At 54.3% G+C, this 60,948-nt stretch overlaps 2 protein-coding genes across 2 annotated transcripts; both read left to right on the top strand.

The window, feature by feature from the left end:
• Positions 1 to 745: 745 nt before the first annotated feature.
• TMEM39A (transmembrane protein 39A) lies at positions 746 to 31,504 on the top strand. Its single transcript, XM_032972766.2, has 10 exons — positions 746 to 1,023; positions 3,284 to 3,410; positions 5,489 to 5,711; positions 10,786 to 10,869; positions 12,645 to 12,808; positions 14,093 to 14,269; positions 25,973 to 26,150; positions 27,093 to 27,280; positions 27,723 to 27,843; positions 28,654 to 31,504. The coding sequence occupies exons 2-10, from the start codon at positions 3,325 to 3,327 to the stop codon at positions 28,903 to 28,905; spliced, it is 1,473 nt and encodes a 490-aa protein (XP_032828657.2). The 5' UTR covers positions 746 to 1,023; positions 3,284 to 3,324; the 3' UTR covers positions 28,906 to 31,504.
• Positions 31,505 to 44,638: 13,134 nt separating this feature from the next.
• LOC116952966 (trophoblast glycoprotein-like) lies at positions 44,639 to 49,939 on the top strand. Its single transcript, XM_076074572.1, has one exon. The coding sequence runs from the start codon at positions 46,278 to 46,280 to the stop codon at positions 47,505 to 47,507; it is 1,230 nt and encodes a 409-aa protein (XP_075930687.1). The 5' UTR covers positions 44,639 to 46,277; the 3' UTR covers positions 47,508 to 49,939.
• Positions 49,940 to 60,948: the final 11,009 nt, after the last annotated feature.

The following is a 60,948-nucleotide window of genomic DNA, read 5'->3' as shown; positions in this document are numbered from 1 at the left end:
GCAGTGTCTCATCAGCAGTCAGGCTCGCTTTAATCAACGATGAATAACTGCAAGGATCGTCTCTGTCGGATATGGGTCCTGGTTCGATGCGATATTATATCATCCACAACACAACTCAATTATTTGGCGTTGCGGAGAATATAAGAAATATACTTTAGGGTGGCAATAATCCATCTCCACGTGTCTCTCCCACGCTGCTGTAGCGCCACCTGCTGGCACGCAGCCCGCAAGGCTGCCTCTGCTGTCACGGACAGAGACATCAGCAGCAGCACTGCCCCCTGCTCGGCCGCAGCTCGCGCCTTCTCCTCCTCCCCTGCTGCTGATGCTGCTCCCACTGTCTGGAGCTCCCTTCCTTTCCCAGCCGCCCGTGATGCCCACTGCCCGTCCCTTTATCAGTTCCTCCCTCGTCCCCCGCAGTGCAGAATCAGAAATATTTATTTATCCCATACTCGACAAATCCGATGAGCTATTAAGCTCTTTTTTGTACGTGTGCGGAACTTCTTTCGCACCGTGCTTAGCCACAGATGTCCGGACGTTTGTCGCCACGCCCTGCAAGGTTGTGTGGTTATTTGCCCGTGTGATGTATAAACAAAATAAATGTTTTGTTTTTACTTAGAGGAGCCAAACATTGGCAGGAGGCGCACGGAGGATTAAAAATCTCCGCCCTGGAGGGAAACGTCGTACGTCGTGACGTCACCGCACAAACCCAGCGAAGCCGTGCGTCGTGACGTCACCGCGCAAGCGCGCGGCGTTTGCGCGGTGACGTCACGGCGCCGCTCGCCACGCGTCTCGTACAGTAGCAAGAGTCGTTGTGGGGAAGGCGACGGCGACTCCGTGCGACTCATCGCCACTGATCGCTACTCCGTGCGACTCCGTGCGACTCGGCGGGCAGCCGGCACCGCCGCAGTGCGCGGCGAGTTGCCACTGACGAGCGCCGCGCAGGGATCCGGTGTCGAACTCGGGTGCCTGGGACCTCATCCTCCTATGCGCCCAACCACCACCACCACCGCCACGGCGAGACGGGTACACACAGACACAGAGCCCCCAGCCGTGCCGCCTGTGACACACTGTTGGGGCAAGGTGCTGTGAGCGAGCAGCAGCAGCAGCGAGGAACGCTGCCGGCAGTGTGGCAGACGAGGTGGGGGTGGGTGGTGGTCAAGCACCGCGCCCGGTCGCCTTGTGGCTCCCTAGTGGCGATGTTTACTCCGCACACCGCACCGCGTGCTCTTTTTGAGGCTGAGGCGACCTAGGGCAGGCCCAAGATCGGTTCACTCGTGTTGTTAGCCCTGAGCGGGCATCCGGCTCGGGTCGCAGGGTTAGTAGCGCAGTGCGCGCTAGCTACTACACACCCGCACCCCGCCGCATACGACACGTATGCACATACACGTGTACGGACACATGTGTACATAGACACGTACACGTACACATGTGTACATAGACACGTGTACGTACACATGTGTACATGTATACGGACACATGTATACATAAACACATACACGTGTACACGTGTCTATGTACATGTATACGGACGCACGTGTACAGTCACACATTTAAATGTCCACACGTGTAAATTGACAGTACTGTAAATGTACATAGACACGCGTTGTAAACATCCTGCAATCATAGAACAGCACTGTCAAAGTTGCCATGTGTAAGAGTTGAACACGTTTATTGGATTGAACGAGGTTATTCGCAAGAGCTTGGGGAAAGGGAATTACAAAGTGGAGCAATGGGAGGGAAAAATAAAATACAAGTTGTGGTGACGTGCAGTGTGGTGAGTGTGTGAGTGTTGTTGTACCCAGCAGTGTGGTGAGTGGGTGAGTAGGTGGGTGAGTGGGTGTTGTGTCCAGCAGTGTGTTAAGTGAGTATGTGGGTGAGTGAGTAGGTGGGTGAGTAGATGGGTGAGTGGGTGTTGTTGTGTCCTGTAGTGTGGTGAGTGGGTGGGTGAGTGTGTTGGTGGGTGAGTAGGTGGGTGAGTGGGTGTGTTGTGTCCTATAGTGTGGTGAGTATGTGGGTGAGTGTGTTGGTGGGTGAGTAGATGGGTGAGTATATAGGTGAGTGGGTGTTGTATCCTGCAGTGTGGTGAGTGGGTGGTTGAGTGGGTGGTTGAGTGGGTGGGTGAGTGGGTGGGTGAGTAGGTGGGTGATTAGGTGGGTGAGTGGGTGTTGTGTCCTGTAGTGTAGTGAGTGAGTGGGTGTGTGAGTGTTGTGTCCTGTAGTGTGGTGAGTGAGTGAGTGTGTGGGTGAGTGGGTGTTGTGTCCTGTAGTGTGGTGAGTGAGTGAGTGTGTGGGTGAGTGTGTGTTGTTGTATCCTGCAGTGTGGTGGTTGAACACAGGATGAATGAGTTGAAACAGTCTGCTTGACCTCAACATTGGTGGTGGTGGAACCATTGAGTGAAGTTCATGGGAACAGTAACCATGGCGGTAGCTGTAGAAGACTCACGAGGGTGTGTGTGGACACCTCGGTCGCCACGGTGGCTAGGAGATGTTTACTACCTCGCCTTGTATACTCGACGTCGTGGCTTCCATTCCCGACCCTGACGCCCGGTGGTCGCGTGGATTTTTCTCAGGGGCTTCCGTTTCGAGTATTTGGCTGCTATACACTTCCACGTGATGTTAAGCCACTTCTTTGAGCTATCATTTGTGGCCAGGTCGCTTGTGAAAAACAGCTACGTAGCCCAGTGGGCATGGGCATTACCTGGTGAAACTAAAAATAGTTTAGTTTTGTAGGTCCTGTGCACGCATCTGTGCACTGCATGTTGCTGTGTCTCTATTCGTGTCTGAATGCTCACTTCCCATCCTAGTCACCACAATGCACTCCTTGGGGAAATGATGGATATTTACATGTGTGTTGCATGTATGTGTTGCGTGTAATGTATTGTCTGCGTTGTGTGTGTGTGTTGCGTGTGTGTATTGTGCGTGTGTGTTGTGCGTTTCGTGTGTGTTCTGTATGTTGCGTGTGTGTTGTGTGTGTTTTGTGCGTGTTGTGTGTTGTTTTGCGTGTGTTATATGTGTGTTGTGTGTGTTTTGTGCGCTGGGTGTGTGTGGCATGTGTGTTGCGCGTGTGTTGCCTGTGTTTGTGTGTGTTACGTGTGTTGTGTGTTGTACGTATGTGCGTTGCGTCTGTATTGTGTTGTGCATGTGTTGCGTGTGTGCTGCGTGTGTGCTGCGTGTGTGTTGTGTTTCGTGTGTGTTGTGTTTGTGTGTGTTGTGTTGTTGCGTATGTGCTGTGTATATGTGTTGTGTGCTGCGTGCGTTGCGTGCGACACCCCCGTGGCTTGCAGACACAGCGGGCGACTGGGTAACACGTGGAGCGGTCCCCGGGATGGCGGGGGGCCGCAGGGGCCCAGCCCGGCAGCAGTACCCCCGCGTGCCCCTTCCTGCGCAGGGAGGAGTGGGGGGCTCCGGCAGGTACCGCCCCCCCCCCCAATCGACCGGCGCTCGCTCCCCTGCTTTCGTTGTCACGTGACTAATTGTGCAACAAAAAAAACTCAACTCATTCGTCAGTAGCACTGCGGCCTAAAAAACAGTAAACAAATCTATAATAGTGGACGTTTCGTGTCGTGGGCCTTCATCAAAAACATTGCCCGAAATGTTGCCCTTGATATGTTTTTCCACTTAAGGCCGCAGGGTTACTGGCGAACGCGTTCAGTTTTTTCGTTGATCGTACAACGGCGCATTTCTCTCTTCACATCCGCCGTGAGTTGAGGGCCGTTTGCCAGACGCACCGCACTCGGCCGCCGGTCACGGCTCCTTTGACGTCCCCGATGACAACTCGCCTCGCACGGCAATCCGCAGCTGCCGCGGCGTTCCGTGTGGACACAGCGGTGCACACCGTTGGGTACATTTACAGGAAAAGGCCAACTCGCCAGAACTCGTAGGGGGTAGTGTTGGTCCGGCAAGCTGCTGCACCCAATGATAACCTATGCAGCGTGCGTGTCAACCCCAAACTAATGGGTGAGACCCCCCACTCCTCCTCCTCCTATCGAAACATCTTGGGGTGGAACCCAAAATTGAAGCAGAACGCCAAGAATCCGAGAGAAACCTAGGCATATAAATATTTACCTGTCACGCAGCAGCAGCAGGCAAGGGCAAGTCTATTATTTTTGAAAAGAGGGGGATGGTTTGGGTTTTATTAAATGAGTTTAGATAGCAGCAATAGGAGACTAATGTTCACGACTTAGTGAACACCCCCTTCCCTCATGGTGAATTAAATAATAATAGTAACCTAGGCCAGTTGGGACGAGTTTCCCCGCTTGAAGGTTCCGATATGTTGACTACCTCGCCTGGTATACAGGAGGTCGGGGTTTTTTTCCCAACCCTGATGTCTTCTGTATATTTGGAGTTTGTGTGTCTCTCTCTCTCCCCTTGGTCACGTGGATTCTCCACATTTATAATCAAAGTGCGCTTAAATTGGCTGCTACTATAAATGTCCACGTGATGACAAGCCACTTCGTTGAGCTTTACCGAAAGAACCAAAGAGTATCGTTTGTGATAGCCAGGTGGTCGCTTCTGAAAATTCGCTACTACAAAGCAGCTCATCGGGCCTTACCTGGTAAAATAAAAAATAGTTTCGTGTCGTTTTTGGTTTCTCATAGAGGCTGCAGCTGCCAGTGAGACACTGCAACAAACGGGGCTGAGCGTGTGATTTACAACAACACTTAGAATTAATCGCACGGCCGTGAGACACTCAACAATGATGAGAAATCCCGAGTCCCGCGGCAATGATCCTTTAGGCTCAAACTGTACGACGTAGCATATTGCCAACCACCCTATACGTGCCAACTAGCAATGCAAACACGTCTGAACGTGAATGTAAATTGATTTCTACGCATTTATTCTTCGGTAAGTAAACCCACGGCACTGCATGGTGCACTGTACTGGTGGCGTACAGTACTCGCCGTGGAAGTGATTTCCCGGCCACAGCAGCCATCAGGAAACCCAAGTTAACAAACGCAAGCCCTGCTCGCTGAAAGGGGATGCTAAAAGGGACGGTCACCAAAAAACCGTGAAGCTAAAAAAAAAAGTGCAGTAAACACAGAACACGCGCAAATTGATTCGGAATCAACATTGATCGCTGACGCCAAGTAAAACGCGGTGGCGGCGGAGGAGACGGAGTTTGAGAGAAACACGGACCGTGGAATTCTAACGCCCGCACAGGGGTAGAAGGGAAATGTAAAGACACAGTGCTTTTCTCGCCATGCAACCCAAAGACCGTCTCGTAATCCTGCAACCAGCACTTGCTCCTGCAGTGTGTGTGTATGTATGCATTTATGTATGCATACACGTGTGACCACGTTTTGTTGTTGCTTATCAATCGACACACCCTGGACTCCCTTGCAAACAAAATTTCCCATCTCAAGTGATTTCCAAGGTGAAACATCAAAATATTCTGCGTATCGCGAGTTTAATACTCGATACCCATCGATGAATCATCACATCCCCTGGTGACTAAAATGAATCTGCTTCTCCCCCCTCCCCCGTGGTAGGAATGGTACGGCCTCGGGGCTGAATAGCCCCCCACTTGCCGCGGCGAGCGGGCCGTACCAAATCAAGCACGCGCACGTGCCGGATGTGGCACTGGACAGCGGGCTCGTCTTCGAGGCGCTGCTGCTGGCGTACCTGTTGCTGGCGCTGTGCATGCACTACGTGAACCTGTACAAGACGGTGTGGTGGTACCCACCCGAGGGGCCGCCTTCTCACACCTCGCTGGTGAGCCGGGCGGGCGGCTGGGGACCGCGTGGCCTGGCCGGCAGCACCGGCAGCACCGGCAGCGCCGGTCCGTCTCGCCACGGACGCTTGGCGGCAGAGCCATGCGAGCTCGCCTACGCCGGGGGTGCATTACAAAGACAAAGATCCCCCCCGCCCCGTATAGCCTGAACAGACTGTTGGGGCAAGTGCTGTGAGTAGCACCTATGAAGGCCAAAGGGATGGATGGCCAACACCATGTCCTGCTGCCTTACGTCTCCATAGTGGTGATGTTTACACACCACACCATGTACTCATTTGAGGGCAGGCCCAAAACCGGTTCAGATAATCGTCACTGATGTTGGCTGTGTGTGCGTGCGTGCGTGCGTGTGCGTGCGTGCGTGTGCGTGCTCGCGTTCTTTGCCATAGTCTTCTAATTCCAAACGATTAGATTATTACTCCTGCACGAAGTGCACATTGGAATCCTGCTGCTGTCACATCAGGGGCGGAGCACCCAGTTCCTACCTCACTACGCTGGATAGAATTGAGAGTGAAGCAGTCGGGGTGGTTGAAGATTCGTCACTCGCAGGCTGACTCCGGTCACCCCGCCTACCCCCCCCTCCCGTCGGCAGCCGCTCACCTTCTTGTCGCTCCTCTGTCACTGCTACTACCACCACCGTGGTTGCTGTTCTCTCGTGAACTCCTTGACTCCTTCATTCCTCCACCAGGGTTGTCGACTTGGTCTACCAGACACTGACTGCTTCGTCTCATCCAGCCTGTGTTCAACCATTGGTCACAACAACTCACTCGCCCACTCACCCCCTCCCCCACTCACCCACTCACCCACTCACCCACTCGCCCTCTCCCCCACTCGTCCACTCGCCCTCTCCCCCACTCACCCTCTCCCCCACTCGTCCTCTCCCCCACTCGCCCTCTCCCCCACTCGCCCTCTCCGCCACTCGCCCTCTCCCCCACTCGCCCTCTCCCCCACTCGCCCGCTCCCCCACTCGCCCTCTCGTCCATTCGCCTACTCGCCCTCTCCCCCACTCGCCCTCTCCCCCACTCGTCCACTTGCCCTCTCCCCCACTCGTCCTCTCGTCCACTCGCCCTCTCCCCCACTCGCCCTCTCCCCCACTCACCCACTCGCCCTCTCGCCCTCTCCCCCACTCGTCCACTTCGCCACTCGCCAAATCGCCCTCTCCCTTACTCGCCCTCTCCCCCACTCGCCCTGTCGTCCACTCACCCTCTACCCCACTCGCCTACTCGCCCTCTCCCCCACTCGCCCTCTCCCCCACTCGCCTGCTCGCCCTCTCCCCCACTCGCCTACTCGCCCTCTCCCCCACTCGCCCTCTCTCCCACTCGCCTGCTCGCCCTCTCCCCCACTCGCCTACTCGCCCTCTCCCCCACTCATCCACTCGCCCTCTCCCCGACTCACCCACTCGCCCTCTCCCCCACTCGCTCTCTCCCCCACTCGCCCTCTCCCCCACTCGCCTACTCGCCCTCTCCCCCACTCGTCCTCTCCCCCACTCGCCCTCTCCCCCACTCGTCCTCTCCCCCACTCGCCCTCTCCCCCACTCACCCACTCGCCCTCTCCCCCACTCGCCCTCTCCCCCACTCGCCCTCTCCCCCACTCGCCCTCTCCCCCACTCACCCACTCGCCCTCTCCCCCACTCGCCCTCTCCCCCACTCGTCCTCTCCCCCACTCGCCTACTCGCCCTCTCCCCCACTCGCCCTCTCCCCTACTCGCCCTCTCCCCCACTCGCCCTATCCCCCACTCGTCCACTCGCCCTCTCCCCTACTCGCCCACTCCCCCACTCGCCCTCTCCCCCTCACCCCACTCGCCCTCTCCCCCACTCGCCCTCTCCCTTACTCGCCCTCTCCCCCACTCGCCCTCTCCCCCACTCGTCCACTCCCCCACTCGTCCACTCTCCCACTCGCCCAATCGCCCTATCCCCCACTCGTCCTTTCCCCCACTCGTCCACTCGCCCTCTCTCCTACTCGCCCTCTCCCCCACTCGCCCTCTCCCCCACTCGCCCTCTCCCCCACTCGCCCTCTCCCCCACTCACCCTCTCCCCCACTCGTCCTCTCCCCAACTCACCCACTCGCCCTCTCGCCCTCTCCCCCACTCGTCCACTTCCCCACTCGCCAAATCGCCCTCTCCCTTACTCGCCCTCTCCCCCACTCGCCCTGTCGTCCACTCGCCCTCTCCCCCACTCGCCTACTCGCCCTCTCCCCCACTCGCCTGCTCGCCCTCTCCCCCACTCGCCCTCTCCCCCACTCACCCACTCGCGCTCTCCCCCACTCGCCCTCTCCCCCACTCGCCCTCTCCCCCACTCACCCACTCGCCCTCTCCCCCACTCGCCCTCTCCCCCACTCGCCCTCTCCCCCACTCGCCCTGTCCCCCACTCGTCCACTCGCCCTCTCCCCTACTCGCCCTCTCCCCTACTCGCCCTCTCCCCCACTCGCCCTCTCGCCCACTCGTCCACTCGCCCTCTCCCCCACTCGCCCTCTCCCCCACTCGCCCTCTCCCCCACTCGCCCTCTCCCTTACTCGCCCTCTCCTCCACTCGCCCTCTCCCCCACTCGTCCACTCCCCCACTCGTCCACTCCCCCACTCGCCCAATCGCCCTATCCCCCACTCGTCCTCTCCCCCACTCGTCCACTCGCCCTCTCCCCTACTCGCCCTCTCCCCCACTCGCCCTCTCCCCCACTCGTCCACTCGCCCTCTTCCCCACTCGCCCTCTCCCCCACTCGCCTGCTCGCCCTCTCCCCCACTCGCCTACTCGCCCTCTCCCCCACTCGTCCACTCGCCCTCTCCCCCACTCGCTCTCTCCCCCACTCGCCCTCTCCCCCACTCGCCTACTCGCCCTCTCCCCTACTCGCCCTCTCCCCCACTCGCCCTCTCCCCCTCTCGCCTACTCGCCCTCTCCCCCACTTGCCCTCTCCCCCACTCGCCCTCTCCCCCACTCGCCTACTCGCCCTCTCTCCCACTCGCCCTCTCCCCCACTCACCCACTCGCCCTCTCCCCAACTCGCCCTCTCCCCCACTCGCCCTCTCCCCCACTCGCCTACTCGCCCTCTCCCCCACTCGCCCTCTCCCCCACTCACCCACTCGCCCTTTCCCCCACTCGCCCTCTCCCCCACTCACCCACTCGCCCTCTCCCCCACTAGCCCTCTCCCCCACTAGCCCTCTCCCCCACTCGCCTACTCGCCCTCTCCCCCACTCGCCCTCTCCCCTACTCGCCCTCTCCCCCACTCGCCCTATCCCCCACTCGTCCACTCGCCCTCTCCCCTACTCGCCCTCTCCCCCACTCGCCCTCTCCCCCACTTGTCCACTCGCCCTCTCCCCCACTCGCCCTCTCCCTTACTCGTCCACTCCCCCACTCGCCCAATCGCCCTATCCCCCACTCATCCTCTCCCCCACTCGTCCACTCGCCCTCTCCCCTACTCGCCCTCTCCCCCACTCGCCCTCTCCCCCAATCGTCCACTCGCCCTCTCCCCCACTCGCCCTCTCCCCCACTCGCCCTCTCCCCCACTCGCCCTCTCCCCCACTCGCCCTCTCCCCCACTCGCCCTCTCCCCCACTCGCCCTCTCGTCCACTCGCCCTCTCCCCCACTCGCCTACTCGCCCTCTCCCCCACTTGCCCTCTTCCCCACTCGCCCTTTCCCCCACTCGCCCTCTCCCCCACTCGCCCTCTCCCCCACTCGCCCTCTCCCCCACTCGTCCTCTCCCCCACTCGCCCACTCGCCCTCTCCCCCACTCGCCCTCTCCCCCACTCGTCCACTCGCCCTCTCCCCCACTCGCCTACTCGCCCTCTCCCCCACTCGCCCACTCGCCCTCTCCCCCACTCGCCCACTCGCCCTCTCCCCCACTCGCCCTCTCCCCCACTCGTCCACTCGCCCTCTCCCCTACTCGCCTACTCGCCCTCTCCCCCACTCGCCCTCTCCCCCACTCGCCCTCTCCCCCACTCACCCTCTCCCCCACTCGCCTACTCGCCCTCTCCCCCACTCGCCCTCTCCCCCACTCGTCCACTCGCCCTCTCCCCCACTCACCCACTCGCCCTCTCCCCCACTCGCCCTCTCCCCCACTCGCCCTCTCCCCCACTCGCCTACTCGCCCTCTCCCCTACTCGCCCTCTCCCCCACTCGCCCTCTCCCCCACTCGCCCTCTCCCCCACTCGCCCTCTCCCCCACTCGCCCTCTCCCCCACTCGTCCTCTCCCCCACTCGCCCTCTCCCCCACTTGTCCACTCCCCCACTCGCCCAATCGCCCTCTCCCTTACTCGCCCTCTCCCCCACTTGCCTACTCGCCCTCTCCCCCAATCGCCCTCTCCTCCACTAGCCCACTCGCCCTCTCCCTCACTCGCCCTCTGCTCCACTCGCCCTCTCCCCCACTCACCCTCTCCTCCACTTGCCCTCTCGCCCAATCGCCCTCTCGCCCACTCGTCCTCTCCTCCACTAGCCCATTCGCCCACTCAGCCACTCACTACACTACAGGTCACCGCATGTCTCTCTCTGCTTCTTCCCTCGCACTGCTCCACTTGAGAATTCCCTCCCATCATATATTTTCCCAAGCTTTCGTAATAATTTCCTTGCTAAATACAAGAAACGTGTAACACTCTTATCTGTTGCAACTTTAACAGTGCTGTTTGTTGCTGGTTGCTTGACGTTTTGGGCCTCTGGGCCTTTTGCTCAGCAGCTGTGTAAAAAAACCCGGCCTAAGGGAGGGCCCTATGAAGTAGCTCTTGTGCCGTTCTCTGACACAAGGTGGTACACCGCTAGCTAACCGAACCCTAATCCAACCAGGTCGCATTTGGTACTCAATTCGCAAGCGACGGCTCCAAGTTCTAATCCAGGCCGGGAGTTGAGCTCACCCCACCCTTCCTTGGCGGTTGATAATATGAGCACCACTTTTGGACTTTCCTACGGCTGTAACGGTTCCCTCCATAATAATGTGGAATTTCCAACTGCAGACATCAGGGCCGCCGAGGGTGACGAGCGTTTGTCTCGCACTTGTTTGGGCGTGGCGAGCCGGGGTCGCTCGTGTTCCGTGGCCGCTGGTAACGAGCGTGTGCTCCGCTCCCCCCCCTCCCTCCTCTGCAGAACTTCCACAAGATCGACTACCACCTGGTGGCGTTCATCGGGGTGCTGCTCTCCCGCCGTCTCGTGTGGACGCTCGTCACCGAGGCAAGGGCTGTCGCCTGTCACCCGCCGTCGAATGGTTCCGAGCGACACTCGCCCTTCCGCTTGTCGGCGTCTGATTGCGGCCTTACGCAATGGGAGTCGCTGGTTCCACGGGTCGCCAAGTCGGTGGTGTGATCCGGGTTCAGGTTTAGTAACGAGCGGTGACCCCCCCCCCCTCCCCCCACCGAACTGGCGCGTGAGAACGTTCGAACCGCGCCGTTACGTAACGACGTATCTGTTACAGCTCGTTACGTAAACGTATCTGTATGTAAATATTAAAAGTTACGGCTCTTTGTCAATCTGCCCACGGTTGTGAGGAGATGTTATCTCCCTCGCCGGATATACAGAAGTTCGTGGGTTCGGACCCAACCCTGACGATGCCCGTTGTGTGTTTGAGTCCGCGTGTTCTCTCCATGTGGTCGCGTACATTTTACTCCAGTTTTTTACCCCCACATTTAGAAACGCGCGTTCGGACTATTTAGCCGCTGCTATAAATTCCCACATGCGATGATACAGCCACTTCGACGAGTTATCGTGTGTGGCAAGGTCTCCTTTGAAAAAGTGGTAATAGCTTGCTGGGCTTTACCTGCTAAAATAAAATAGTAAATCCACTTCTGGATGAAGGACTCACCGCGCCTTGTCTGTGATGGGGCTTGTACAACTCCTTCACGGCGCTGATCGATGTGGCTTGGCCAACAGAATTTATTTAATCGTGCGTTTGCGTTCAAATACCGATCACGCTCGCGCGAGGAAATAAGAACTCTATTCTAGACGCCCCCCACCACCACCCCCCATGGGCCCAGCAGGGCGGCGGTAGATGCTGGAAAGGTCAAAGTGAACTCCTCCTCGTCCTCTGCTGTGTGCGTGGACTGGAGAGGGCGTTCCGATCCTCGGGTTTCGACGGTGAAAAAGCCAAGCGGTGTTCGCGGGTGGAGGGGGAAGGGTGATAGTGGAAGCGTTGCACTAGCATTGTGTATTACAGTGGTTCTGAGGGGGTACGTGAGGTGATTTATGAATGTGTGAAGTTATATCATACATGAGAGTCATCGGTGAATAATCACGTGTGAAACTGCCAATATAAAATAACTACGATAAAATTTAAATCCATATGGTAACCTAGAACGATATGGAAGACCTTTATCTGCTCATTTATCGTAAACAATGTAGTTTCCAAGAGTAACCAGCAAGCGCAAACAATTGACGTCACGCATGCAGAGCGTTCTTGATTTAGTTTTTTTTCGCTTGCAGTTACCAGATGATTAAGATGACCTCCCTCCCCCTCCCTCCCAATCTCCCTCCCTCCCATCCCCTCCTCCTCCCCCTCCCTCCCAATCTCCCTCCCATCCCCTCCCTCCCAGCGGTGTGCGCAGTGTCGCCACCCCCACCGTGGGTAGAACTCAAAACGGGCATTCATTCTCTTCGTCAACTAGGGGACGAGCGTCCCAGTGTTGAGGTCTTATTTTATCTTTAATTTATATAGCGTCTTGCTTAAGGCGCTGCACCAATAATTAACTGTTTGTACAGCAGAATAGTGTGATGATGAGATGACTTGATGAGAAGCATGGCAGTGCATGAATCCGGTGAAGTGTGAAATAAGCGATGATGAGTGAGTGAACGGGTAGAGAAGTTGGGAAGAGTGATGGTGTGTTAATGATGGGGAAGGGAGAGGGGGGGAAGGGGGAGTTGGGGAAAGCTAGGGATACTCCGTGAGTGGTTTAAGGAAAGAACAACACATCGACAGAGTGAGGCTGACTGCCGACCCGCTGTGCCACCTGCAGGTGAGCCAGTGGCAGGCACGGCCCTCGCCCGCGGCCTGGCGCTACGCCACGCTGGTGCTCGCTCGCCTCGTGCTGCTCACCGGCTCCGGGTGGACGCTGTGCTGGGCGCTCATCAACCTCTTCCGCAGCCACTCGTTCATCAACCTGCTCTTCCTCTGCTATCCGTGAGTGAGCGGCGGTGCAGTGCTTCGCACGAACATGTGGAGCGTACGGAGCGGTGGTGCACTGCTTCGCAATTCTGCACTACCGACCCGGCTACCCGACCAATAACAGTGGTGAATGTTTGTGACGATTATCTGAACCGGTCCTGGGCCTCCCCTTGGTCGACTCAGCCTCAAATGATTTCGTGGTGCAGTGTGTAAACATCAGCACTGTGGAGACAAAAGGAGCGACGCAGGGCTTAGTGCTGGCCACCCACCCCCTCGTGCGCCGTACTGGCCTTCGTCGGTGCTCGCGAATAGCGCTGTACGGGGGGGGGGGGTGGTGGGAATCTTTGTCTCTGCTGTGGGTGTCATCTCGGTCAGTCAAACCATAACACCTGGGTCTGTCCCCGTAACCAGCCAGCAGCAAGCGCCTAGTCTGGCACAAACACCGTGGTGACATCACTGCTACTGTGTGGCGACTTGCGGCTGTTGTGGGTAAACGTGGTGTGGCCCTTGGTCTGTTAAGCGTTTACCTGCAGTGCCTTTTGTCAAAGTCGGTTTGAGGCTTAAGCAGAAGATTTAATCTTCATGCAGGTATCCCTTGATTTCCGAAAGGGATGCGATTCTTAAAAAAAACACGCGAAAAGAATAAAAACGAAATTCCGTCAATCAGAACGGATTTTCCCATTTAATACATAAAAATTGGGATGTGTTTCGGACAGTCATTCCGACTCTACTCATCACCTAAAACTATACACCTATATCACGTTTCACAACGCAACAATAATAATAAACAACATGAATATTAAAACGAGTGAATAATATTACATTTTTTAGTAAAAATTACGAAACTTTGTCAGCGAACTCACCAAAAGACCTGCTGCACGTTGGAATGACTGGCAGGGTGATGTGGAGGCATTACTGCTGCCACTGCAGAGATACTGTGTGACGCTGTCGCCGATGGATGACGACGCAGCCTCCCGGATGGCTCTCGTTCAATGATCTCACGGCGTGTGGCCGTAGTGAAATTTCGGAAATTATATTTCGTGAATCAAATTTGTCATTTACGTAAACGCAATTTTTCGCAAACCGAACGTTCAGAAACCGACGGATACCCGCATTGGTTTATGTCATCATCGTCGGCCATGGTCGATCCACTGCTGAATGAAGGCCTCCCCAAGGCGCTGCGGCCGCCTCTCACGTCCTCGCCCCGTGTGTGGAAGCGTGGGGTTAGCCCGGCGCACGCACAGCGTTGATCCACCATGCTGTTTCTTGGGTTTCGTAGTGAGCGCCTGTGTTTCTTAGGTTTCTCGTGTACATCCCCCTATACGGGCTGCACCACGAAGGGGTGCGGGGCTCCGACAGCGGGGGCTCGGAGCTCACCGGCAGCCCCCCTCCGTCACCACGGAAACCAGCGGAAGGCAGCGATGGGGAGGAATCCAAGCCGAGGCCGTACCGGGCCCTCATCTTGGAAACGCTTAGGTAAGACGCAGCGGGGGGCACTTGCATCCGCCACACCGGCCTTGTCGTCGCTATCGCAGAGTGGTGGTGCCGTGGTTAGCACCCTGGATTATGAGCCCGGCAAACCGAGTTCCTTTCCCGGCCACGGCTAACATCAGTAAGCCAGTGAAATCTCAAATGGGTCTGGTCCCCCACCCATTCACCAACCCGCACTGCCCAGCTCCATCACCGACACGGCATTGGTGAGGTCTTCATCCAGCAGTGGATTGGCAAAGTCTGTAAATTATTGTAAATATTAACGGCTGTGAAATGGGCATCAATGCAGCTTGTGCAGTGTCACTGCACCACCACTGAAATAGGCCTTGAGCTTGACGGGAAGTGTCAACATTTTTTTAAATTTTCTACGTGGCTGGACAGGTATGCGAAGGAGGCGTATTGTCCGCTTAATTATCCAACACGAAGGGTCGCGCTGCCTTGCGAGACATCAGACTCAGAATATTTATTTATGCTGTTGGAGGAATCCGATGACCTATAAAGCTCTTTTTCACAGATGTCCAGTAGGGGCACGGGGTAAGATTGTTACAACAACAAACATGATAGTAGCACAAAATACAAGAAAGGTCAGCAACCCAAACACTTATAAAACTAAACCATCCCCATCCTTGCAGGCTAAGCCCACTGAGGTATTCACTTATGAAACTAAACCATCCCCATCCTTGCCGGCTAAGCCCACTGAGGTATTCACTTATAAAACTAAACCATCCCCATCCTTGCCGGCTAAGCCCACTGAGGTATTCACTTATAAAACTAAACCATCCCCATCCTTGCAGGCAAATCCCACTGAGGTATTCACTTGTAAAACTAAACCATCCCCATCCTTGCAGGCTAAGCCCACTGAGGTATTCACTTATAAAACTAAACCATCCCCATCCTTGCAGGCTAAGCCCACTGAGGTATTCACTTATAAAACTAAACCATCTCCATCCTTGCAGGCAAAGCCCACTGAGGTATTCACTTATAAAACTAAACCATCTCCATCCTTGCAGGCAAAGCCCACTGAGGTATTCACTTATAAAACTAAACCATCTCCATCCTTGCAGGCTAAGCCCACTGAGGTATTCACTTATAAAACTAAACCATCTCCATCCTTGCAGGCTAAGCCCACTGAGGTATTCACTTATAAAACTAAACCATGCCCATCCTTGCAGGCTAAGCCCACTGAGGTATTCACTTATAAAACTAAACCATCCCCATCCTTGCAGGCTAAGCCCACTGAAGTAATCACTTATAAAACTAAACCATCCCCATCCTTGCAGGCTAAGCCCACTGAGGTATTCACTTATAAAACTAAACCATCCCCATCCTTGCAGGCTAAGCCCACTGAGGTATTCACTTATAAAACTAAACCATCCCCATCCTTGCAGGCTAAGCCCACTTAGGTATTCACTTATAAAACTAAACCATCCCCATCCTTGCAGGCTAAGCCCACTGGGGTATTCACTTATAAAACTAAACCATCCCCATCCTTGCAGGCTAAGCCCACTGAGGTATTCACTTATAAAACTAAACCATCTCCATCCTTGCAGGCTAAGCCCACTGAGGTATTCACTTATAAAACTAAACCATCCCCATCCTTGCAGGCTAAGCCCACTGAGGTATTCACTTATAAAACTAAACCATCTCCATCCTTGTAGGCTAAGCCCACTGAGGTATTCACTTATAAAACTAAACCATCTCCATCCTTGCAGGCTAAGCCCACTGAGGTATTCACTTATAAAACTAAACCATCTCCATCCTTGCAGGCAAAGCCCACTGGGGTATTCACTTTTAAAACTAAACCATCTCCATCCTTGCAGGCTAAGCCCACTGAGGTATTCACTCATAAAACTAAACCATCCCCATCCTTGCAGGCAAATCCCACTGAGGTATTCACTTATAAAACTAAACCATCTCCATCCTTGCAGGCAAATCCCACTGAGGTATTCACTTATAAAACTAAACCATGCCCCATCCTTGCAGGCTAAGCCCACTGAGGTATTCACTTATAAAACTAAACCATCTCCATCCTTGCAGGCTAAGCCCACTGAGGTATTCACTCATAAAACTAAACCATCCCCATCCTTGCAGGCAAATCCCACTGAGGTATTCACTTATAAAACTAAACCATCTCCATCCTTGCAGGCAAATCCCACTGAGGTATTCACTTATAAAACTAAACCATCTCCATCCTTGCAGGCTAAGCCCACTGAGGTATTCACTCATAAAACTAAACCATCCCCATCCTTGCAGGCAAATCCCACTGAGGTATTCACTTATAAAACTAAACCATCCCCATCCTTGCAGGCTAAGCCCACTGAGGTATTCACTTATGAAACTAAACCATCCCCATCCTTGCCGGCTAAGCCCACTGAGGTATTCACTTATAAAACTAAACCATCCCCATCCTTGCCGGCTAAGCCCACTGAGGTATTCACTTATAAAACTAAACCATCCCCATCCTTGCAGGCAAATCCCACTGAGGTATTCACTTGTAAAACTAAACCATCCCCATCCTTGCAGGCTAAGCCCACTGAGGTATTCACTTATAAAACTAAACCATCCCCATCCTTGCAGGCTAAGCCCACTGAGGTATTCACTTATAAAACTAAACCATCTCCATCCTTGCAGGCAAAGCCCACTGAGGTATTCACTTATAAAACTAAACCATCTCCATCCTTGCAGGCAAAGCCCACTGAGGTATTCACTTATAAAACTAAACCATCTCCATCCTTGCAGGCTAAGCCCACTGAGGTATTCACTTATAAAACTAAACCATCTCCATCCTTGCAGGCTAAGCCCACTGAGGTATTCACTTATAAAACTAAACCATGCCCATCCTTGCAGGCTAAGCCCACTGAGGTATTCACTTATAAAACTAAACCATCCCCATCCTTGCAGGCTAAGCCCACTGAGGTATTCACTTATAAAACTAAACCATCCCCATCCTTGCAGGCTAAGCCCACTGAGGTATTCACTTATAAAACTAAACCATCCCCATCCTTGCAGGCTAAGCCCACTGAGGTATTCACTTATAAAACTAAACCATCCCCATCCTTGCAGGCTAAGCCCACTTAGGTATTCACTTATAAAACTAAACCATCCCCATCCTTGCAGGCTAAGCCCACTGGGGTATTCACTTATAAAATTAAACCATCCCCATCCTTGCAGGCTAAGCCCACTGAGGTATTCACTTATAAAACTAAACCATCTCCATCCTTGCAGGCTAAGCCCACTGAGGTATTCACTTATAAAACTAAACCATCCCCATCCTTGCAGGCTAAGCCCACTGAGGTATTCACTTATAAAACTAAACCATCTCCATCCTTGCAGGCTAAGCCCACTGAGGTATTCACTTATAAAACTAAACCATCTCCATCCTTGCAGGCTAAGCCCACTGAGGTATTCACTTATAAAACTAAACCATCTCCATCCTTGCAGGCAAAGCCCACTGGGGTATTCACTTTTAAAACTAAACCATCTCCATCCTTGCAGGCTAAGCCCACTGAGGTATTCACTCATAAAACTAAACCATCCCCATCCTTGCAGGCAAATCCCACTGAGGTATTCACTTATAAAACTAAACCATCTCCATCCTTGCAGGCAAATCCCACTGAGGTATTCACTTATAAAACTAAACCATGCCCCATCCTTGCAGGCTAAGCCCACTGAGGTATTCACTTATAAAACTAAACCATCTCCATCCTTGCAGGCTAAGCCCACTGAGGTATTCACTCATAAAACTAAACCATCCCCATCCTTGCAGGCAAATCCCACTGAGGTATTCACTTATAAAACTAAACCATCTCCATCCTTGCAGGCAAATCCCACTGAGGTATTCACTTATAAAACTAAACCATCTCCATCCTTGCAGGCTAAGCCCACTGAGGTATTCACTCATAAAACTAAACCATCCCCATCCTTGCAGGCAAATCCCACTGAGGTATTCACTTATAAAACTAAACCATCTCCATCCTTGCAGGCAAATCCCACTGAGGTATTCACTTATAAAACTAAACCATGCCCCATCCTTGCAGGCTAAGCCCACTGAGGTATTCACTTATAAAACTAAACCATCCCCATCCTTGCAGGCAAATCCCACTGAGGCATTCACTTATAAAACTAAACCATCCCCATCCTTGCAGGCTAAGCCCACTGAGGTATCACTTATAAAACTAAACCATCTCCATCCTTGCAGGCAAAGCCCACTGAGATATTCACTTATAACACTAAACCATCCCCATCCTTGCAGGCAAATCCCACTGAGGTATTCACTTATAAAACTAAACCATCTCCATCCTTGCAGGCAAATCCCACTGAGGTATTCACTTATAAAACTAAACCATCTCCATCCTTGCAGGCTAAGCCCACTGAGGTATTCACTCATAAAACTAAACCATCCCCATCCTTGCAGGCAAATCCCACTGAGGTATTCACTTATAAAACTAAACCATCTCCATCCTTGCAGGCAAATCCCACTGAGGTATTCACTTATAAAACTAAACCATGCCCCATCCTTGCAGGCTAAGCCCACTGAGGTATTCACTTATAAAACTAAACCATCTCCATCCTTGCAGGCTAAGCCCACTGAGGTATTCACTCATAAAACTAAACCATCCCCATCCTTGCAGGCAAATCCCACTGAGGTATTCACTTATTAAACTAAACCATCTCCATCCTTGCAGGCAAATCCCACTGAGGTATTCACTTATAAAACTAAACCATCTCCATCCTTGCAGGCTAAGCCCACTGAGGTATTCACTCATAAAACTAAACCATCCCCATCCTTGCAGGCAAATCCCACTGAGGTATTCACTTATAAAACTAAACCATCTCCATCCTTGCAGGCAAATCCCACTGAGGTATTCACTTATTAAACTAAACCATCTCCATCCTTGCAGGCAAAGCCCACTGAGATATTCACTTATAAAACTAAACCATCCCCATCCTTGCAGGCTAAGCCCTCTGAGGTATTCACTTATAAAACTAAACCATCTCCATCCTTGCAGGCAAATCCCACTGAGGTATTCACTTATAAAACTAAACCATGCCCCATCCTTGCAGGCAAATCCCACTGAGGCATTCACTTATAAAACTAAACCATCCCCATCCTTGCAGGCTAAACCCAATGAGGTATTCACTTATAAAACTAAACCATCCCCATCCTTGCAGGCTAAGCCCACTGAGGTATCACTTATAAAACTAAACCATCTCCATCCTTGCAGGCTAAGCCCACTGAGGTATTCACTTATAAAACAAAACCATCCCCATCCTTGCAGGCAAATCCCACTGAGGTATTCACTTATAAAACTAAACCATCTCCATCCTTGCAGGCTAAGCCCACTGAGGTATTCACTCATAAAACTAAACCATCCCCATCCTTGCAGGCTAATCCCACTGAGGTATTCACTTATAAAACAAAACAATCTCCATCCTTGCAGGCAAAGCCCACTGAGGCATTCACTTATAAAACTAAACCATCCCCATCCTTGCAGGCTAAGCCCACTGAGGTATCACTTATAAAACTAAACCATCTCCATCCTTGCAGGCAAAGCCCACTGAGATATTCACTTATAAAACTAAACCATCCCCATCCTTGCAGGCAAATCCCACTGAGGTATTCACTCATAAAACTAAACCATCTCCATCCTTGCAGGCAAAGCCCACTGAGGCATTCACTTATAAAACTAAACCATCCCCATCCTTGCAGGCTAAGCCCACTGAGGTATTCACTTATAAAACTAAACCATCTCCATCCTTGCAGGCAAATCCCCCTGAGGTATTCACTTATAAAACTAAACCATGCCCCATCCTTGCAGGCAAATCCCACTGAGGCATTCACTTATAAAACTAAACCATCCCCATCCTTGCAGGCTAAACCCACTGAGGTATAACTTATAAAACTAAACCATCTCCATCCTTGCAGGCTAAGCCCACTGAGGTATTCACTTATAAAACTAAACCATCCCCATCCTTGCAGGCTAAGCCCACTGAGGTATTCACTTATAAAACTAAACCATCCCCATCCTTGCAGGCTAAGCCCACTGAGGTATCACTTATAAAACTAAACCATCTCCATCCTTGCAGGCTAAGCCCACTGAGATATTCACTTATAAAACTAAACCATCCCCATCCTTGCAGGCAAAGCCCACTGAGGTATTCACTTATAAAACTAAACCATCTCCATCCTTGCAGGCTAAGCCCACTTAGGTATTCACTTATAAAACTAAACCATCCCCATCCTTGCAGGCAAATCCCACTGAGGTATTCACTTATAAAACTAAACCATCCTTGCAGGCAAAGCCCAATGAGGTATTCACTTATAAAACTAAACCATCCCCAGCCTTGTAGGCTAAGCCCAATGAGGTATTCACTTATTAAACTAAACCATCTCCATCCTTGCAGGCAAAGCCCACTGAGATATTCACTTATAAAACTAAACCATCCCCATCCTTGCAGGCAAATCCCACTGAGGTATTCACTTATAAAACTAAACCATCTCCATCCTTGCAGGCAAAGCCCACTGAGGCATTCACTTATATAACTAAATCATCCCCATCCTTGCAGGCTAAGCCCACTGAGGTATCACTTATAAAACTAAACCATCTCCATCCTTGCAGGCAAAGCCCACTGAGATATTCACTTATAAAACTAAACCATCCCCATCCTTGCAGGCAAATCCCACTGAGGTATTCACTTATAAAACTAAACCATCTCCATCCTTGCAGGCAAAGCCCACTGAGGCATTCACTTATAAAACTAAACCATCCCCATCCTTGCAGGCTAAGCCCACTGAGGTATTCACTTATAAAACTAAACCATCTCCATCCTTGCAGGCAAATCCCACTGAGGTATTCACTTATAAAACTAAACCATGCCCCATCCTTGCAGGCAAATCCCACTGAGGCATTCACTTATAAAACTAAATCATCCCCATCCTTGCAGGCTAAACCCACTGAGGTATCACTTATAAAACTAAACCATCTCCATCCTTGCAGGCTAAGCCCACTGAGGTATTCACTTATAAAACTAAACCATCCCCATCCTTGCAGGCTAAGCCCACTGAGGTATTCACTTATAAAACTAAACCATCCCCATCCTTGCAGGCTAAGCCCACTGAGGTATCACTTATAAAACTAAACCATCTCCATCCTTGCAGGCTAAGCCCACTGAGATATTCACTTATAAAACTAAACCATCCCCATCCTTGCAGGCAAAGCCCACTGAGGTATTCACTTATAAAACTAAACCATCTCCATCCTTGCAGGCTAAGCCCACTTAGGTATTCACTTATAAAACTAAACCATCCCCATCCTTGCAGGCAAATCCCACTGAGGTATTCACTTATAAAACTAAACCATCCCCATCCTTGCAGGCAAAGCCCAATGAGGTATTCACTTATAAAACTAAACCATCCCCAGCCTTGTAGGCTAAGCCCAATGAGGTATTCACTTATTAAACTAAACCATCTCCATCCTTGCAGGCAAAGCCCACTGAGATATTCACTTATAAAACTAAACCATCCCCATCCTTGCAGGCAAATCCCACTGAGGTATTCACTTATAAAACTAAACCATCTCCATCCTTGCAGGCAAAGCCCACTGAGGCATTCACTTATAAAACTAAACCATCCCCATCCTTGCAGGCTAAACCCAATGAGGTATTCACTTATAAAACTAAACCATCCCCATCCTTGCAGGCTAAGCCCACTGAGGTATCACTTATAAAACTAAACCATCTCCATCCTTGCAGGCTAAGCCCACTGAGGTATTCACTTATAAAACTAAACCATCCCCATCCTTGCAGGCAAATCCCACTGAGGTATTCACTTATAAAACTAAACCATCTCCATCCTTGCAGGCAAATCCCACTGAGGTATTCACTCATAAAACTAAACCATCCCCATCCTTGCAGGCTAATCCCACTGAGGTATTCACTTATAAAACAAAACCATCTCCATCCTTGCAGGCTAATCCCACTGAGGTATTCACTTATAAAACTAAACCATCCCCATCCTTGCAGGCTAAGCCCACTGAGGTATCACTTATAAAACTAAACCATCTCCATCCTTGCAGGCAAAGCCCACTGAGATATTCACTTATAAAACTAAACCATCCCCATCCTTGCAGGCAAATCCCACTGAGGTATTCACTTATAAAACTAAACCATCTCCATCCTTGCAGGCAAAGCCCACTGAGGCATTCACTTATAAAACTAAACCATCCCCATCCTTGCAGGCTAAGCCCACTGAGGTATTCACTTATAAAGCTAAACCATCTCCATCCTTGCAGGCAAATCCCACTGAGGTATTCACTTATAAAACTAAACCATGCCCCATCCTTGCAGGCAAATCCCACTGAGGCATTCACTTATAAAACTAAACCATCCCCATCCTTGCAGGCTAAACCCACTGAGGTATCACTTATAAAACTAAACCATCTCCATCCTTGCAGGCTAAGCCCACTGAGGTATTCACTTATAAAACTAAACCATCCCCATCCTTGCAGGCTAAGCCCACTGAGGTATTCACTTATAAAACTAAACCATCCCCATCCTTGCAGGCTAAGCCCACTGAGGTATCACTTATAAAACTAAACCATCTCCATCCTTGCAGGCAAAGCCCACTGAGATATTCACTTATAAAACTAAACCATCCCCATCCTTGCAGGCAAAGCCCACTGAGGTATTCACTTATAAAACTAAACCATCTCCATCCTTGCAGGCTAAGCCCACTTAGGTATTCACTTATAAAACTAAACCATCCCCATCCTTGCAGGCAAATCCCACTGAGGTATTCACTTATAAAACTAAACCATCCCCATCCTTGCAGGCAAAGCCCAATGAGGTATTCACTTATAAAACTAAACCATCCCCAGCCTTGTAGGCTAAGCCCAATGAGGTATTCACTTATTAAACTAAACCATCTCCATCCTTGCAGGCAAAGCCCACTGAGATATTCACTTATAAAACTAAACCATCCCCATCCTTGCAGGCAAATCCCACTGAGGTATTCACTTATAAAACTAAACCATCTCCATCCTTGCAGGCAAAGCCCACTGAGGCATTCACTTATAAAAGTAAACCATCCCCATCCTTGCAGGCTAAACCCAATGAGGTATTCACTTATAAAACTAAACCATCCCCATCCTTGCAGGCTAAGCCCACTGAGGTATCACTTCTAAAACTAAACCATCTCCATCCTTGCAGGCTAAGCCCACTGAGGTATTCACTTATAAAACTAAACCATCCCCATCCTTGCAGGCAAATCCCACTGAGGTATTCACTTATAAAACTAAACCATCTCCATCCTTGCAGGCTAAGCCCGCTGAGGTATTCACTCATAAAACTAAACCATCCCCATCCTTGCAGGCAAATCCCACTGAGGTATTCACTCATAAAACTAAACCATCCCCATCCTTGCAGGCTAATCCCACTGAGGTATTCACTTATAAAACTAAACCATCTCCATCCTTGCAGGCAAAGCCCACTGAGGCATTCACTTATAAAAGTAAACCATCCCCATCCTTGCAGGCTAAACCCAATGAGGTATTCACTTATAAAACTAAACCATCCCCATCCTTGCAGGCTAAGCCCACTGAGGTATCACTTCTAAAACTAAACCATCTCCATCCTTGCAGGCTAAGCCCACTGAGGTATTCACTTATAAAACTAAACCATCCCCATCCTTGCAGGCAAATCCCACTGAGGTATTCACTTATAAAACTAAACCATCTCCATCCTTGCAGGCTAAGCCCGCTGAGGTATTCACTCATAAAACTAAACCATCCCCATCCTTGCAGGCAAATCCCACTGAGGTATTCACTCATAAAACTAAACCATCCCCATCCTTGCAGGCTAATCCCACTGAGGTATTCACTTATAAAACTAAACCATCTCCATCCTTGCAGGCAAAGCCCACTGAGGCATTCACTTATAAAACTAAACCATCTCCATCCTTGCAGGCAAAGCCCACTGAGATATTCACTTATAAAACTAAACCATCCCCATCCTTGCAGGCTAAGCCCACTGAGGTATTCACTTATAAAACTAAACCATCTCCATCCTTGCAGGCAAATTCCACTGAGGTAATCACTTATAAAACTAAACCATGCCCCATCCTTGCAGGCAAATCCCACTGAGGCATTCACTTATAAAACTAAACCATCCCCATCCTTGCAGGCTAAACCCACTGAGGTATCACTTATAAAACTAAACCATCTCCATCCTTGCAGGCTAAGCCCACTGAGGTATTCACTTATAAAACTAAACCATCCCCATCCTTGCAGGCTAAGCCCACTGAGGTATTCACTTATAAAACTAAACCATCCCCATCCTTGCAGGCTAAGCCCACTGAGATATTCACTTATAAAACTAAACCATCCCCATCCTTGCAGGCAAAGCCCACTGAGGTATTCACTTATAAAACTAAACCATCCCCATCCTTGCAGGCTAAGCCCACTGAGGTATTCACTTATTAAACTAAACCATCCCCATCCTTGCAGGCAAATCCCACTGAGGTATTCACTTATAAAACTAAACCATCCCCATCCTTGCAGGCAAAGCCCAATGAGGTATTCACTTATAAAACTAAACCATCTCCATCCTTGCAGGCAAAGCCCACTGAGATATTCACTTATAAAACTAAACCATCCCCATCCTTGCAGGCAAATCCCACTGAGGTATTCACTTATAAAACTAAACCATCTCCATCCTTGCAGGCAAAGCCCACTGAGGCATTCACTTATAAAACTAAACCATCCCCATCCTTGCAGGCTAAGCCCACTGAGGTATTCACTTATAAAACTAAACCATCTCCATCCTTGCAGGCAAATTCCACTGAGGTAATCACTTATAAAACTAAACCATGCCCCATCCTTGCAGGCAAATCCCACTGAGGCATTCACTTATAAAACTAAACCATCCCCATCCTTGCAGGCTAAACCCACTGAGGTATCACTTATAAAACTAAACCATCTCCATCCTTGCAGGCTAAGCCCACTGAGGTATTCACTTATAAAACTAAACCATCCCCATCCTTGCAGGCTAAGCCCACTGAGGTATTCACTTATAAAACTAAACCATCCCCATCCTTGCAGGCTAAGCCCACTGAGATATTCACTTATAAAACTAAACCATCCCCATCCTTGCAGGCAAAGCCCACTGAGGTATTCACTTATAAAACTAAACCATCCCCATCCTTGCAGGCTAAGCCCACTGAGGTATTCACTTATTAAACTAAACCATCCCCATCCTTGCAGGCAAATCCCACTGAGGTATTCACTTATAAAACTAAACCATCCCCATCCTTGCAGGCAAAGCCCAATGAGGTATTCACTTATAAAACTAAACCATCCCCATCCTTGTAGGCTAAGCCCAATGAGGTATTCACTTATAAAACTAAACCATCCCCATCCTTGCAGGCTAAGCCCACTGAGGTATTCACTTATAAAACTAAACCATCCCCATCCTTGCAGGCTAAGCCCACTGTGGAATTCACTTATTCTTCAGAAGTGACCTGGCCAAAGATGATAGCTCAACAAAGATCCCGAAAGGATGGATCCATCATCTCGTGGACGCCAATGGCCCGCCCAGGGTAACGGAGAGGTTTGGGGGGGGGGGGAGACAGAGGCCCGCTGCGCGGTGCGTGCCGGGCGGCTCCGTGCCGATCGGTGTCCCTCCCGTCGGCAGGGAGCAGTTCCACAGCGGGGACAGCATCCCCACGCACGCGTGTGTGCTGTCGCCCGGCCTGGTGCGCGCCGAGGTGCACATGCTCAAGACCGACTTCAACAAGCGCATCAAGGAGATCCTCTTTAATTCGCTGTTCAGCGCCTACTACGTCGCCTTCCTGCCGCTGTGCTTCGTCAAGGTGAGCGTCTCTGCTCCACTGGGCGAACCCCCCCCTCCCTCCCCCCTCCCTCCCCCCTCCCTCCCCCCCTCCCCCCCTCCCTCCCCCCCCCCTCCCCGCCATGGTTGACCGCGGTGTACCCGCTGCGGCACAGCGGTGTGCGCCTGGCGCCTGTGCCGCGAGCTGAATCCATCGCTTCGTCTCCTCGGGGCGCGTTGCCTCCCTCGGCTGCCACGCTCGATCACCAAGTCGTCTTCGTCGTCATCGTCACAGTCAATAAAATGAGTGCTCTGAACACACCGGTTGACGTCGGGGAATGCGTTCATGAAAACTGCGATGACAGATATGTAAACGACGTTTACAGGGCAGTAGTGGGTGGTGGAAGCGAAGGCTGAGAGAAGGGACGGATAACGAGAAAGGATGGACGACAATGCTGTCAGTGACGTAAGTGCCGGGTGGGGGCGACGAGAATCTGGTAGCGGTGTTAATAATAATAATAATAAAGTGACGATGTGTTTACGAAACGACGCAGAAGGGGGAGACGTAAATCGGGCTGTGACTGTACTCGGTTTCCGAGCTCACTATCTGATGAAACTCGAAACAGTTTGAGCGAAACGTTGATCAATGCATTGGCACGTATAAATAATATCTTGGTAAACACGAATGGTAAAGTGGCTACAGGAAACCTCGTTTTAAGTGAAACGTGAGTGCAACTTTTCATGAAGTCAGTCGTGGTCACTTTTCCTCACTGTCTCACTCAATCTAAAGACCGCGTGCATGTTTGAGCGTGCGTGTGTGCGTCAGCCAAAACCACTGACGATTATCTGATCTGATCTTGGGCCTCCCCTAGGTCAACTCGGCCGCAAGTGAGTACTCCTTCGAGTGCTGACCCAGCCTTCATACGTGCTCGCTAACAGCACCTACCCCCCAAAAGGCTACACGGGGGACGTTTGTCGTCCACAGAGCACGCAGTACTACGACATGCGCTGGTCGTGCGAGCACCTCATCCTGGTGTGGGTGAACACCTTCGTGATGCTCACCTCGCAGCTGCTGCCGCCGCGCTACTGCGACCTGCTTCACCGCGCCGCCACCCACCTGGGCCGCTGGCACCGCCTGGAGAGCGGCGCCTACAGCCACACGCCACAGCACGCGTACGCCAGCCGTGCACATGGCACCCACACGACACCCACACGCCACCCACACGACACCCACACGCCACCCACACGCCACCCACACGACACCCACACGACACCCACACGCCACCCACACCACCCATGCGGCACCCACACGGTACCCACACGGCACCCACACAGTACCCATACGTCCATCACACATTACCCACACGCCACTCACTTGGCACCCACAAGACATCCACGAGACACCCACGTGGCTCTCACACATCACCCACGTGGCACCCACGTGGCACCCACGTGGGTGCTATGTGTGCGCCACGTGGCACCCACGTGGCGCACACACGCCACCCACGCGGCACCCTGCCGCCCTCCGTACAGTCTCGCTGACGGCTGTCGCCCCACCAGGCTGCTGAGGCCCCGCGGGGGATGTCTGTCTGTCGCCCCGTGCCACCGTGCGCAGTTGGTCGGAGACGACGATCTGGCCCCAGGGAGTGCTGGTGCGGCACAACAAGGGCCTGTACAAGGCCGTCGGCTCCTGCAACGTCGCCGTGCCCTCCGACGCGTCGCACTCGCGCTTCTACGTGAGTGCGCCGCCCGGGGGGGGAGGGGTGAGGTTGGGTGGGGGGGGGCGCCGGCCGCCACGTGCCGCAGCCTTCTTCGACGGGCCTCGGGGGGGCAAACCGCGAGACTCGCCTGAGTCAAACGCTGCGCGTGGAGACGGCCGGCTCTGCGGTCCGCTCGCCGCTTGGGTTATTTTTACCGTACTTCACCACGCTGGTTTCGGTTCGCGTTTGGCACACGCAGAGAGAGCATAGGTGTCGGTGCATTGGAGTACAGCAAAATAGTACAGGACGTGTTCAACTCCGCCTGACGTCCCACGGTGTGACGGCACCGGTGTACGTTGGGGTGATTTTGAGGGAGATCAAGGCGCTAGTTTATAAATGTCACACTGTGGAGTAAGTGGATGGCGGTTTGACTCGCAAAACCCGAACGCACCGTCGTGGGCATTCTTTATATGAGCGTGCCTCCCTTATCAGGGCGGGCGAACACATTACTGAGTGAATTGCGCTTCTCATCGGGTATATGCGCTATGCCGAAGGTTACAGAAACTGGTATGTGCCATAGGGATGTGGAATTTTCACCGCTGCGTCCCTCTCCGCCACTTGCTGATGAAAGGCAAATCGATATTAGGAAGCCACTGGAGCTATGCATTTATAAATGATCTCGATGGAAAACAAGAATCTTTAGAAGTGCTTTTTCTGTTTAGTTAGTTGTCCTTTCCCAGCAACTCGTACTTGTACAACAATGGAAACATTTTAAATCGATTCCATCGGAACGGGTGGCACACTTTTCCCGTTTGACGCGGCCGTTCCCCGCGCGCGTTCCCCCAGTTTCTCTTCCACAAGCCGCTGAGGGTGCTCAACTCGCTGCTGGCGCTGGAGGGCGGCGTCGTGGTGTACCAGCTGTACTGGCTGGCGCGCTCGGACCGCTGGAACCACGCCCTGTCGGCCGCGCTGCTCCTCTTCGCCAACTACTGCCTCGTGTTCCGCCTGCTGCGGGACCGCCTGCTGCTGGGGCGCGCCTACGGCCGCGACTCGCCCCACGCCGCCGCCCACGCGGCCGGCGGCTCGGCCGTCGGCTGAGCCGCCGGGCGGTCGCGACGCCGGCGCCCGGGCTCCCGGCGCCGCCCCCTCGCCCCCCTCGCCCCCCCTCCCCAGCGACGCGCACCAACGCGTGAACCCGGAGAGCGGAGGCGACGCGTGCGACCGCATCGTCCCCCGCTCCGACGAAGGTGCGGCGCGAACGTGACTTGGCCTCGTCTTGTAAATATGGAGCGATGTTTCCCCCCGACGAGACTTTTGAAAGGAAGATGCGACCGAGCGGCTCTCGCGTTGTGGACGCGTGGGTAAGCCCCCCCCCCCACCATGCCGCGTCCCAGGCCGAGCGTTCTCTCGCGAAGTGGGGGGACGGCTCGAGAGCGCTCCGTCTCCCCGGCCGCCGGTTTCGCGAGGAAAACTCGGAGGGCGGGAGGGGGGTTGTGGGAAATGCGGCCGCGTTCGTTGCCCGGCTCGCCTGTCGGCGGCGAGGATCGACGTGCGGCGGTTCCCGGTGCTCCTGCGGTAACTTTGTGTGCGGGGACACGCCGGTATCTCCCCTGCCGCGTCGATGAGCCCTCCGTCAGTGACGCCTCGCCTTGAAAGTCGGCGCCTCGGCCAGTTTTCTGATCGGCACGTCGCCGCACTGCCGCGGCTGCCACCGTGCCCGCCATGCGGCGCCGAGTTTTGAGCGGCGTAGTCGGTGCGTGTGCTGTAAGAGGCGTGTGTAGATGTGTATATGTGTAAGAGGTGTGTGTAGATGTGTATGTGTGTAAGAGGTGTGTGTAGATGTGTATATGTGTAAGTGGTGAGCGAGTCAGGCCCCTGCTGGATGAGAGCCTCCCCTCCCCCACAAAGGTGCGGGTCATGTGAACTTTACCGCGTCGGCCGGCTGGTGAAGGCGGGGAGCATAGATAGTCCTTGTAGAATAGAAGTAGAGTACAACAATGGAGTTGGCTGCAACTTTCCCCTGCCGACAGCTTCGCCTTATCAGCGTGGGGCAGTGCAGGTGCCTCGACCAGTATTCAGCGTCGTGGCCGGACACGGTCCTAGCGGGTAAGAAGCACACGCATCACCCGCTGAGCCGATTCACCCGCTGCACCCGCTGCACACGCTGCACACGCTGCACGTTCTTGATGCAATCGGCATGTTGGTGGTTACGAGCGCCAGCTGGAAGCTTCGCAGCCATCTTCCACCACCGGTTCGCACGTCACAGGCTGACCCCTCTGGGCGTGACGCTCGTTGGCTTTCCACATTGCCCCCCCCCCCCCCTCTCTCATGCAAGTGTTTCTTAAGAGCGGCGTTGGAGCGGTCCCCACGAGGCCGGCGACCGAGGGGAAGACCTAGGGCCGGCTGGTCGGACACCGTCATCAGGGCTGATCTTAGAGGTCGCTGCGTGATCGGGCGGAGGGTGGAGGGCGTTGGCAGTGAGGTTTATCTCGCGAATGTCGATACGAGGTGACCGTGCAGGGCAACATATACGGAGCATTAAAAAACAAGTCCGCTTGAGAGGATGCGCGCACGCAGTCGCCACGCGGCAGCCCCCACCGCCTCCGGCACGCCACGGCCGCCTCAACGGACGGGTCACCGGCGAGATCCTTGGTGGCGCGCTCGGCACCAGGACGGGGGCTGGGTGCCGGGACTTGACACACGGGGGCTGGGTGCTGGGACTTGACACACGGGGGCTGGGACTTGACACACGGGGGCTGGGTGCTGGGACTTGACACACGGGGGCTGGGTGCCAGGACTTGAAACACGGGGGCTGGGACTTGACACACGGGGGCTGGGTGCTGGGACTTGACACACGGGGACTGGGACTTGACACACGGGGGCTGGGTGCCGGTACTTGACACACAGGGGCTGGGTGCCAGGACTTGACACACGGGGGCTGGGTGCTGGGACTTGACACACGGGGACTGGGTGCTGGGACTTGACACACGGGGACTGGGACTTGACACACGGGGGCTGGGCGCCAGGACTTGACACACGGGGGCTGGGACTTGACACACGGGGGCTGGGTGCTGGGACTTGACACACAGGGGCTGGGTGCCAGGACTTGACACACGGGGGCTGGGCGCCAGGACTTGACACACGGGGACTGGGCGCCAGGACTTGACACACGGGGACTGGGTGCTGGGACTTGACACACGGGGACTGAGTGCTGGGACTTGACACACGGGGGCTGGGACTTGACACACGGGAGCTGGGTGCTGGGACTTGACACACGGGGGCTGGGTGCCAGGACTTGACACACGGGGACTGAATGCCAGGACTTGACACACGGGGGCTGGGTGCTGGGACTTGACACACGGGGGCTGGGTGCCAGGACTTGACACACGGGGGCTGAGTGCCAGGACTTGACACACGGGGGCTGGGACTTGACACATGGGGGCTGGGTGCCAGGACTTGACACACGGGGGCTGGGACTTGACACACGGGGGCTGGGTGCCAGGACTTGACACATGAGAGCAGTGGGGTTTGGCCTCATTGCTGCCGATGTGGCTCTCACGGTGACATTGCCGCCCGTGTGTTCACACGTTGTGTGTCAGCTGATCGAGTCCGGGCGCGTGCGACATTGTGATTCAAGACACGTTCTGTACAATTGCCTCATGTTGGTGTCATATAAATGTACTAATAATAATGATAAGCATGTAAGATTTCACAGCTCTTTTGTCAAACCACTGCTCAGTGAAGGGCTGCGCTCGCCTGTCAATCCTGGCAGCTGTTTGACCATACTTCACCACGCTGGTCAATGCGAGGGGGGGGCAGGACCGGTTGATATCACTCCGCCGCTGGTGTCGGTGGTGGCCGCGAATCCAAAGTCCCGTCGGCAAGTTCAAAGCGCAGCGCGCTAACCACTGCAGCGCCATTCCCTCCGCCTCGATAAACCTACTTGGAACGTGGCGTGTGAGCGAGGTGGGAGCGGCCGTTTCTGTTGAATGTTTGGAGGAAGTGGGCCTGCGTGCCTCCCCTCTCAGCGCACTAATAAACTTAAACTTAACTATTCTTGTTTCTTTCGGTAAAGTCACGTAGAAGGGAAACAAAATAATAAAAATATAAAACAATAAAATTCTCACGACGTTTCGACTGCAACACAAGCAATCATTATCAGGTGTGAAAACCACAACAAGAAAATTTGAAAAAATGTTCTTGTTGTGAAGGAAAATTTGAAAAAAAATTATTGTTGTTTTTACATCTGATGATGGTTGCTTGTGTTGCAGTCGAAACGTCGTGAGAATTGTATTGTTTTATATTTTTATTATTTTGTTGTTTCCCTTCTACGTGACTTTACCGAAAGAAACAAAAATATGAATCCCTGCAGTCACGAAAGCTTTAAATCAAAATGTAAACTGAACTGTTTTTCATTTTACCTGGTAAGAGCCAATGAGCTACGCAGCTTTCGTTTCAGAAGCGACCTGGCCCCAAATGATAGCTCAACGAAGTTGCTTATCACCACTTGGACATTTATAGCCGCCAAATACTCTTTAATGCACGTCGATTCTAAATGTGGACGGAAAACCGGAGAATCCCGGAGGAACAATCGCACTTGAAAGGAAACGCGCGGATAACACGCCGCCTTCTCCTCCCCACATCTGCCCCTTTTGCTTAAACGAGTGCAAACCTTTACGTTACACATCCCGTCAGCCACAGGGCCTCCTTAGAGTGCATTACATCAGCAGCGTTGGTTCGGACGCAAGCAAAACTCTGGGCCGGTTTCGGCGCCTCATCCCGGGAGTCCAGAGCTCGCTCGGCCCCTCGCCGGTTAACTGCCGGGCGCGCGACGGCCGTGGGCTCCGATGGCCGCGGCGCGCCAACGCCGTGGTGGTGTTGGCGACGGCGACGCTGAGCCCATTCCAGTCCACGATTGTGAACCTCCGCCGGCACGGCCCCCGTCACTTCCGCGATGCCGCGTTTTTCGCGCTGGAGGTTCGTGCCTTTTTTGATGGCGCCTCATGCTTAGTGCCCCGCCGAGAGAAGCACGCGGCGTTCTGTGGCCGGGTGCCGGCGTTTGCCGTTCGGGCGACTCGCGCGAGGCTTACCGCTTTTATTTTTAAAGAACGCTAGGTGAATATATTTTTGTATATTTTTAATTAATTATTTTTTTTATTGTTTATGGGCCACGGTTAGCGTTGGCGAGATATTTTTTTCCTCCCCAGGTTGCGATGTAACGTTCCGATGCACCGCGGTCGACGATTGCTTTGCGTCGAGTGCTTTTAAAAGTGCAGTATTGGAGGAGGCTGTTGTACGTCGCTGCATTGGCAGCTGGGCGCAAGCAACAATGAACGCTGCACTAAAAAGGAAAAACCGTAACGGGTGACGTTTTTGAGAAATGGGCCTTTTGATCATCTCACTTCGGATAGATGGAGCATTTTATATTTTTGAAAGATTTGTCTGACACGCTATATACCTGCTCGTGGGTCACAGCTCGTAAGCGAGTCGAATACTTAATTTGGCAACGTTCTTCAAGCATATTTTCCATCGGGGCCCCTTGGTATGTATGTATGTTGAACTACGTATGGCGTGTGCCTTGCAGTCTCAAACTCTTATTCACTCAATCTGTCTGGTCACTCGCTGTCTGATATGAACAAGGGCAAGTGACCGAAACGTTACCTATTATGTATTTATATTTCCTGTTCAGGCCACGGTGCTATTGACTAACGCGTTGAATCGAGAGTCATCGCTCGAGTGATGTCAGTATTGAGAAGGGGGCAGGTGTTTGGGTAGAGCTTGTGATGTTCAGGTGGCCAGTGGGTGCTGTTGGGTTCACGCTAAGGCCCGTATTCTTAAGTCACGGCTCGGCACAGGCTTTCTGACTCGAGCGAGCCGACTCAACGGCACTCGCTTAGCTTGAGCCGGCTCCGAGCCCGGCCCCAGGCAGGCTCGAGATTTCCATGGAGCCGAGACCGAGCCGAGACCGAGCCGAGACCGAGCCGAGCCACGGCGGGGGCCGCTTTCGCTCATGCGTCTTTGGAAAGCAACCGGGCGGCTCAAGCGCTGGAGGCTAAGCCAGCGCCGTGATGAAGGATGCAGCCCGACCTCCCTCCGATGTTTTCTCTCGGGTGGGGGGGTCGGGGCGAAGTGTGGAGCCCGTGCTTCGGGGTCCGACTCCGCTTCTTCGCAGCTGTTGCCGCTGGCTACGGCGACCGTCGTTAACGTTCGCGTCCCGTCGGCGTGGCGTCTCCGGCGGAAACTCGGCAGCCTGGACCGCCAGGGGCTGTGGGTGACGCGCTGTCGCCACCGCTCCTGATCATCGTGTGCCCTCGCTCGCCGCTCTGTCCGTACGTTTGCTGAACGCATTTCGCACCGTACGTAGCCAACTCTTCTATTGGAGGCGCTTCCGATGCTCTGCTCCGCTGCCTCGCTCTTGTGTACGCTGTGCCAAGGTGCTCTCAGGGTCTTAGCGTCGATAGCCACAGTGCCGAGGCCCGGCTGTCTGAGAGTATTTGGCTGCTCTAAATTTCCACTTTGTTGAGTTATAATTAGTGGCCAGGTCGCGTCTCAAAAAGAGCAACATAGCTCAGTGGAGCCTTACCTGGTAGTAAAAAAAACACGTTTTAGTTTATAGTCTCTGCTGCTGCTGCTGGTGCTGCTGCTGCTGCTGCAAACCCATTGTATCGATATCACTTGAGGAAGCGTGATGCAAAAAAACATCGCGCGAGGACTGTGGCTGTCGGGACGAGAAGCGTCGTGAGGGTCGCACAGCCCTCGCGATGGACTCTTGGGGGTCGAGGCGTGGGACACCGCTCAAGGGGCTCGGCTGAGGACTCGTTGAAGCATGTGTCAGTGTTGTGGCTGCAACGCTGGCTGTGGTTGTGCTGTCGTCGTTTACCCGAGGTGTGGCGTTGCGATTAAGGTGACAGCAGTCCTGGAATCGGCGTCTCTGTGTCCGAGTAGCGGGGATTGATTTGTACCGAGATTTGCACCGGCGTTGCGTTGAACTTCACGACAGTGGACCGCACAGTTTTTTGATAGACCTTGGCCGAGTGAGAATTCAGGTCTGGGATTGGTCCGCGGTGGGAAATGTTGCCAGCGCTAAGTTGCGATCAAGTTTGTCCGACTCAAAGTCACCCACGGGTCGCTGCTCAGACGAGCGATGGAGCCGCGTTGTTCTCCACGGGCTATGCCGAGCCAGTGGTGGAAACTCCATGTTCCCGCAGTGGAGGCTACTCCCTCTTCAGGACATACCCACCGTCCACGTTCCCGCAGTGGAGGCTACTCCCTCTTCAGGACATACCCACCGTCCACGTTCCCACAGTGCAGGCTACTCCCTCTTCAGGACATACCCACCGTCCACGTTCCCACAGTGGAGGCTACTCCCTCTTCAGGACATACCCACCGTCCACGTTCCCACAGTGCAGGCTACTCCCTCTTCAGGACATACCCACCGTCCACGTTCCCACAGTGGAGGCTACTCCCTCTTCAGGACATACCCACCGTCCACGTTCCCACAGTGGAGGCTACTCCCTCTTCAGGACATACCCACCGTCCACGTTCTCACAGTGCAGGCTACTCCCTCTTCAGGACAAACCCACCGTCCACGTTCCCACAGCGGAGGCTACTCCCTCTTCAGGACATACCCACCGTCCACGTTCCCACAGCGGAGGCTACTCCCTCTTCAGGACATACCCACCGTCCACGTTCCCACAGTGGAGGCTACTCCCTCTTCAGGACGAACCCACCGCTGGCTCTCCACCAAGTGGTACCAATTCTATCGACCTCCGATTTGTTCGTCGTGCACTCTGACCACACCAACTTTCGGAGCGATGTGTTTGTGAACTGCATTGTTGAACTGCAAAATGTAGAGTGTAGAATTACGTGCGGAATGTTCCCTTGTTCCCCTGAGTGAGAGCAAGAGAGCGTGATTCAGAGGCGTGGGAATCCACAGACAAGTTTCAAGGCAGCCAGAAACGGCCACAGAAATGTACCCAAGCTGTGTGGTCCTACATTGGGGACATCTGTCCAAAGCGTTCACACATCCGGAGCGGTAAGAGCAGCCGAAGTGATGTGTTCGTTAAATCCTGCCTCGTGCAAAGTTCCTCCAAGTGGTGAGTCACTGTGGCGGGATGCTGAGCGCGAGGGGGGGTGGGTGGGTGCATTGGGGTTTACCGGCTTCGTGGGGCCCCGACTCACCGTGGCTTGGCTCGGCTCCAGGCACGCTTCTTCACCCGCAGACACCGGCTGCCCGCGACATTGGCCGTGAAGCGTCGGCGCAGACGTGCCCGTCCTGGAGCCAGTGGCAGGTGAAGGTGAAGGAATGATAGAGGAGCATCAGCGCCACCTGTGGCACCCGCCCGTCGCTCGATAATCCGGGCAAGTAAATCACATTATCTGAGAAACGACTTGGCACGCTCGCCGGTGAATGATGAGGACTTGCCGATGCCCCCACGTTATCTTTGGTATCGACGCGTCCCCCTTGGCTACAGATAGCACCCCCGTATCTCCAGGCCCATTGCCAGCCCCCCCCAGAAGCAAGGTAAAGAGAGGGGGGGGAGACATGCGGTGGCGAGCAGTATTAGTGTGCGAGTGTGCCCGCGGCGAAACTCCCATCGCACCGCCTCCCGAAGGTTGGCTTCGTGTTGACGGGGAGAGAGAAAAAAAACCCCCAAAACTAGGGCATTTGTTACTTTGATTTTGCACCGCGATGGCTTTTTCATTTTAAATGGCCCCTGGAGGAAGGCGGTTGCTGCTGTCTGAGGCACTGAAGATCCGAGGGGGTTTGTCGGCGTGGTTCCCCCGGGGGGGTTCCGGGCTGGGGTCCCTGTGGGCTCGCTGTGGCACGGCTGCTGTCCCGTTGGCGAGGCCCAAGCGGGCGGCAGGCCCAGGGGGACGCGTGGCCTCCACGCCAATCCCCGTTTGTTTTTCTCGACAAAGTTTAATTAACTTGCAATAAATTCTCAATTTCCTCGGTCGTACGTCGCCACTCCGTGACAGTTTGCATTATTCTCCCGTGTTCTGGGCGCTTGAAGTTTGGCGACTAAGCCAGGTGCTGGTGGTGGTGGGGAGCGGTGGTGCAGCGGTTAGCGCTACGCTGCACTACGAACCCGGCGACCCGGGTTCGATTTCCGCTCACGGCCAACGCCAGTGACGATTATCGGAACCGGTCCTGGGCCTCCCCTAGGTCGACTCGGCCTCAAATGAGTACCTGGTGCGATGTGTAAACATCGCCACTGGGAAGACAAAGGCGGTCTGGCGTGGTGCTGGCCACCCACCCCCTCGTGTGCCGTTCCGGCCATCATAGGTGCTCGCTAACAGCACTTGCCTCTGCAGTCTGTTGAGGCTACACGGGGGATGTTTGTCTTTGTTGGCGGTGGTGAGGCTGTGAAAGCGATCCTTGAAGGGCAACGGGACAAAGGGGAACGGCGGAATCGTGACGGTGGGAGACGCAGCTGCGAGGGCGGCGGAGATCGGGCGCGTTTCACGGAGCCGTGCCGGCGTCAAGGGCATCGCGTGGCTTGGCTCCGCTCGTCTCCGAGTTGATTGTTTCCAGTGGATGAAAGATGGTTTTGGTTTCACGCTCGCCAGGGCTCGTAGCGTCCACATGGGGGGCCACGTCGTCGTCCTCCCGCCCGCCCCCGCACCTACGATTAGCACGCTTGGCTACGTATCGTGTGAAAGAAGTTCAACGTGGACACGTCGCGTCCTGCCTCGACACTCTGGCGGCCGCAAGCCTTCGGACGGCACCGGGGGGGTCGTTACATGCATTGTCGGCAGTGAGTGGCATGGGGCAGTTGTGGCACATTGAGAATCCGGCCTTCGCCTCGGGTGGGGGTCCTGTTGGGGGGACCCGGTGGGGGGGGTCCTGGTGGGGGGTCCTGGTGGGGGGTGGGTACTGGTGGGAGGGGGGGTCCCGGTGGGGGGTCCTGGTGGGGGATCCTGGTGGGAGGCGGGGGGAGGGTCCCGGTGGGGGGGGCCCGGGTGGGGGGAGGTCCCGGTGGAGGTGCCTGGGAGGGGGGGGTCCCAGTGTGGGGGGGGCATCCCTATTGTGGGGGGCGTCCCTATTGTGGGGGGGCATCCCTATTGTGGAGGTCATCCCTATTGTGGGGGGGGTCATCCCTATTGTGGGGGGCTCGGTGGGGAGCGCCAGGATCCAAGCCGCTCTGGCTCGGCACTGCACCTGGAGCCTCCCCGCCAGCCCCCCGCCGGCCCCCCGCCGGCCCCCCGCCGGCCCCCCGCGTGGCGTCTCCCCCCCCCCCTTCTGCTTGGCGGTGCGCTCCGAGTTTTACTGCGTTCACAACAAGCGTCTCGCGTGTGATTGCTGCGGTTCTCATCGGTTTTTACTGCACACTGCGTTTTGTCCCTATTTAATGTGTATTAAATACGTGTGTGCATCGTAACGGCTGCATGTTTGGTTGATTACAATCGCGTTATGCTGCTGCTGCTGATTCACCTTGGCGTTGGCGCCGTGCCGCACAGCGACGCTGCTGGACCCAGCGCTGTCGTCTTCCGTCAACATTCCTGGCTCGGGTTGTTTGCCGCTCGCCGCGCCACCGATTGGCACGGTTGGCCACGCGCGGCGCCACATGAGTTTGACGCACGCACGCACGCACGGTAACGACGATGGCTTTCGCGCAGGCTAAGCCTCGCTTGAATCTCGAGATTCGTTTGTCACGAGTGAGCGTTTGTGGCACGTGGGAGCAGAGCGGAGCACCCTGGAGGGGGGGTTGGGGAGGTAACAGGGCCACGTGGAGGCAGCTCTGGCTCTCGTGATGCACCCATCGCGGCTTTGCAAGTCCACTTGGAAGCGAGCCATCGACGAGAGTGCCGTCAACGGCCGCCGTCGTGGGCTGTCGTGGACGCGATGCCGGGTGGGGGCGGCGGCAGTAGGTGGTGGTTGATGCGTGCGCGTCTGCTGCCGAGCCGAGAGTGCGAAATGCTGCCCGTTGAGTGTTTAACGCTGTGACTGATTGCTCATGAAGACAACAAACATGGCACTTCAGTGCTACATCATCGTGGCGACTTTTTTTTTAAATCTCCAGTTAGTTGAGTCGACGGTGATCGCGAACTGCAGAAGGAAACAATTCCAACAACGCCATCTGTGGGCAAACACAATCCCAATTGAGGACGGAGAGACGTCTTGGCCAGCGGTGGAAAGAGTTGGCCACTGCGAGAGCCTCCCACTGCAGAGCAGATAACCCCGGGGCAAAGGCCACGCCTGTGAGTGGGGCCGGGGCGACTCTGGCTCTCGAGGTGCACGCATCGCGGCCAAGCAAATCGACGGTCACCGCCGTGGGCTGTCGTGGACGCGATGCCGAGTCCGGGGAGCAGCAGGAAGCGACTCAGGCCGCGCTCAAATTAGAAACGAGGGACGAAATGCCCCCCTCCCATCCACCCAGTGCCCGGACCAGTACACCTGGAGAGCTGCTCGAAAGGGAGACGTTTTGCAGGCAGTTGTGAGGTGGCCGGACCAGACCTCGTGGGGGGGGCGGGGCGCATCCGCCCTCGATGGGCGGAGCATTTCCCTTTTGCCACACGCGAGGTGAAAGTTCGCTGGGTTCAAGTCGCGGTGTTCTACCCTGGAGGCGTCAGCAGGCGGCGGCACAGACACACACAAAGACAAAGATACAAAGATACAAAGATCCCCCATATAGCCTTAACAGACTGTAGGGGCAAGTGCTGTTAGCGAGCACCTATGAAGGCCGGAACGGTACACGAGGGGGTGGGTGGCCAGCACCACGCCCGACCGCCTTTGTCTCCCCAGTGGCGATGTTTACACACCGCACCAGGTACTCATTTGAGGCTGAGTCGACCTAGGGGAGGCCCGAGACCGGTTCAGATAATCGTCACTGGTGTTGGCCGTGAGCGGGAATCGAACCCGGGTCGCCAGGTTCATAGCGCAGCGCGCTAACCGCTACACTATCGCTCCCCACAAAAGGCACACAGGCACGCAGACACACACACACACAGGCACGCAGACACACAGGCACACAGACACACAGACACACACACACAGACACACAGGCACACACGCACACACGCACACAGGCACACACAACAACAACAACAACCGCCATTCACCACTAAGTGGCGGTGACGTCACCACGACGCTTGTGCCAGGCTATGTGCACCCTGAGGCCACGTGAAGTGTCGAACGCCCGCTGGCAGGAGGTCACGGGGCAGACCCAGGTGCCACGGGTCGACTGACTGAGATGACTGGCTGATGCACCACCTGTGCCCCCTACTGTGCCAACCTGCTGTGCTTTAGCCACCCGGCGCTCCGCTCGCTGTTGTGAGCGTCGCTCCTCCGCCCTCCGTTGGTGTTGGAGGGCGACTGCCTCCAACTGCCCAGTAGCATCCTTCACGAGCCTCCTCCACAGAGGCCGATCTTGAAACCGCTGGTACCAGTCATCGGCAAGTCCACTCAGCTCCACGTCCTCCTGTACCACATCACTCCATCTCTTCTCTAGCCCGTGCCGCGCCCGCTTAGCCCCCTCAATCCGGCCAAACAAAAGCTGCTTCGGCATGCGGTGGCTGGGCATGCGGGCTACATGACCCAGCCATCGCAGCCTTGCCTGCCGGAGGAGCTCACCGATGGGACCCTGCCCAGATCTTTCAAGGATTTGTGAGCTCCTCACACAATCCAGTCTGGTTAAACCCAGGATGGATCGTAGGCAGGCCAGCCTAAATGTTTCCAACCGGCGAAGATGTTCCATTAGGGGGGTCACACAGACACACGCACACAGGCACACGCGTACACAGACACACGCACACAGGCACACAGACACACACGCACACAGACACACGCGCACACAGGCACACAGACACACACGCACACAGACACACGCACACAGGCACACGCGTACACAGACACAGACACACGCACAGACACACAGACATACAGGCACACGCACACAGACATAGGCACGCACGCACACAGACACACAGGCACACGCACACAGGCACACACGCACACAGGCACACACGCACACAGGCACAGACACACGCACACAGACACACGCACACAGGCACACGCGTACACAGACACACACGCACAGACACACAGACATACAGGCACACGCACACAGACATAGGCACACACGCACACAGACACACAGGCACACGCACACAGACATAGGCACACACGCACACAGACACACAGGCACACGCACACAGACATAGGCACACACGCACACAGACATAGGCACACACGCACACACACACACAGGCACACGCACACAGACACAGACACACAGGCACACACGGACCCGAGCGTTTGTCCTCGCATCGATTTGCCAACCCGGGTTGTTCGACCATACTTCACCACGCTGGTCGACGCGTGTTGGGTGAAACGGTGGGGGAACTCCCCATGACCGCTTTAGATGCCACTCCGGTGTGATCATCGCACAATACGCTAACCACTGCGCCACCGCTCTCTCATCTTGTAGAGATACTCAACTTTTATTTTATCAGGTAAGGCTCGCTGAGCTAGGAGCTATTTTTCAGAAGCGACCTGGCAACATTATGCCACAACGAAGTGACTGACCATCACGTGGAAATTTATCGCAGCCAAATACTCGGAACTCGTGATGTTGATTCTAAATGTGGAGGGACAAACCGGAGGACCCAGAGAAAAATCCACGGGGGAAGAGAGAGAGAGACACGCAAACTCCAAATTCACAGCAGCAGGCGTCAGGGTCTGAATCAAACCCACAACCTCGTGTATACCAGGCGAGGTGGTTATCATCTCCTAGCCACCGTGGTGCCAACATATATTGTGGCCTGCGCTGGGATAGTTTGAAGCTGATTTTTTTGTAGTCCGATAAGAACTCAAGAAAACCGGGAATGAGTCCATCTAGAGTGACCTGGGGTTACTCATCTAGAGTGGCCTGGGGTTATTCATCTAGAGTGACCTGGGGTTACACATCTAGAGTAACCTGGGGTTATTCATCTAGAGTGACCTGGGGTTACTCATCTAGAGTGACCTGGGGTTACACATCTAGAGTGACCTGGGGTTACTCATCTAGAGTGACCTGGGGTTACTCATCTAGAGTGACCTGGGGTTACACATCTAGAGTGACCTGGGGTTACACATCTAGAGTGACCTGGGGTTACACATCTAGAGTGACCTGGGGTTACTCATCTAGAGTGACCTGGGGTTATTCATCTAGAGTGACCTCGGGGTTACACATCTAGAGTGACCTGGGGTTACACATCTAGAGTGACCTGGGGTTACACATCTAGAGTGAACTGGGGTTACTCATCTAGAGTGACCTGGGGTTACTCATCTAGAGTGACCTGGGGTTACACATCTAGAGTAACCTGGGGTTACTCATCTACAGTGACCTGGGGTTACACGTCTAGAGTGACCTGGGGTTACTCATCTAGAGTGACCTGGGGTTACACATCTAGAGTGACCTGGGGTTACTCATCTAGAGTGACCTGGGGTTACACATCTAGAGTGACCTGGGGTTACTCATCTAGAGTGACCTGGGGTTACTCATCTAGAGTGACCTGGGGTTACTCATCTAGAGTGACCTGGGGTTACACATCTAGAGTGACCTGGGGTTACACATCGAGAGTGACCTGGGGTTACTCATCTAGAGTGACCTGGGGTTACACATCTAGAGTGACCTGGGGTTACTCATCTAGAGTGGCCTGGGGTTACTCATCTAGAGTGACCTGGGGTTACACATCTAGAGTGACCTGGGGTTACACATCTAGAGTGAACTGGGGTTACTCATCTACAGTGACCTGGGGTTACTCATCTACAGTGACCTGGGGTTACTCATCTAGAGTGACCTGGGGTTACTCATCTACAGTGACCTGGGGTTACTCATCTAGAGTGACCTGGGGTAACACATCTAGAGTGACCTGGGGTTACTCATCTAGAGTGACCTGGGGTTACACATCTAGAGTGACCTGGGGTTACACATCTAGAGTGACCTGGGGTTACACATCTAGAGTGACCTGGGGTTACTCATCTAGAGTGACCTGGGGTTACACATCTAGAGTGACCTGGGGTTACACATCTAGAGTGACCTGGGGATACACATCTAGAGTGACCTGGGGTTACACATCTAGAGTGACCTGGGGTTACTCATCTAGAGTGACCTGGGGTTACACATCTAGAGTGACCTGGGGTTACACATCTAGAGTGACCTGGGGTTACACATCTAGAGTGACCTGGGGTTACACATCTAGAGTGACCTGGGGTTACTCATCTAGAGTGACCTGGGGTTACACATCTAGAGTGACCTGGGGATACACATCTAGAGTGACCTGGGGTTACTCATCTAGAGTGAACTGGGGTTACTCATCTAGAGTAACCTGGGGTTACACGTCTAGAGTGACCTGGGGTTACTCATCTACAGTGAACTGGGGTTACTCATCTACAGTGAACTGGGGTTACACATCTAGAGTGACCTGGGGTTACACATCTAGAGTGACCTGGGGTTACTCATCTACAGTGAACTGGGGTTACACATCTAGAGTGACCTGGGGTTACACGTCTAGAGTGACCTGGGGTTACTCATCTACAGTGAACTGGGGTTACTCATCTACAGTGAACTGGGGTTACACATCTAGAGTGACCTGGGGTTACTCATCTAGAGTGACCTGGGGTTACACATCTGCTGCTCGTAGGGGGGCAATGATTGCTGCTGCTGTTGTTTGCGTGACTCCAATTGGGTCATTTGCGGTGTAAATCTTCGAATGTGGCATAATCTGGACCTCTGAGGCCGGCATACGACGTTCTACTCTTGCGAATGACGCCACGGGGATCCTTAAACGTCTCCCCGCGAAGCGGATGACCTAAATTATAACGCCCATGATCGCAACCGCAGTAATAATAATCGGGGCGGCCCGCCCGATTCGAACCGCCCCCCCCCAAGTGACCTCTGCCACAAGCGGCGAGCGCGCGACTCGCCGCTTCGCCTCGCGTCGCCGGCCACGTGGGAGGTGGAGGATCGCGCCGTCCGCCACGTGCCGGCCACGTGGTGCGACGCGGCCGCTAATCGCGCCCCCTCGACGCCCCCTCGACGCCCACAGCGGCCGTGGGTGGCGTCCCGGGGGCCGCTGTGGCGTGAGCTGCTGGACGGCTTCACCCGTGGCGGCTCGCGCCCCCTTCACCGTTGTCCAAGCCTCCGAGGCGCCATGGGGGCCGTGCGCATTCATCCGCATGGTAACGAGGCCTCGTCCCCAGGGTGGGGGTGGGGGTGGGGGTAAGGGTGGGGGTAGGGGTAAGGGTGGGGGGTAAGGGTGGGGGAAAGGGTGGGGGTAGGGGTAAGGGTGGGGGTAGGGGTAAGGGTGGGGGGTAGGGGTGGGGGAAAGGGTGGGGGTAGGGGTAAGGGTGGGGGTAGGGGTAAGGGTGGGGGGTAGGGGTGGACGTAAGGGTGGGGGTAGGGGTGGGGGTAAGGGTGGGCGTAGGGATGGGGGTAGGGGTGGGCGTAGGGGTGGGGATAAGGGTGGGGGGTAGGGGTGGGCGTAGCGGTAGGGGTGGGTGGTAGGGGTGGGCGTAGGGGTTGGGGTAAGGGTGGGGGGTAGGGGTGGGGGGTAGGGGTGGGGGGTAGGGGTGGGGGGTAGGTGTGGGTGGTAGGGGTGGGGGGTAGGTGTGGGGGGTAGGGGTGGGGGGTAGGGGTGGGGGGTAGGGGTGGGGGGTAGGGGTGGGGGGTAGAGGTGGGGGTCAGGGTGAGGGATCGTGTAGGGTGTGTTGGGTTGGGTGTGTGTACGATTATGTAAACCGGTCCTGGGCCTCCCCAAGGTCGACTCAGCCTTAAATGAGTACCTGGTGCGGAGTGTAAACATCGCCACGAGAGAAACAAAAGCGGTCGGGCGGGGTGCTGACCACCCACCCTCTCGTGTACCATCCCGGTCTTCATGGGTGCATACTCACGTACAGCACTTGCCCCAGTAGTATGTCAAGAGCTATACGGGGGCTCTTTATCTCTCTCGTGGTGTGTGGGGGTGGTGCCAGCTGCCTCGTGTGTTCTGGCAGGGGTCACTGCTGTCTCCTCCAGGGACTCGCTCGGATGTTCACATCTCCCGTATTAACGGGGCTATTATCAGCCTCAACGCAACCTTTGCTCTTGCGATTCCGCCCGCCAGGTGTTGCCGTTAGGGGCGAGGAGCGGACTCAGTCATCCATCATGAATCCTAAAGAGGCCGATAATGTAGGTGACACACAATGGAACAATGGAAAATCGGCGATTGTTTTCCTGACGAGTTAGACTCGCCCTTGGCATATCAATGTGCCATTTCCGCCACTTATCCAGTTTTCTAAATATGAGATGAGTGCGGATGCTATTTGGTTCCAGGAGCACACGCACGGCGCATGTGAGCCAAGCCCCGTGCACTGGAGCTGCCTCTAATGCATAAGCATCGCAACACCAAGTGAACACAGCGCTTTTGTTCACACCCGCCCCCCCCCCCCCCCGTCCGTCCACGCAGTGGAACATTCCTCTCCCATGAGCGTTCATAAGCAAGCGCGCTGGACCGCCGCGCCTCATTGGGTGGTTCCCCCTTCTCAGCGCGACCCAAGAAATGCCTCGGAGCTCGCTGCTCCGTCGGACCGAGCGAGCGCTGCCGCCCGGCGCCTCCACCCTCGTGGTCGGTTGAAGACTCCGCGCCGCTGCCTTGTGGCTCGTGCCACGTGTCGGCCGTCTGCTGTGGAGGCGGTGCGGCGATAGTGCAGAGAGGCGGCGATAGTGCAGAGAGGCGGCGATAGTGCAGAGAGGCGGCGATAGTGCAGAGAGGCGGCGATAGTGCAGAGAGGCGGCGATAGTGCAGAGAGGCGGCGATAGTGCAGAGAGGCGGCGATAGTGCAGAGAGGCGGCGATAGTGCAGAGAGGCGGCGATAGTGCAGAGAGGCGCCCAGCGCTCACCTCGGAACCACGCAAAGCTGCCGCTCCACAGTCACGGACAGCGGCCGCTTCAGCACCAAGGACAGCGGCCGCCAGCCTCTGCTCAGCATCATTTTGAGCGGCTCGGCACCCCTCGAGTGCTGCTGGCGCTCGCTCCAGTCCCGTGCGTGCACGGCACTTAAAGCCGAGGCGCAGTGCGCTGTAAATACACGCGTCCCGTGCCCGTATACACACACACACACCTCACTCACTCACCATACACACACCCCTCACTCACTCACCACACCTCACTCACTCACCACAAACACCTCACTCACTACACACACCTCACTCACTACACACACCTCACTCACTCACTCACCATACACACACACCCCTCACTCACTCACCACACTCACTCACTCACCACACACACCTCACACACCTCACTCACTCACCACACACACCCCTCACTCACTCACCACACACCTCACTCACTCACCACACACACACCCCTCACTCACTACACACACACCCCTCACTCACTCACTCACACCCCTCACTCACTCACCACACACACCTCACTCACCACACACACCGCACACACGACACGCTACACGCGCACATAGATAGCCGCTCATTATTATGGACATTGAAATAGGCCGCTGCAGGCGCTGCTTGAGCGGCCAAGTCAGGAGTGTAGAAGCATCGGGTGGTGGCGACCCGCGGCGCGTGCCGCGTAACTCGTCGCGCGCCATGGCAACCGCGCCTGCCCTCTCCCCTCTCATACTTCGCGCCCTCTCCCCCCTGCTGCTGCTGCTGCTGCTGCCGCCGCCTCCGGTCGCGTCTCTGGGCTGCCCCAGGACCTGCGTGTGCGACTCGGGCGGGCGGCTGCCCGTACGATGCGAGAAGCCTCCTCTCTCCCTGCCGCGCGACTCTATCGGCAACGTGAGCGTCCTCGCCATCACGGGCGGCTCCGCGCGGACCCTCGACTGGAACGGCACCCGCCTGCCCAACCTGCGCATCCTCAACCTCAGTCGCAGCGGCATCGAAACTCTCGACCGCGCCTCCTTCCCGGCGCCGCCGCTGTCGCTCGAATCCCTGGACCTGAGCGACAACGGGCTGCGGAACATCTCCCCGGAGGCCTTCGCGGACCTCGGCGAGCTCCGGACCCTGGAGCTGAGCCGCGCGCTCCACGGCGGCTCCGCCTCCGCCGCCTCGGCGCTCCTCGCCGCCGTCTCCAGGGCGCGCCTCGGCAACCTCGCCGTGCTGCGACTGAGCGGCAACGGGATACGCGAGCTGGCGCCCGGGACTCTGTCCGCCCTGCGCGCCCTGGAGGTGCTGGACCTGCGCCGAAACGCCCTGCAGCGTCTCGGCAACGCCACGCTGGAGGAGATGAGCGCCCTGCCGCGGCTCCGCGAGGTGTGGCTGGCGGGCAACGCGTTCGTGTGCGACTGCCGCTTGGCGGAGACGGTGCTGTGGCTCACCGACGGGAACCGGGGCCGGAACAAGGCGAGGGACGCGAACAGCCTCGTGTGCACCGTCTCGCCGGGCTCGCCGTTTGCAGGAGGAGGCGGCGGCGGCGGCGCCTCCCCGGGGCCGACCGCGGTCTTCAACACCACGGCGCAGCTCTCGCTACAGATTCTGCGGGGCTGCGCGAGGGAGCCCGTCGCCTCCTACGTGCTGCTCGGCATCGTGGTGGCGCTCATCGGAGTCATCTTCCTGTTCGTGCTCTACCTCAACCGCAGGGGCATCAAGAAGTGGCTGACGCACATCCGAGACGCGTGCCGCGACCAGATAGAGGAGTACAATTATAGATACGAGCTGGACGCGAACCCGCGCATAGCCAACGTGGTTCCGCCTCTCGAGCTTTGACACCAACGCCTCTCGACTCGTTTTCACTCGAGCGTGCAATCGCGCCGTTCATCACGTGGCGGTGTTTTTTGTGTAACGACCAAGTGGCAAGGTGAGGCCCCCCACTGAGACGGGTGTCTCGCCAAAGCCTTCGCGGTGCACGCGCGATAAGCAACATGCACGGCAAATCAAGGACGTGAGTGCAGAGAAGCGTCCACGCGGGTTTTATTTATTCAAATGCTAAATAATAATAACAGGGACGTTTACTTTACAGAGCGGCGTTGCGGCAAATTTGCATCTCAAAGTAACCGAGCAAAGAGTAAAATGCAGCACAGCCGGGAGAAAACCCGTCGTAGTCGCGCGTTGAATGTCCCAACAAGCGAATCGCACTGCGCCGAGTGCAACGCGTTGTCACGTATCCCAACGTTGTCGCGGCTGGGTAACGGCTGCACTTTATCGACCGAGTCATTCGTCTGCGGCAACGTGGGCACGCGGCGTTCAATTTTGGAGACGGTTACCGGAAAATGTTAAATCGTCACGACCGGTGAGAGCAATCGCCCCCCTCCGCCCCCCGCTAGTAGTTTTTGTTTGTCGAGCAAGGGTCTGGAGGGTTAGGGTCTGGAGGAAGGGTCTCGAGGTCTGGAGGGTTAGGGTCTGGAGGGTTAGGGTCTCTGCGTGTACGCGATCAGCTCTCTTGTGTCGGCAGGTTCGCGTCTGGTGGCTATCGTCATCATCGTCGTGATGCGACCATCTGCTCGATCCACTAAAAGGGCCAATTTAGAGTTAATGCGCACGCGCGTTTAGCAACACGTTTAGGAACACGTTTAGGAACAACACGTTTAGGAACAACACGTTTAGGAGCACGTTTAGCAACACGTTTAGCAACACGTTTAGCAACACGTTTAGCAACACGTTTAGGAACACGTTTAGGAACAACACGTTTAGGAACAACACGTTTAGGAACAACACGTTTAGGAACAACACGTTTAGGAACAGCACGTTTAGGAAGAACACGTTTAGGAAGAACACGTTTAGGAAGAACACGTTTAGGAAGAACACGTTTAGGAAGAACACGTTTAGGAAGAACACGTTTAGGAAGAACACGTTTAGGAAGAACACGTTTAGGAACAACACGTTTAGGAACAACACGTTTAGGAAGAACACGTTTAGGAAGAACACGTTTAGGAAGAACACGTTTAGGAAGAACACGTTTAGGAAGAACACGTTTAGGAAGAACACGTTTAGGGAGAACACGTTTAGGAACAACACGTTTAGGAACAACACGTTTAGGAAGAACACGTTTAGGAAGAACACGTTTAGGAAGAACACGTTTAGGAACAACACGTTTAGGAACAACACGTTTAGGAAGAACACGTTTAGGAACAACACGTTTAGGAACAACACGTTTAGGAACAACACGTTTAGGAACAACACGTTTAGGAACAACACGTTTAGGAACAACACGTTTAGGAACAACACGTTTAGGAACAACACGTTTAGGAACAACACGTTTAGGAACAACACGTTTAGGAACAACACGTTTAGGAACAACACGTTTAGGAACAACACGTTTAGGAACAACACGTTTAGGAACAACACGTTTAGGAACAACACGTTTAGGAACAACACGTTTAGGAACAACACGTTTAGGAACAACACGTTTAGGAACAACACGTTTAGGAACAAGAGCCTGGCAGATGCATCAGAGGCTGGAGCTGGCCGGGGCAGCCCTGCGGTGCGACGTCGGTCCCCTTTGAACTCGCGCTGCCCCAGTGAGGGCAGAGTCTCACGCAACGCAGAGCGCTTCCATATCACGTCTCTCTCTCTCTTTGTTCCGTATGTTATAGGGCGAGCAGGCTGGCAGTGCAGTGGCAATGCTCGCTCCTCGCACAGTGAAAAGGGCCTGGGTTCGATTCCTGCCGCGGGTGCCCTTTAAATGTGGAGTCTGTCCGTTCTCTCTCTCTCTCTCTGTACGTTCTCTCTCTCTGTTCTCTCTCTGTACTCTCTCTCTCTGTACGTTATCTCTCTCTGTGTACGTTATCTCTCTGTACGTTCTCTCTCTCTCTGTAGGTTCTCTCTCTGTAGGTTCCCTCTCTCTCTCTGTACGTTATCTCTCTCTCTGTGTACGTTATCTCTCTCTCTCTGTACGTTATCTCTCTCTGTATGTTATCTCTCTGTAAGTTATCTCTCTCTGTGTACGTTATCTCTCTCTGTACGTTATCTCTCTCTGTGTACGTTATCTCTCTCTGTACGTTATCTCTCTCTGAACGTTATCTCTCTCTGAACGTTATCTCTCTGTGTACGTTATCTCTCTCTGTACGTTATCTCTCTCTGTAGGTTATCTCTCTCTGTACGTTATCTCTCTCTCTCTCTCTGTCCCTGCATGGGTTGTTTTTTCCGGGTTCTCCGGTTTCCTCCCAGAGCAAAAATAAATGCAATGTAATTGGTATTGACCTAACGTCCCAATGCTGAAATATTAGCTGTAAATTACTCAGTTGGCATTGCACACGCAGCAATATCACCCCCGATGGTGAACGTTTAAAAAAGAGCCTCGAGACTCATTGAGGCGTTCCTGTGTAAACAAGCAGAATAATGATGGAAGTTATAAAACATCCACGGGACGCGTGTGTAGGGAGGAGGATCGGGTAGGTAACTTGGAGGTAGTGATGGGTGGGACTCGTGTGTAGGGTGCAGGAGGAGGATCGGGTAGGTAACTTGGAGGTAGTGATGGGTGGGACTCGTGTGTAGGGTGCAGGAGGAGGATCGGGTAGGTAACTTGGTGGTAGTGATGGGTGGGACTCGTGTGTAGGGTGCAGGAGGATAGGGTAGGTAACTTGGAGGTAGTGATGGGTGGGACTCGTGTGTAGGGTGCAGGAGGATAGGGTAGGTAACTTGGTGGTAGTGATGGGTGGGACTCGTGTGTAGGGTGCAGGAGGAGGATAGGGTAGGTAACTTGGTGGTAGTGATGGGTGGGACTCGTGTGTAGGGTGCAGGAGGAGGATAGGGTAGGTAACTTGGTGGTAGTGGTGGGTGGGACGCGTGTGTAGGGTGGAGGAGGAAGGCAGGAGACCGAGGCGGCAGTCGAGCGGCACCCAGAGGTCGGCGTCCAGGGGGAAGACTAAAGCCGGACGAGGGGAGTGGATGTGCTGTGCCAAATGTGAGAGATGTGGCATAAGGAAAATAGCGATGGCGATGCGCGTGTTGTGTTAGACCAGGGTGCCCCTGAGGGTTATCTCGCCCTCGGCGCCCAGGGGGTGACAACAGCGTGAGTCCCCTCGCTCCAATCCTGCGCCGGGGACAGCTTCTAAGTGGCTGTCAGAGCACGCGGGCCGTGACGCTGCTGGCCCAGACGGCGCTCTGTGGACCGCGCGTGGGTGACAGAAATAGTGACGATAAGTTTGGCGCACCCCCCCGCCCCCCGCCCGTTATCGCCGACTCACCGGAGCCACGCGGTCCCCGCGACGCGAATTGAGTTGCTCAGCCGTGACGGGTGGCTGAAGCGCAGGCGAGGGGAGCGCGAGAGCTTCAATACGCGCGTCTGGTGTCGGGAGATGGGCCGTGGGGCACAATGTCAAACGCACGCGACGCGTTGTAGCCCTGGGCAGTTTTAAATACCGCGATCGACATTGTGCCAAACGCGGTCACCTCCGACGAGAAGTTGGTGACGCTGCCGAGACTCGAGCTGGCGACCCGCACGAGGTGACCAGAAAGACAGCAGCAGCAGCAGGAGGAACACCAGCAGCAGGAGGAGCAACAGCAGCAGGAACAACAGCAGCAGGAACACCAGCAACAGGAGGAGCAACAGCAGCAGGAACAACAGCAGGTGGAGGAGCAGCACGAGTCGGCCAATCACCAGTCCGTCCGTCCGCGTTCCCGAGCGCCGCCACATCGACACTCACCACTCACTACTCACTCACTCATCACTCACTCATCACTCACCACTCACTACTCACTCATCACTCACTCATCACTCACTCATCACTCACTACTCATCACTCACTCATCACTCACTCATCACTCACTCACAACTCACTACTCACTCATCACTCACTCATCACTCACTCATCACTCACTACTCACTCATCACTCACTCATCACTCACTCATCACTCACTACTCATCACTCACTCATCACTCACTCATCACTCACTCATCACTCACCACTCACTACTCATCACTCACCACTCACTACTCATCACTCACCACTCACTACTCACTCATCACTCACTCACTACTCACTCACTACTCACCACTCACTCACCACTCACTCATCACTCACTCATCACTCACCCATCACTCACTCTTCACTCACCACTCACTACTCACTCATCACTCATCACTCACTCATCACTCACTCACCACTCACTACTCACTCATCACTCACTCACCACTCACTACTCACCACTCACTACTCACCACTCACTACTCACCACTCACTACTCACCACTCACTCATCACTCACCACTCACTCATCACTCACTCATCACTCACTCACCACTCACTACTCACCACTCACTACTCACCACTCATCACTCACTCACTACTCACCACTCAACACTCACCACTCACTACTCACCACTCACTACTCACCACTCACTACTCACCACTCATCACTCACTCACTACTCACCACTCACTACTCACCACTCACTACTCACCACTCACTACTCACCACTCACTACTCACTCATCACTCACTCACTCACTACTCACTCACTACTCACCACTCACTCATCACTCACTCATCACTCACTCATCACTCACCACTCACTACTCATCACTCACCACTCACTACTCACTCATCACTCACTCATCACTCACTCACTCATCACTCACTACTCATCACTCACCACTCACTACTCATCGCTCACTCACTCACTACTCACTCACTACTCACCACTCACTCATCACTCACTCATCACTCACTACTCACTACTCATTCATCACTCATCACTCACTCACTCACTACTCACTACTCACCACTCACTACTCACCACTCACTACTCACCACTCACTACTCACCACTCACTACTCACCACTCACTACTCACCACTCACTACTCACCACTCATCACTCACTCACTACTCACCACTCACTACTCACCACTCACTACTCACCACTCACTACTCACCACTCATCACTCACTCACTACTCACCACTCACTACTCACCACTCACTACTCACCACTCACCACTCACTACTCACTCATCACTCACTCACTCACTACTCACTCACTACTCACCACTCACTCACCACTCACTCATCACTCACTCATCACTCACCACTCACTACTCATCACTCACCACTCACTACTCACTCATCACTCACTCACTCACTACTCACTCACTACTCACCACTCACTCATCACTCACTCATCATTCACTACTCACTACTCATTCATCACTCATCACTCACTCACTCAGTACTCACTACTCACTCACTACTCACCACTCACTCATCACTCACTCATCACTCACTACTCACTACTCATTCATCACTCATCACTCACTCACTCACTACTCACTACTCACCACTCACTACTCACCACTCACTACTCACCACTCACTACTCACTACTCACCACTCATCACTCACTCACTACTCACCACTCACTACTCACCACTCACTACTCACCACTCATCACTCACTCACCACTCACCACTCACTACTCACCACTCACTACTCACCACTCACTACTCACCACTCATCACTCACTCACTACTCACCACTCACTACTCACCACTCACTACTCACCACTCACTACTCACCACTCACCACTCACTACTCACTCATCACTCACTCACTACTCACTCACTACTCACCACTCACTCACCACTCACTCATCACTCACTCATCACTCACCACTCACTACTCATCACTCACCACTCACTACTCACTCACTACTCACCACTCACTCATCACTCACTCATCACTCACTACTCACTACTCATTCATCACTCATCACTCACTCACTCACTACTCACCACTCACTACTCACCACTCACTACTCACCACTCACCACTCACTCACTACTCACCACTCACTACTCACCACTCACTACTCACCACTCACCACTCACTACTCACCACTCACCACTCACTCACCACTCACTACTCACCACTCATCACTCACTCACTACTCACCACTCACTACTCACCACTCACTACTCACTACTCACCACTCACTACTCACCACTCACCACTCACTACTCACCACTCATCACTCACTCACTACTCACCACTCACCACTCATCACTCACTCACTACTCACTACTCACCACTCACTACTCAACACTCACCACTCACTACTCACCACTCATCACTCACTCACTGCTCACCACTCACTACTCACCACTCACTACTCACCACTCACTACTCACCACTCACTACTCACCACTCACTACTCACCACTCATCACTCACTCAGTACTCACCACTCACTACTCACAACTCACTACTCACAACTCACTACTCACCACTCACTACTCACCACTCACTACTCACCACTCACTACTCACCACTCATCACTCACTACGCACCACTCATCACTCACCACTCACTACTCACCACTCACTACTCACCACTCACCACTCACTACTCACCACTCATCACTCACTCACTACTCACCACTCACCACTCACTACTCACCACTCACTACTCACCACTCATCACTCACTCACTACTCACCACTCACTACTCACCACTCACTACTCACCACTCACCATTCACTACTCACCACTCACCACTCATTCACCACTCACTCACCACTCACTACTAACCACTCACTCACCACTCACTCACCACTCCCTACTCACCACTCACTCACCACTCACCACTCACCACTCACTCACCACTCACTCACCACTCACTCATCACTCACTCACCACTCACTCATCACTCACCACTCACTCACCACTCACTCACCACTCACTCATCACTCACCACTCACTCACCACTCACTCACCACTCACTCACTACTCACCACTCACTCACCACTCACTCACCACTCACCACTCACTCACTACTCACCACTCACCACTCACTCACCACTTACTACTCACCACTCACTACTCACCACTCACCACTCACTCACTACTCACCACTCACTACTCACCACTCACTACTCACCACTCACCACTCACTACTCACCACTCACTACTCACCACTCACCATTCACTACTCACCACTCACCACTCATTCACCACTCACTCACCACTCACTACTAACCACTCACTCACCACTCACTCACCACTCCCTACTCACCACTCACTCACCACTCACCACTCACCACTCACTCACCACTCACTCACCACTCACTCATCACTCACTCACCACTCACTCATCACTCACCACTCACTCACCACTCACTCATCACTCACCACTCACTCACCACTCACTCACTACTCACCACTCACTCACCACTCACTCACCACTCACCACTCACTCACTACTCACCACTCACCACTCACTCACCACTTACTACTCACCACTCACTACTCACCACTCACCACTCACCACTCACTCACTACTCACCACTCACTACTCACCACTCACTACTCACCACTCACCACTCACTACTCACCACTCACCACTCATTCACCACTCACTCACCACTCACTACTCACCACTCACTCACCACTCACTCACCACTCCCTACTCACCACTCACTACTCACCACTCACTCACCACTCACTACTCACCACTCACTCACCACTCACTCACCACTCACTCATCACTCACTCACCACTCACTCATCACTCACCACTCACTCACCACTCACTCATCACTCACCACTCACTCACCACTCACTCACCACTCACTCACTACTCACCACTCACTCACCACTCACTCACCACTCACCACTCACTCACCACTCACCACTCACTCACTACTCACCACTCACTACTCACCACTCACTACTCACCACTCACTACTCACCACTCACTACTCACCACTCACTCACCACTCACCACTCACTCACTACTCACCACTCACCACTCACCCACTACTCACCACTCACTACTCACCACTCACCACTCACTCACCACTCACCACTCACTACTCACTCACCACTCACCACTCACCACTCACTCACTACTCACCACTCACCACTCACTCACCACTCACTCACTACTCACCACTCACCACTCACTCACCACTCACCACTCACTACTCACTCACCACTCACCACTCACTACTCACTCACCACTCACTACTCACCACTCACTCACCACTCACTCACCACTCACCACTCACTCACTACTCACCACTCACCACTCACTCACCACTCACTCACTACTCACCACTCACTACTCACCACTCACTCACCACTCACTACTCACTACTCACCACCACTCACTACTCACCACTCACCACTCACTCACCACTCACTACTCACCACTCACCACTCACTCACCAGTCACTCACCACTCACTACTCACTCACCACTCACTACTCACTCACCACTCACTACTCACTCACCACTCACTCACCACTCACCATTCACTCACTACTCACCACTCACTCACCACTCACCACTCACCGGCGTGGGATGTCTCCATGGTCGCTTTCCAGGCAATGTCTGAAACGTGTCCTGAACACAAAACGAAAAGTAAGAGGAGTCTTTGAGAGAGAGAGACTCGGGCGAGGCGTGGTACGGGAAATTGCCTTTGTTGTTTTATCTACAAAGGCACAAAACTAATTTCACCTTAAAGCACAATTACTCTCTGAAAGTTCGAGAAGCACAAAGCCCGAGGCGCGGGCGGGGACCACGCACGGCAGCAGTAGAAGCAGAAGCAGCAAAAGCAGAAGCAGCTCCTGCAGCAGCAGCTCCTGCAGCAGTAGAAGCAGCTCCTGCAGCAGCAGCTCCTGCAGCAGCAGTAGAAGCAGAAGCAGCTCCTGCAGCAGCAGCTCCTGCAGCAGTAGAAGCAGAAGCAGCAGAAGCAGATCCTGCAGCAGCAGCAGCAGCAGTTCCTGCAGCAGCAGCAGCTCCTGTAACAGCAGCAGCAGCTGCTGCTGCAGCAGCTGCGGTGCATGCCGCGTGTCTCCGCGTGATGTGACCCCCACTCACCGCCACCCCCCCCCCCTGCACACGGTGGCGAGACGCGAGACGCGAGGCAGTGTCCGCCTTCTCCAGCGCGCTGACGGTGGGGCTGGATTCATTTTGCTGGACCCGTGCAAATTCCACATTCATATGCCGAAGACCGGGTGCCTCAGGAGGACAAGTACGAGTTTTCAATTGGTACCGATTTGAAGGACCCCGCAGGAATGACGAGCTAGGTTCACCACCCAGGGACCAGGTATCTCACTGAGTTCACCACCCAGGTATCTCACTGAGTTCACCACCCAGGTATCTCACTGAGTTCACCACCCAGGTATCTCACTGAGTTCACCACCCAGGGGCCAGGTATCTCACTGAGTTCACCACCCAGGGGCCAGCTATCTCACTGAGTTCAGCACCCAGGTATCTCACTGAGTTCACCACCCAGGTATCTCACTGAGTTCATCAACCAGGTATCTCACTGAGTTCACCACCCAGGGACCAGGTATCTCACTGAGTTCACCACCCAGGTATCTCACTGAGTTCACCACCCAGGGACCAGGTATCTCATTGAGTTCACCATCCAGGTATCTCACTGAATTCATCACCCAGGGACCAGGTATCTCACTGAGTTCATCAACCAGGGACCAGGTATCTCACTGAGTTCACCACCCAGGGACCAGGTATCTCACTGAGTTCACTACCCAGGTATCTCACTGAGTTCACCACCCAGGTATCTCACTGAGTTCACCACCCAGGGACCAGGTATCTCACTGAGTTCACCACCCAGGGGCCAGCTATCTCACTGAGTTCAGCACCCAGGTATCTCACTGAGTTCACCACCCAAGTATCTCACTGAGTTCACCACCCAGGTATCTCACTGAGTTCACCACCCAGGGGCCAGCTATCTCACTGAGTTCAGCACCCAGGTATCTCACTGAGTTCACCACCCAAGTATCTCACTGAGTTCACCACCCAGGTATCTCACTGAGTTCACCACCCAGGGGCCAGCTATCTCACTGAGTTCACCAGCCAGGTATCTCACTGAGTTCACCACCCAGGTATCTCACTGAGTTCACCACCCAGGTATTTCACTGAGTTCACCACCCAGGTATCTCACTGAGTTCACCACCCAGGGACCAGGTATCTCACTGAGTTCACCATCCAGGTATCTCACTGAGTTCACCACCCAGGGACCAGGTATCTCACTGAGTTCATCAACCAGGGACCAGGTATCTCACTGAGTTCATCAACCAGGGACCAGGTATCTCACTGAGTTCACCACCCAGGGACCAGGTATCTCACTGAGTTCACCATCCAGGTATCTCACTGAGTTCACCACCCAGGGACCAGGTATCTCACTGAGTTCATCAACCAGGGACCAGGTATCTCAGTGAGTTCACCACCCAGGGACCAGGTATCTCACTGAGTTCACCACCCAGGTATCTCACTGAGTTCACCACCCAGGTATCTCACTGAGTTCACCACCCAGGTATCTCACCGAGTTCACCACCCAGGTATCTCACTGAGTTCACCACCCAGGTATCTCACTGAGTTCACCACCCAGGTATTTCACTGAGTTCACCACCCAGGTATCTCACTGAGTTCACCACCCAGGGACCAGGTATCTCACTGAGTTCACCACCCAGGTATCTCACTGAGTTCACCACCCAGGTATCTCACTGAGTTCACCACCCAGGTATCTCACTGAGTTCACCACCCAGGTATTTCACTGAGTTCACCACCCAGGTATCTCACTGAGTTCATCAACCAGGTATCTCACTGAGTTCACCACCAAGGTATCTCACTGAGTTCATCAACCAGGGACCAGGTATCTCACTGAGTTCACCACCCAGGGACCAGGTATCTCACTGAGTTCACCATCCAGGTATCTCACTGAGTTCACCACCCAGGGACCAGGTATCTCACTGAGTTCACCACCCAGGTATCTCACTGAGTTCACCACCCAGGGACCAGGTATCTCACTGAGTTCACCACCCAGGTATCTCACTGAGTTCACCATCCAGGTATCTCACTGAGTTCACCACCCAGGTATCTCACTGAGTTCATCAACCAGGGACCAGGTATCTCACTGAGTTCACCACCCAGGGACCAGGTATCTCACTGAGTTCACCACCCAGGTATCTCACTGAGTTCACCACCCAGGTATCTCACCGAGTTCACCACCCAGGTATCTCATTGAGTTCACCACCCAGGTATCTCACTGAGTTCATCAACCAGGTATCTCACTGAGTTCAGCACCCAGGTATCTCACTGAGTTCACCACCCAGGGACCAGGTATCTCACTGAGTTCACCACCCAGGTATCTCACTGAGTTCACCACCCAGGTATCTCACTGAGTTCACCACCCAGGTATCTCACTGAGTTCACCACCCAGGTATCTCACTGAGTTCACCACCCAGGTATCTCACTGAGTTCACCACCCAGAGACCAGGTATCTCACTGAGTTCACCACCCAGAGACCAGGTATCTCACTGAGTTCACCACCCAGGTATCTCACTGAGTTCACCACCCAGGTATCTCACTGAGTTCACCACCCAGGTATCTCACTGAGTTCACCACCCAGGTATCTCACTGAGTTCACCACCCAGGGACCAGGTATCTCACTGAGTTCACCATCCAGGTATCTCACTGAGTTCACCACCCAGGGACCAGGTATCTCACTGAGTTCATCAACCAGGGACCAGGTATCTCACTGAGTTCATCAACCAGGGACCAGGTATCTCACTGAGTTCACCACCCAGGGACCAGGTATCTCACTGAGTTCACCATCCAGGTATCTCACTGAGTTCACCACCCAGGGACCAGGTATCTCACTGAGTTCATCAACCAGGGACCAGGTATCTCAGTGAGTTCACCACCCAGGGACCAGGTATCTCACTGAGTTCACCACCCAGGTATCTCACTGAGTTCACCACCCAGGTATCTCACTGAGTTCACCACCCAGGTATCTCACCGAGTTCACCACCCAGGTATCTCACTGAGTTCACCACCCAGGTATCTCACTGAGTTCACCACCCAGGTATTTCACTGAGTTCACCACCCAGGTATCTCACTGAGTTCACCACCCAGGGACCAGGTATCTCACTGAGTTCACCACCCAGGTATCTCACTGAGTTCACCACCCAGGTATCTCACTGAGTTCACCACCCAGGTATCTCACTGAGTTCACCACCCAGGTATTTCACTGAGTTCACCACCCAGGTATCTCACTGAGTTCATCAACCAGGTATCTCACTGAGTTCACCACCAAGGTATCTCACTGAGTTCATCAACCAGGGACCAGGTATCTCACTGAGTTCACCACCCAGGGACCAGGTATCTCACTGAGTTCACCATCCAGGTATCTCACTGAGTTCACCACCCAGGGACCAGGTATCTCACTGAGTTCACCACCCAGGTATCTCACTGAGTTCACCACCCAGGGACCAGGTATCTCACTGAGTTCACCACCCAGGTATCTCACTGAGTTCACCATCCAGGTATCTCACTGAGTTCACCACCCAGGTATCTCACTGAGTTCATCAACCAGGGACCAGGTATCTCACTGAGTTCACCACCCAGGGACCAGGTATCTCACTGAGTTCACCACCCAGGTATCTCACTGAGTTCACCACCCAGGTATCTCACCGAGTTCACCACCCAGGTATCTCATTGAGTTCACCACCCAGGTATCTCACTGAGTTCATCAACCAGGTATCTCACTGAGTTCAGCACCCAGGTATCTCACTGAGTTCACCACCCAGGGACCAGGTATCTCACTGAGTTCACCACCCAGGTATCTCACTGAGTTCACCACCCAGGTATCTCACTGAGTTCACCACCCAGGTATCTCACTGAGTTCACCACCCAGGTATCTCACTGAGTTCACCACCCAGGTATCTCACTGAGTTCACCACCCAGAGACCAGGTATCTCACTGAGTTCACCACCCAGAGACCAGGTATCTCACTGAGTTCACCACTCAGGTATCTCACTGAGTTCACCACCCAGGTATCTCACTGAGTTCACCACCCAGGTATCTCACTGAGTTCACCACCCAGGTATCTCACTGAGTTCACCACCCAGGGACCAGGTATCTCACTTGCGACGTTCCGATTGCGAGCCGAGCGGGTCTGCCAAAGTATCCAAATTGTCCACTCGTGGAACTGGCCTCGTCGTGGGAATGTGGAATTTACCCCCTCCCCCGGTTCAGCGTTGAGGGAGGGAGACGCTTTGCCTGGAGATTGGCATCTCTTGTGGATGCCACTCAACGCGGCACTCACACGCGTGGCGCCCCGTAGGGTCCGGCTGGACAGCTCCCCCCCCCCCCCCCCACCATGTGTTGGTCGGCGTGATGTCCGACGTTTCGCACTCCACGTCACTGAGAGGAGCTCAAAGCACGTGGAGCGAGGCGGCGCAACCCGGC

Source organism: Petromyzon marinus, chromosome 49, assembly GCF_048934315.1.
Source record: "Petromyzon marinus isolate PM22_M1 ecotype Great Lakes invasive population chromosome 49, UKy_Petmar_22M1.pri1.0, whole genome shotgun sequence".
Taxonomy (NCBI): domain Eukaryota; kingdom Metazoa; phylum Chordata; class Hyperoartia; order Petromyzontiformes; family Petromyzontidae; genus Petromyzon; species Petromyzon marinus.
Note: the sequence above shows the minus strand (reverse complement) of the source record. Positions and strands in the feature narration are given on the sequence as shown.

Coding starts and splice junctions, on each gene's coding strand:
- LOC116952966 (XM_076074572.1), top strand. CDS start 46,278: ATGGACATTGAAATAGGCCGCTGCAGGCGCTGCTTGAGCGGCCAAGTC.
- TMEM39A (XM_032972766.2), top strand. CDS start 3,325: ATGGCGGGGGGCCGCAGGGGCCCAGCCCGGCAGCAGTACCCCCGCGTG. Junction 5,712..10,785: donor CGCCTTCTCACACCTCGCTG/GTGAGCCGGGCG, acceptor CCTCCTCTGCAG/AACTTCCACAAGATCGACTA. Junction 27,281..27,722: donor AGCCACACGCCACAGCACGC/GTACGCCAGCCG, acceptor CACCGTGCGCAG/TTGGTCGGAGACGACGATCT.